This window comes from Bos indicus, chromosome 5 (assembly GCF_029378745.1).
Source record: "Bos indicus isolate NIAB-ARS_2022 breed Sahiwal x Tharparkar chromosome 5, NIAB-ARS_B.indTharparkar_mat_pri_1.0, whole genome shotgun sequence".
NCBI classification, from domain to species: Eukaryota; Metazoa; Chordata; class Mammalia; order Artiodactyla; family Bovidae; genus Bos; species Bos indicus.
The window spans coordinates 88474933-88528451 of NC_091764.1; the positions used below are offsets into that span (position 1 = coordinate 88474933).

A 53519-nucleotide genomic window follows, 5' to 3' on the forward strand; every position below is an offset into this window, starting at 1 on the left:
GCTGAGTAGCCAGATTCACAGCTCACAGAAATATGTGGTACAGTTTTAATCTCTTCTGTGGAGACAGATATTAGAGGCCCCTTGGAGACACAGACTTTTAGGCTCAGTCAGTAAAGAATCTGCCTGCAACGCGGGCGACCTCCTGCGATGCATGGGTCAGGAAGATTCATGGGTTCAATCCATAGGTCAGGAAGATTCCCTGGAGAAGGAAAGGCAATCCAGTCCAGTATTCTTCCCTGGAGAATTCTATGGACAGAGGAGTCTGGTGGGCTACAGTTCTTGGAGTCGCAAAAAGTCAGACATGACTAAGCAGCTAATGCTTTCACTTTTTTTCACTTTCTATATTAAAGCCATGCTCTTAAGTTTCTTTGTCCTTTTAACAAAAAGTTTCAAAGCACTGAATTACCTTATTTACTTGTCACTAAAATTATTCCAATTATAACCACATGGGCTCCTCTGCGGCCTCCCTGGAACAGACCCCTCCCCTGTGTCCTCTGCCTGCCTCTTGTTTGTAGAAGAGTTTTGGTATACTAGTCCTCCTCTGAATCACAAAAGCCTGGCTCCATAATTAATGATTAAAAGGAGGTGAACATGTAGTGATAAAAAAAAAAATAGTAAGTTAGGCCAGGAAAACTGGTAACCATTTAAACAGTAAGTCAGCCACATGACAGCCACAGAATCCTTAGTTCCTCCCTAAAGTACATAGTGAGGGACAGGGAGGCCTGGTGTGCTGCGGTTCATGGGGTTGCAAAGAATCGGACACGACTGAGCGACTGAACTGAACAGAAAGTACACAGAAGATAGTATCTGGTGCACATTCTTGAGTTGTTCTACAGCGACTAAAGAGAAAGTCGCTCAGTTGTGTCTAACTCTTTGTGACCCCATAAGCTGTAGCCCACCAGGCTCCTCTGTCCATGAGATTCTCAAGGCAGGAATACTGGAGTGGGTAGCCATTCCCTTCTTCAGAGCATCTTCACAACCCAGGGATCAGACCCGAGTCTCCTGCGTTACAGGCAGATTCTTTACCAACTGAGCCACCACAGATACTAAAGCCTCCACCAAATGGAAGAAGTTGACTGCATGATGACCATGGGCACGTAGCCCCCAGACTTACTGGAGTCTGAGAATTAACAATGTGAACCCCTATGACACTGGCCAGTTTCCTCACCATCAACCAATCAGAGACTTGTGCACGAACTGATCATATACCCTGCAACTCCCTCCACCACCTTGGTTTAAAAATGCTACCCTGAAACCTCTTGGGGAGTTTGGGCTTTATGAGTGTTCATTGCCCCCCACTCCTTGTAACGCACCTGCAATAAACATGACACTTTCCTTCACCACAACCTGGTGTAAGTAGATTGGCTTTACTTCTTCTGGCCCCACGTTTGGCTGGGTAGTGACTAAATCATTCCAATGGGGAGTATTGTTTCTTGTCCAAAGAAAAGAAACGTAATTTCTAGGCTAGTTCTGGGAGTGCACTGGGCAGACACTCATGGAGGTGTTTGGAGGTTCCCTGGTACCTCAGATGGTAAAGAATCTGCCTGCAATGCAGGAGACCTGGGTTCGATCCCTGAGTCAGGAAGATCCCCTGGAGAAGGGAATGACTACCCACTCCAGTATTCTTGCCTAGAGAATTCCACAGACCAGGGAGCCTGGCGGGTTACAGTCCATGGGGTTGCAAAGAGCTGGGCAAGACTGAGCGACTAACACTTTGATTTTTTTTTCCACTTTCATGGAGGTGTTTCAAATGCTGCGATAAGCATGAGAATTGAAAATTCTTTTCCCCAGTAGAATATCATTAGGAAAATTCCAGACCAAAAGGAGACAAGGAAATGAATGTTTATAGAGTGCAACTAATGTGGAAGATAGAGCTTTGCTCCTTTGTAAGTTAAGTTTGAATCAACCTGCTTTTATCCTGGGAGTAGATTGAGAAAGAGAGAAAGGGAATTCACCGTTGCTGAGTATCGACTGTGAGCTGGCGCTTCCTAGCCTGTGTCTCAGTGAATGCTCACGTGGGCATCATTATCCTCATTTTATATCCATGTCCATGTATCTGGCATGCAAGAAAGTGCCCAAATCATACCCAGACCTATGTATTGTAATTGTAAAGATAACTGTACCTCGCTGTTAAAACGTGTTCCCTGGACTGTAGCCACATCCTCAGTAGTGGAGGGAGCCCTGAAAATTACCCGTCTCTGCAGCAGCTAAAATCAAATCAGCTCATCACTCCAAGCTATTGAAAATGATCCAGATAAACCCCACAATCTAAAAATACAATGAAAAAAAAAAACATCCATTTCTAGCTCTTTTTCCATGTCTCTTGAATTTTGAGTGTGAAATGTTTGGTTTAAAAACATCCTCATCAAGCCAAGTTTAAAGAAGAATGTCCAAGCAAAGTTTTGGTTCAGCACAATTACAGGGTGTTTTTGTTCAATCTTTACAAGGTTTTCTTAGATATTTTTAAGAAATGGGGAAAAGAAGGTTACACGAAAAAGTTTGTTTCAGAAGCTGAAACATGGACTTGTGGATACAGGATAGTTGAACAAGAAAATTATTCTTGGAGAAAAGAGCTGAGAAAGAAAATATGCCATATTAAGGCAAATTGAGCAGGAGGGTAATTAAGTGAAACTGAGACCAGGGTCATGTCAGTTCCCATTTCACCTGTGGAGAGCCTCACTCTTTCATCCTTAAGGGAGTTGTGCCTAGGATGTGACAAGGATTGTTTATGATAGATAATGCTTCAAGTCACATATATGCAACCACACCCCAAAAAGAGATTCCTCCCACTGCCAACTAATAGTTTTACATACACTTTAATTCATGGAATCCAAGATAATCTTTTACTGTTTACTAAAGGTGTTTCTGATATTTGGCAAAACTAATACAATATTGTAAAGTTTAAAAATAAAATAAAAAAATAAAAATTAAATAAATAAACATTATCAACCATCAAAAAAAATAAATAAATAAAAGGGTACTTTCATTAAAAAAATAAATAAATAAATAAAGGCGTTTCTTACTGAAGGGCATTCCAACTTCCACACAAGATCACCTTATTTCCAGTGCTTGCTTCAAAATTTGGCTCATATGGTAAAGAATCTGCCTGCAATGCGGGAGACCTGGGTTCGATTCCTGGGCTGCGAAGATCCCCTGGAGAAGGGAATGGCAACCCACTCCAGTATTCTTGCCTGGAGAATCCCATGGACAGAAGAGCCTGATGGGCTACAGTCCATGGGGTCACAAAGAGTTGGACACGCTAAGCGACTAACATATATATATATATATATGCCTCAGTGCACATTTTCACACTTTTTTCACACCAGGAAACTATGACTCTAGTATGCTGGCTTGTCATTGGTAATACAGTAGGAATTTTTAGGCATCAATCTTAACTTAGTCATTGATTCATTGGTAGATTAACATCAAGCAGAAGAATAAGGGATGGGGTTGAATGTGGAGAAATGGATGAATGGGTTATTACTCCCATCTGGTGGCAAAGATGCAAAAATACAGACAACACATTCAGTTCTTTTCAGTTCAGTACAGTCTCTCAGTCCTGTGCCACTCTTTGCGACCCCATTGATGCAGAACTCCAGGCCTCCCTCCATCACCAACTCCCGGAGTTTACTCAAACTCATGTCCATCTAGTCAGTGATGCCATCCAACCATCTCATCCTCTGTCGTCCCTTTCTCCTCCCGCCTTCAATCTTTTCCAATGAGTCAGTTCTTCGCATCAAGTGGCCAAAGTATTGGAGTTTAAGCTTTAGCATCAGTCCTTCCAATGAACATCCAGGACTGATCTCCTTTAGGATGGACTGATTTGATATCTTTGCAGTCCAAGGGATTCTCAAGAGTCTTCTCCAACACCACAATTGTTCAAAAGCATCAATTCTTTGGCACTCAGCTTTCTTTATAGTGCAACTCTCACATCCATACATGACTACTGGAAAAACCAAAGCCTTGACTAGACAGACCCTTTTGGCAAAGTAATGTCTCTGCTTTTTAATATGCTGTCCAGCTTGGTCATAGCTTTTCTTCTAAGGAGTAAGCCTCTTTTAATTTCATGGTTGCAGTCACCATCTGCAGTGACTTTGGAACCCATAAAAATAAAGTCTGACACTGTTTCCACTGTTTCCCCATCTATTTCCCATGAAGTGATGGGACCAGATGCCATGATCTTTGTTTTCTGAATGTTGAGCTTTAAATCAACTTTTTCACTCTCCTCTTTCATTTTCACTCTCCTCTTTCACTTTCATCAAGAGGCTCTTTAGTTCTTCTTTGCTTTCTGCCATAAGGGTGGTGTCATCTGCATATCTGAGGTGATTGATATTTCTCCCGGCAATCTTAATTCCAGCTTGTGTTTCATCCAGCCTGGCATTTCTCATGATGTACTCTGCATATAAGTTAAATAAGCAGGGTGACAATATACAGCCTTGATGTACTCCTTTTCCTATTTGGAACCAGTCTGTTGTTCCATGTCCAGTTCTAACTGTTGCTTCCTGACCTGTATACAGATTTCTCAAGAGGCAGATCAGGTGGTCTGGTATTCCCATCTATTTCAGAATTTTCCACAGTTTGTTGTGATCCACACAGTCAAAGGCTTTGGCACAGTCAATATAGCAAAAGTAGATGTTTTTCTGGAACTCTCTTGCTTTTTTGAAGATCCAGCGGATGTTGGCAATTTGATCTCTGTTTCCTCTGCCTTTTCTAAAACTAGTTTGAACATTTGGAAGTTCACAGTTCATGTACTGTTGAAGCCAGGCTTGGAGAATTTTGAGCATTACTTTACTAGCATGTGAGATGAGTGCAATTGTGAGGTAGTTTGAGCATTCCTTGGCATTGCCTTTCTTTGGGACTGGAATGAAAACGGACCTTTTCCAGTCCTGTGGCCACTGCTGAGTTTTCCAAATTTGCTGGCATATTGCGTGCAACACTTTCACAGCATCATCTTTCAGGATTTGAAATAGCTCAACTGGAATTCCATCACCTCCACTAGCTTTGTTCATAGTGATGCTTCCTAAGGCCCACTTGATTTCACATTCCAGGATGTCTGGCTCTAGGTGAGTGATCACACCATCGTGATTATCTTCACATGTCATGAAGATCTTTTTTGTATAGTTCTTCTGTGCATTCTTGCCACCTCTTCTCAATATCTTCTACTTCTGTTAGGTCCATACCATTGCTATCCTTTATTGTGCCCATCTTTGCATGAAATGTTCCCTTGGTATCTCTAATTTTCTTGAAGAAGTCTTTCCCATTCTATTGTTTTCTTCTATTTCTTTGCACTGATCACTGAGAAAGGATTTCTTATCTCTCCTTGCCATTCTTTGAAACTCTGCATTCAAATGGGAATATCTTTCCTTTTCTCCTTTGCTTTTTGCTTCTCTTCTTTTCACAGCTATTTGTAAGGACTTCTCCGACAGCCATTTTGTCTTATTGCATTTCTTTTCCATGGGGATGGTCTTGATCCCTGTCTCCTGTACAATGTCACGAATCTCCATCCATAGTTCATCAGACACTCTATCTATCAGATCTAGTCCCTTAAATCTATTTCTCACTTCCACTGTATAAATTGTAAGGAATTTCATTTAGGTCATATTTGAATGGTCTAGTGGTTTTCTCTACTTTCTTCAATTTAAGTCTGAATTTGGTAATAAGGAGTTCATGATCTCAGACACAGTCAGCTCCTGGTTTTGTTTTTGTTGACTGTATAGACCTTCTCCATCTTTGGCTGCAAAGAATATAATCAATCTGATTTTGGTGTTGACCATCTGGTGATGTCCATGTGTAGAGTTTTCTCTTGTGTTGTTGGAAGAGGGCATTTGGTACGACTAGTGTGTTCTTTGGCAAAACTCTATTAGCCTTTGCCCTGCTTCATTCTGTATTCTAAGGCGAAATTTGCCTGTTACTCCAGGTGTTTCTTGACTTCCTACTTTTGCATTTCAGTCCCCTATAATGAAAAGGACATCTTTTTTGGGTGTTAGTTCTAGAAGGTCTTGTAGGTCTTCATAGAGCCATTCAACTTCAGCTTCTTCAGCATTACTGGTCGGGGCATAGACTTGGATTATGTGATATTGAATGGTTTGCCTTGGAAACAGAGATCATTCTGTCTTTTTTGAGATTGCATCCAAGTACTGCATTTCAGACTCTTTTGTTGACTATGATGGCTACTCCATTTCTTCTAAGGGATTCTTGCCCACAGTAGTAGATATAATGGTCATCTGAGTTAAATTCAGCCATTCCAGTCCATTTTGGTTTACAGATTCCTAAAATGTCAATGTTCACTCTTGCCATCTCCTGTTCGATCACTTCCAACTTTCCTTGATTCATGGACCTAAAATTCCAGGTTCCTATGCAATATTGCTCTTTACAGCATCAGACCTTGCTTCCATCACCAGTCACATCCACAACTGGGTGTTGTTTTTGCTTTGGCTCTGTCTCTTCATTTTTTCTGTAGTTAATTCTCCACTGATCTCAGTAGAATACTGGGCACCTACAGACCTGGGGAGTCCATCTTTCAGTGTCCTATCTTTTTGCCTTTTCATAGAAGTGTTCATGGGGTTCTCAAGGCAAGAATACTGAAGTAGTTTGCCATTCCCTTCTCCAGTGGACCACGTTTTGTCAGACCTCTCCACCATGACCCATCTATCTTGGGTGACTCCACACGGCATGACTCATAGTTTCAATGAGTTAGACAAGGCTATGGTCTCTGTGATTAAATTGGTTAGTTTTCTGTGATTGTAGTTTTCAGTCTGTCTGCCCTTTGATGGAGAAGGATACGAGGCTTATGGAAGCTTCCTGTTGGGAGACTGACTGAGGGGGAAAACAGGTGTTGTTCTGATGGGCAGGGCCATGCTCAGTAAATCTTTAATCCAATTTTCTGTTGATGGCTGGAGCTGTGTTCCCTCCCCGCTATTTACCTGTGGCCAAACTATGGTGGAGGTAATGAAGATAATGGTGACCTCCTTCAAAAGATCCCATGCATGTACTGCTACACTCAGTGCCCCCAGCCCTGCATCAGGCCACCGCCAACCTACGCCTCTGCCAGAGACTCCCGGACACTCACAGGCAAGTCTGGGTCAGTCTTTTGTGGGGTCACTGCTCCTTTCTCTTGGGTCTTGGTGCACACAAGGTTCTGTTTGCCCTCCAAGAGTCTATTTTCCAGTCCTGTGTAAGTTCTGGCAGATCTATGGTGGGGTTAACGGTGACCTCCTTCAAGAGGTCCTTTGCCATACCCAAGTCTGCCGCACGTAGGGCCCCTGTCCCTGTGGCAGTCCACTGCAGAGATGCTCAAACACAGCAACACATTGGCGAGATCAAAATAGGACTCATTCATTTGGGAAATGCATTGTTGTACAGACTGTGAAGAAAACGTTTAATTACCAGATACTTTTGTGTCACTTCTTTGACCCATACCTGTTAGAATGTCAACTGTTTTAACTCACTTTTTTCCTCAATATCCAGGAACATAAAGCTGTGTGAGTTTTTGGACCTAAAGACCACAGAAAAGATTTAAGAATCATTGCATCCATGTCCCATTCCTGTGGAACTCTGCCCCCAAAAGTTTTCATCTAGAACTTAAAGTTGATGGATATTCTATTAAGGGAGTGCAGCTTTCAAAGGGGGACACCTTGTCATCTATTTGCATATCTCAGGTTCTTACGGTATGTTTCCTAGGCAGTTGTCAACATGATAAAATCAGGTAAAATTCAGGATACCATTGTTTCAACAGAGGAGACTGAAAGTATCTGATAATGGCTTGGCAGGGAGATTTGACTGCAAAGGATAGCCAAACATCCTTTTATGCCAAACCTCTATCATACACTAAGCAACATCATCTCTTGCTACACAGTATGCAAATTCTGTTCAGGAAACCAACTTTCTTCCACTGAACACTTGCACAACTTGCTTGTTTTTGCCTTCAAGTCTTCATGCTTTCTTTTCTTTCCACCTCTATTTCCTTCCATTCTGTCTTAGATAACTACCTCGCTCTTGGCCAAACTTCAAAATGGACCACACTGAAAATGCTTTAAAGATGATTTATACGTGGTTCTGATCGCTACAGTTATCATTGGGGATGTTTCTTGTGATGTGTTAGACACTCTTTTAAACATTTTATACATATATTATTATTACCAAATTCTCAGAAAAACTTGAGGGATTGTTATTCCTATTTAAGAATCAACAAATCTTTGGCTAAGAGCAGTTAAGAATTGACCCACACCTACACAGAGAGTGAGTAGAGAAAGAATAGAGAAATCAGATTTGGAAGCAAGTTCAGTCTAGTTTAAAGATGAAACATTCCTTCTTTCATAAACATTCCATCAACTCTACCTGTGCATCCGCACACACACATACACAAATATGCATACACACACAGAGTTTGGTATGAACGATACAATTACATATTAGCATACAGTGTATTGGAGAAGGACATGGCAACCCACTCCAGTACTCTTTTTTTTTTTTTTTCCCTGTGACACTCCAGTACTCTTGCCTAGAAAAATCCCATGGACGGAGGGGCTTGGTAGGCTACAGTCCATGGGGTCGCAAAGAGCTAACATGACTGAATGACTTTACTTTCACTTTTCACTTTCATGCATTGGAGAAGGAAATGGCAACCCACTCCAGTGTTCTTGCCTGGAGAATCCCAGGGACGGGGGAGCCTGGTGGGCTGCCGTCTATGGGGTCACACAGAGTCAGACACGACCGAATCGACTTAGCAGCAGCAGCATACACTGTATTGTTGTTGTTTATTCGCTAAGTCATATCTGGCTCTTTGTGACCCCGTGGACTGTAGCCCACCAGGCTCCTCTGTCCATAGGATTTCCCAGGCAAGAATACTGCAGTGGTTTGCTATTTCCTTCTTAAGGGGATCTTCCTTACCCAAGGATTGAATATGTGTCTCCTGCTTGGCAGGCAGATTCTTTTCACTACTGAGCCACCTGGGAAGCCCACTAACACAGCACATATATATATGTATATATACATATATATATATATGCTGCTGCTGCTGCTAAGTCGCTTCAGTCATGTCCGACTCTGTGCGACCCCAGAGACGGCAGCCCATCAGGCTCCCCCGTCCCTGGGATTCTCCAGGCAAGAACACTGGAGCAGGTTGCCATTTCCTTCTCCAATGCATGAAAGTGAAAAGTGAAAGTGAAGTCGCTCAGTCGCTATGCTATGCTAAGTCACCAGTCGTGTCCGACTCTGTGCGACCCCAGAGACGGCAGCCTACCAGGCTCCTCCATTCCTGGGATTCTCCAGGCAAGAACACTGGAGTGGGTTGCCATTTCCTTCTCCAATGCATGAAAGTGAAAAGTGAAAGTGAAGTCACTCAGTCGTGTCTGACTCTTAGCAACCACATGGACTGCAGCCCACCAGCTCCTCCATCCATGGGATTTTCTAGGCAAGAGTACTGATTGGGGTGCCTTTGCCTTCTCCATATATATATATGTTTATCCTCAAATCACTTGCATTTGAAATTGCATTCATTTATCTCAACAGAATCTAAATGATTTGAAATTAGAAATAATACCTGACATTTTCTTTTAGCAGCTCCAGAGAGGGCACATTGGCAAGTCGTATGGTCTTTTGATTCAGAGAGTGGATTCCGAGGTCACGCTACATTCTACCACCATCTGACCATCTGGATGGGACTGAAAAAGGTGCTTGACCTCAGACCCTAAATTTGGTAACTTGGAAATGTTCATAAGGCTTTTGAAAATTAGATGCGATTGTCTAGGAAAAGAATTTAACTACCGTTGTGCCTGTCACATGTCCATCGTGTATTAAAGGTGAGTTTTTATTTCTGTCTCTTCTACACGCTGGCTATTGCATTCAGATGGTTGATTAACTGTTTTCAGTGATACAGCCATTTTTTTCCACAACAGAAAAAGAAAAGAGTTATTATCCAATGTTTGATGACTCAAATGGTAACACTAGAATAACAGGACAAAGCTCCTTGCACAGGCTGTAAATCTTGTAAGATCTGGAAAGATGGATATTGGAAAAGCAGAGGGTCCAGACTCCTGAATTAATCTAGCCTGGCAACAGCCATATGGAAAGTTCTAAATGTGAAAATGGTAACTTTTTTAGTTTTCTCCTCAAGGCCTGCCAAAGACTGTCATCCTCCTTGTTCATCTCTAGTAAATCATAGTATCTAACTCAGTTCCTCTAAATGTTGGCTTTTTCTAGTGCTTTTCCCTAAAATAGAAATACAAAAAGGCATTCCAGAATGAAAACTGTTAAGGTATGTAAATTCCAGAAATTATATTTGAAATAAATTTATGCTTTCTAGATTTGTCAGAGAAATAAAATAGCAATCACTGGGAGGAAAGTCTAATATTTCTGGGAAAATAAAGTGCTTTTAAGAAGGAGAGCAATCATCTCTCATTCTAGGAAATGACAGGATTTTTTTTTTAATTATGGTTTAAAGGGTGATAGCTTTATAAAAACTGTATGTAGTTCTATACAGGTATATATCATGTATACACATCACATATATATAGTCTAAGTTGATAACATTTCTTAAACTACTGCCCCACTGCCATGGGCACTGATATCTTAAGAATCCCCATTTCTGCCATGATCATGGCAAGAGTTACACACCTCAGGGACCATGCATTAAGATTAGGAAAAAACCCCAATCCTTTCATTGTTAATCCAGCAAATCCACTTCTAGAAATACATTTGCTCAAGATAAAAAATACATTTGCTCAAGATTATTCATTGCAATAACAAAAAAGCAAAGAGAACAAACAAAAAAGGAAAGAAAAAAATTATTGCAACATTATTTGTTATATGAAAAGTCTGAAAACAATTCACAGGCTCATCAAAATGGTACTAATTATTTAAATAATGCATCTTTACATGATCGAACACTCTGCAGAGTTTAAAAAAGAGAATTTTCTCCATGCTTCATGCATTTCTATGGATTGTGTTGTTGTTCATTTGCTAAGTTGTCTCCTACTCTTTGTGACCCCATGGACTGAAGTCAGTACTAAGAGTACCCTCAGTGTCCAGGCTGTGATATCTAAAATTTTTTTTCCCAATTAGGTGGAACCTGGGCTTCTTAGAGAACTGACTGACTCCAGATCTGGAACAAGAAATTTACAAGATAAACTTGAACATTCTTGTTGGGTCAAAAAGCAAGAACACTGCCCAGATTATTTTCAAAAGACTCATGGTTCAACCTGAAAAGATTCCCACTATCCCAAAGTTAGACAATTAGAACACCAAGAAGAGTAATAAATGCAGTCACATAAAATATGTGTGTATGTTATAATGTATAAAATATCACAAAGCATGTGATATGATCACAAACCATGTGATATGGTTTGTGATAATATTGAAGCAAGAGAACAGGCAAACTCATTGACCATCCTTGGAGAATGATAGGGAACATGGTCATTTTGAAAACTAGTAAATAAATGCAAAGGACCAAACTTCATCCTGCTTTTTCTATATAAATTATACTTCAGAGTAATTCAGTGGGTAATGGGAGAAGGCAATGGCATACCACTCCAGTACTCTTGCCTGGAAAATCCCATGGATAGAGGAGCCTGGTAGACTGCAGTCCATGGGGTTGCTAAGAGTCGGGCACGACTGAGCAACTTCTCTTTCACTTTTCACTTTCATGCATTGGAGAAGGAAATGGCAACCCACTCCAGTGTTCTTGCCTGAAGAATCGCAGGGACGGGGGAGCCTGGTGGGCTGCCGTCTCTGGGGTCGCACAGAGTCGGACACGACTGAAGTGACTTAGCAGCAGCAATGGGGCTAGAGATCTCTATGTGCTCAGTCCCTTCAGTCGTTTCTGACTCTTTATGACCCTATGGACTGTAGCCCACAAGTCTCCTCTGTTCATGGGATTCTCCAGGCAAGAATACTGGAATGGGTTGCCATGCCCTTCTCCAGAGAGTTCACTATATAGAAATATTAATATTTCAGCTAATAAAAAAAGAATTGTAGAACAGTGATATTCCAATGCATATCACTCTTGAAAGCTCTAATGTGTTAATAGATTTAGACAATGGCCATGAACTTCTAAAATCACAAAAAGAGAACCGACTAGACAATAGGTGCCTCCTATTAAAAGGTCACTATCCACTATTCTTGCAAAAAATTAAATCTAAATTTCATCAAGACTAAGTCTATCAGTTTTCTGAAATTACAGAAACATGTAACATGATACCACAGATTAGCTAATTGCAGTGCGTGAGTCTTATTTAGAACCCAATGATAGCAAAAGTGAACTGGAAACAAATTGAGACTATGGGAAAATTTGAACATTGACAGAACACTTGATGGTATTAAAAATAATTGTGAATGTCTTCTTTGTGACAATCCCAGGTCTCCTGCATGGCAGGCATATTCTTTGTAGTCTGAATTACCAGGGAAGCCCAAGCCAGTTATGAGAGGCACACAAATAAAAGGCAGAATTTTCACTGGGGAAGGAGGAGTTTGGGGGGTTGTATTCCCTGATTTTTATTCCAGCTCCATCTTCCCAAGGGGAGGAGGGATTTTTGAGCTTATTTGGTTCAAATCAGAAATGTCATGGCATCAGTCAATGATAGGTGTTTCTTATCTGCAAGGCTAATTTTATTAGAATGACAGCATGATAAGCAACAAGTTACATTCCAAGGTAGGAGAGTCCCATCTCTCCCCACCTCTCTTTGTCTGCTTTAGGGACTCTTATAACCCAAAAGATGAGGTTTCCTGTTAGTCTGGAGGGTTCCTACTTTTATTCATCTGCCCATGGAACTCCCCTGTGTGGAAGACCTGTGATTTCCTGCCACCTGGCCTCTGCCCTCATTTCTCTGCTTGTATTCTCTCTACCTGCCTGCTGTAACAAAATGAGCCAGACACCAGTATTAACAAGGCTGTGGTTTGAGGATTACAGTGATTATTGATTCTATGTGACGACTTTAAAGCCAAGGTTTATAAGTGTGCTGGAGAAATAATAGCTCTTTCTCATTTAATTTGATTCAGAAATGAGAAGGGAATAGAATGCTATCAATACAATTTTTGAGATCTTCCAAAGGCACTGTTTTCCTTATTGGTTTTTAGGGCAAGGAAACTGACCTAAGGTAGACAGAAGCAGGAGGCTGGCTTCAGAAAACAGGTACTAAACAGTATCTGAAATGCTTCAGGGCAAAGAAGCAAGAACACTTAAATCAGAAAAGGACAAGAAAATGGGGGTGAAGAAGAAAGTGACTGCAGATGTGGGACGTTGTTTGTCCCCAAGGATTTCTTTATAATGACACAAAACAAATTCTACTTCTGTGTTCAGGACTAGTTGTAGAAATTTGGCCATAAAATAAACAGTAGAAGACAAAGGGCATGTGGCAGTAGAAAGGTGGATGAAGGCAGATGGTTATGTAATTTCACAGCAGCTCCACACCCCTTGGCAAGAACTGATGGTTCTGTCAGGGGAGTGTAATCTCCTTGGTTCTGTCTCATCTCAACAAAAATTTGAAGCGACAGACGTTAAAGCCCTCAGCATGTCACAGCTCTCAGACAGACCGTGTTATATAGCTCTTGGACAGATCAGTGTTACAGCTCTGTGTTACAGCTCAGTTTTACTTAGAAAATAATAGGAAAATATAACCTCGAGGCATGAGGGCATGCTGACCCAAAGATGTGAGAAGAAGAGAGAGAGAGAGAGAGAACAAGCGTGTGGGCAGGGGTGGAGAGAGACCCCTGGCCCTTTGGCTCCTCTTTTTATATGTTTTTCCTCCCCCGGGCCTGCCCTATGTAAACCGGGCTAGCCAGGAGTGCTGTTTGTTCTACCTGAGGCCCTCACTCCAGTCTTTGGAACTTCCTTTGTTCTGTTTTCACGGGCTTTTCCCTTCCTCGTCTTTTAGCCACCACCATTCTGGACTCCTTTTTCCTAGTCTAACTACCTAACAGTTCCCAAAATCCAAGAATATCTCCCCATGTGATCCGGGACTGATTGGGAAGGAGCTTGTACCTGGCTTGATGAGGGGAGAGCTTGACCCAAAAAAGTGATTAGTGAGGAAATCATTTTCCCTGCTAGACTTAGGTCAGAAACCTCACAGAGAAGAGATTTGAGATTCAAAAGCCAGTGATGGCCACCATGATGCTACTTTTAAAGAAGCTGGAGGCTGTTAACACCATACACCATTTATCTCATTTACTTCCCCAAATCACAGTCTTTGAACATACGCTGTTAACGCAAATTCATGTGCCTGATGCACACGGCAGTCAAACAAACTGAAACATTGGAGTTTGAAGTAGAGAAAAGTTTATTGCAAGGCCTTCCAAGAAGACTAGGTGGCTCATGCCCTGAAAAGCTTCCAGCTCCCTGAAGTGCCTGCTAAGTGGCTTCAGTTGTGTCCAACTCTGTGCAACCCCATGGACTCTAGTCTGTCAGGCTCCTCTGTCCATGGGTTTCTCCAGACAAGAACACTGGAGTGGGTGTCTTGCCCCTCCTCCAGGGATCCCCTAATCCAGGGATCAAACCCGTGTCCCTTACATCTCCGGCATTGGCATGCAGATTCTTTACCACTAGCGCCACCCCTGAAGGGTTTTCAACAAAGCATTTTAAAGGGCAGGTGAGGGGAGGTGTCACAGGGCGGGTGATCAGCTTACACACAATTCTCTGACTGATGGTGAGGCAGCAGGGTGCTGTCACAGGGTTTAACATGATCAGTCCCTAGGCTCCAGGAGACCTGGGGCTATGCCCTTAGTTAACATCTCCCATTTGGTGGGAAGGGTTTTCATATCTGCAAAACAACTCAGGAAATTTGTATCAAATACCGTTATCCAGGTACTTCAGAGAGGAGCTAAAGCAGATAATATGGTGGAAGTCCTGTCCCAGGAAGGCCCCAAGAGGTTCTGCTCAGTTACAAGTTTGCCAAGCCCTGGGCTGGACCCAGGGATTGCATCACTGAGGAAAGCAGGCCTGGGGTCTCAGGACAGATGGAGTATTCTGTCCTTGTCTATCAGGAATTCAGTTGTCCAGTGATCTTCAGTGAGAAGCCGGCAAAGGGCTTTCCTAGGCTCATCTTTCTCAGCTTCTTTTGCCAATAATCTTTCCCTCCATACCCCTGTAAGCCCTATTTTAAAGTTGACAGAATCCGTAAGAGATTAGTACATGGAACAAAAGATAGGAGACAAATACCTCCAGAGACCAGAACTCTTTACTCTGAAGAATTTCTGATGCAAAGGGATGAAAAAAACAAAATCCTCAAACATTTAGTTGTCTAAACAGGACAAAACAGCTCAATAAAAGTGTCCCATCCACTGCACCATCACTACTGCAGGCACTTTTGTTCAGAGATAGGTAAGTCAAGTTTCTATTTTGTCTAATACAGAAAATAATTCAAATTATGACAAATGGTAGCATCAAAGAATGAACTGAATGAAGCCTGCTTTATTTCATACATAGAAATTAATGCATATAAAGTAGGTGGACTGATTAAAAACTGAAAAGCTTTGGTGTGTGCAAAACTGGCAACAAAATGAAAGGAACTTAGACAAAATGGCCCCACTTAACAGACAGGACACAACATACAGATGCTACGAAATGAGCAGATTAAGAATAATTTACCAGAATGTATACAAAATTTCTCCTAGTTTTAAAATTAATGAGTAATTAAAATACTAAAACAGAAAAGAGACTTAAAATACCATTTTAATTCTGTTATATAAACATGTAATCATTGGTATATTTTTTCTTGGGTAACTATTTTACTTTTTTTGAATAGGTAATATATGTGTTTGGTTAAAAAAATAGGAAACAGAACTTGCCTGCAGGCGCAGTGGATAGAAGTCTGGCTGCTCATGCCTGGAGCTCATGCTCTGCAACAAAAGAAGCCACAGCAGTGAGAAGCCCACATACCACGGTGAAGAGTAGGTCCCATCACTACAATTAGAGAAAGCCTGCAGGCAGCGACTAGGAACCAACACAGCCAAAAATAAATAAAATTGTTAAAGAAAAGGACACAGTAGGAAAGTGGATCTCCTCCCCACTCTGTATCACCTCTGTCTCACTTTCAGAGGCAAGCACTGAAACCCGATGCTTGAGTGTCCAAGGGAAATAAGCAGTGCAGACAGGTTTTGGACAGGTAGGGCTGGTATCAGAATGCTAAGTCGCTTCAGTTGTGTTGTGACCCAATGGACTGTAGCCCACCAGGCTCCTCTGTCCATGGGATTTCCAGGTAAGTATACTGGAATAGGTTGCCATTTCTTCCTCCAGCGAATCTTCCTGACCCAGAGGTAGAATCCCCGCCTCTTAAGTCTCCAGCGTTGGCAGGCAGGCTCTTTAACAGTGTAGCCACATGGGACGCCCCGCTCTACTGGCTGTTAAAAGTCAACACCTGTTCTGATTGGTCAGTCAGCATCCCTGACTGAGTACAAGTATGTGTACACGTGTAAAATTTTATTTTACAAATGTAGCACACTTTTGTATCAATTGTTCTGCTTATTTAACTTATGCGTGATTTTCCACATACATTAATATAGACAGCTACTTGTCCTTTCAGTGTATTAGCTCTACTCTTTAGAATGTTCCAATTTATAGATGAGTAAACCCAGACAGCATATTAAAAAGCAGAGACATTACTTTGCCAAAAAGGTCTGTATAGTCAAAGCTATGGTTTCTCCAGTAGTCGTGTATGGATGTGAGAGCTGGACAATAAAAAAGACTGAGCACAGAAGAAGTGATTCTTTTGAACTGTGTTGTTGGAGAAGAAAGACTCTTGAGAGTCCCTTGGACTGCAAGGAGATCCAACCAGTCCATCGTAAAGGAGATCAGTCCTGGGTGTTCATTGGAAGGACTGATGTTGAAGCTGAAACTCCAATATTTTGGCCAACTGATGCAAAGAGCTGACTCACTGGAAAAGACTCTGATGCTGGGAAAGATTGAAGGCGGGAGGAGAAGGGGACGACAGAGGGTGAGATGGTTGGATGGCATCACTGACTCAATGGACATGGGTTTGAGCAAACTCTGGGAGGCAGGGAAGGACAGGGAAGCCTGGTGTGCTGCAGTCCACCGGGCTGCAAAGATTCCAACACGACTGAGTGACTGAACAACAATAAATCCAAAGTTTAGAAAGATTAAGCAATTTCCCTAAAACCACAAAATTAGCAAGTGACAGAGTCTTGGTTGAACCAGATCTGCCTCAGTTCAAAAAACTCAACCTCTTAGCAACTCTTTACAATTTTAAATTCATTAATAAATAAAACATAAATAAAGAGAAAAGACAAATTGTTAGCACTACTGCTACGTTTTACTGTTCCCTTAACTTCTAGTCTTTGATTTCCCAGGAATAACAAGAGATTGGAGAGATGAGGGAGGTCAGACTGAAACAGAGAACATGTTGGGTGTTCCCACAGCAGTTCTAGAAAGCTTCCACCAGGTGGCAGTATTTAAGAACATTACTGAAAACCACAAGGAGGGCAGCTATTGCTGCAATGAGATTGAATGTCAAACAAGATTATTTAAACTTTGGCCCACATTTGCTTTTCCAGTAACCTTTTTTGTTGTCCTTGGAAAAATTCAGGAGCTAAAATTTTACCATTTCCAGTAAAATTATCTAACGAAGGGTTCACCCTTCAACTTGCTGATGTAGAACTTTAGCTTTAACAAATTACCATAAATTTGGTTAACCTGATGCTGAGAACTCTGTAAGGTCCTTGAAATTGCTCCAAATACCAATTCCTCTTCTGGGATTTTGTTGGCTATGTGACAAAGTGGTATTTAAAAGGCTGTTAATCTATATGGTGTCTAAATGCCTGGGCCATGTGTGAAGTACAAGGTCAGGAGATGCTGACGTGGCCCAGGAATCATTGGTAAGGACTCTGCCTGGAAAGAAGAGTAACTTTTTCCTAACAGTTAAGGTCTTTTACAAGCTTCCCCACATTTGTCTTTTCTCATCACCTGGCAACACTCGACCCTCGATCCAGTCTAACAAGCCATTTGCCTTCTTGTGGACATCACATCCCTGTTGCTCCCACCACCACACTTTGCACACACTTTCCCTGCTTGAAAAATTCCTTGCAGGGACCTCCCTGGTGGTCCAGTGGTTAACACTCCATGCTCCATCTGCAGGGGTTGTATTTTAAATCCTTGTCGTGCTTGCTGCATGGCCCAGCCAAAATAATAATGATGATGATGATTCTTGCGTCATTCTTTTTTTTTTCATGTTTATTTGACTGCCTTGGGTCTTAGCTGTGGCACGTGGGATTTTTTCTTGGAGAATGCGTACTCTCTAGTTCTGGCAGGAGGGCTCAGGGGTTGAGGTACTTGGGCTTAGTCGCTGGGCATGTGGGATCTTAGTTTCCCTTCCAGGGATCAAGCCTGCATTCCCTGCATTCCAAGGCAGATTCTTAACCACTGGACCACCAGGGGAGTTCCTCTTGCTTCATTCTTTCTCAATTCAGGTATCTATTGAGAACCAAAGAAATTGTTTTTTCACCTGCCAGATCAGTAAAGAAAGAATGTTGCCCACCATCAAGCTACCAGTTACTGCAGCGCCCTGAGGGGAGTTTAGGTTGGAGAAAAGCAAGAAACTGGGCTGAAATGTTTAAGATACATAGCTAAGGAATCATTTCAATGAATGCAGACTTTTGTATCTTCCCTGGTGCCTAAGCGGCTTCCCTGGTGCCTCAGTGGTAAAGAATCTGCCTGCCAATGTAGGAGACATGGGTTTGATCCCTGAGTTGGAAAGGTCCGCTGGAGAAGGATTCTTGCCCGGTGTATTCTTGCCTGGGAAATCCCAAAAACTGAGAAACAGGGGTCGCAAACAGTCAGACACGACTGAGTGACTGAACTGAACTGAACTGAGAAGCCTGGTGGGCTACAGTCCATGAGGTCAAAAAGAGTCGTACACGACTGAGTGACTAAACAACAACAAACATACTAAAGATCATTAATTTGAGATTTCTGACTTTTGCAATTAGCAATAATCTTTTGCGGTTCAGCTGCATGTTTTTGCTTTGTTTTTCAGCAAAAATTCCTATGTTTTCTGGTTCTTCTCTTACCTCTTCAGAACAGTTCCTCAGAGCTATCTGAGAAGCTGTCAACCAGGTTAGAATCTTCAGGAAGTACCCCCAAAAAAGCATAACTCACAACTTTTAGGTCACTCATTTTTCTTCAGTCAACACTCCCTTGCTTCAAAAGTTCTCTTCAAAAAAACATAATCTAGGCATTTTCTTGACTGATTTTCTGTTGCTTTTTGCATCTCCATTCAGCACTTATGAAACTAATTTTCCCATAATAATTTATATATTTCATATATGTTTATCCTACAATTTTTCAAATCAGCATTTACTTAGTACACACAAAAAGCCATTCTGAGATTTTTATATATCCAAAGAGTCATCTGTGGCCAGTTCAATTTCTCATATTAAATATTTTTAGAATATACATTCCTCTTAGAATTGGGGCTTCTTCCAAAGACAGGAATTTACGTTTGCATAATAGTCACATTTGCCTTTTTTCTTTCTTTAGTATTTTGTATGCAAATGAATACTGCAGTATAATACACCTGCAGAAATACATGTAAATCACAAACATAGAGACGATAATTCTCAAAGCAAACATACTGCATAGGAAATCTAGATCTAGAGACTGAGCATTCTCAGAATCAGGAGCCCATAGAGGCCTTGTGGACAAGAATGTTGTCTGCCTCATCAGTAAGTGAAGAATGTGGTACCAGGCCTCTAAGTCATCAGCCACTACAGCCGTCCTGTGTACCCCAAGGGGATTCAGGAAGGAAAAAAGCAGGACACTGGCCCTGTACAGTTCAACTGCATCAAAGGAATGATTTCAACGAGCCCAGACTCTTGCATCTTCCATACACAGAAATGCACTAAGTTCATTAACTTGAGATGTCTGATTTTCCCTAATTAACAGTAGTCTTTTGAAGTTTGACTACCTGGCATAAATTCTGGCTCGTTCCTTACCTCTTTGTAACAGTCCATCTGAGCTATTTGAGAGGCTGTCTCTTGGGTTTAAGTCTTCAGTATGTCTACCCAATAATAAATCTCAACTTCTAGGTTGTACATTTTTTTCAGTAACAGCATCTTGCAGTCAAAACTTTTCCTAACAACCATCCTGCCTGACTTCTACCACCATAAATTCACATCTAACTTTAAGAAGCATAAATAATCCAGCACGCTTGTAATAGATGGAAACATAAATATATGTAGAATAAATATATCTAACTAGCAGTTGTACTTCGTCTCCATTTATTTATGTCAACCTTCTCAACAACCCTATGAGCTATGTCCTCCCATTTTCCTAATTTTCAGATAAAGAAACTAAATATTAGAGCAAACACAGCATTTTCTTAAGGCCACCCAGACAATTAATGGAAAAAGTCTAATTGTAAGCAACATTGTAAAGCAGTTATCCTCCAGTTAAGAATAAATAAATTTTAAAAATAGCATTGTAATAGCATAGGGAGAGATGAAAACAAACTATATCCATCAAATATTTACTGAATGGTTACTGTGCACCAGGAATGAGGGAACGCAACGACAAACAGTACAGATTCTTGTTCTGTCCTCCTACAGGTTTATATCTCTGCAACTAGAACTCTAAGAGGATGCCCTAAGATAACCTTTCCTCCTCATGCTGGTGGAACATCCAAAGTAGAGACACCAGTCTCAGGTTGCCCTGATACACTTAAAGCATCCACTTGAGCTCAGGGGGATTTTGAAAGCTTTGTAAACATTCTTTCCCCAGCCTGCTCTAAACCCGAGCCTAGAAAGAGAGGTTAGGACCACAAAAGCAGAAGTGTGCTAAAACACATCAAAGACAAGGATGAAAACGAAGGAGAACGAGGAAGAGGAGGAAAAAAGTAGCAGCAGCAACAGCAAGAGGGCCTGAAGCTCCCATATATTCATATAATCATTCATCCGAGCACTTAAAAGAAATGAATCATTAAATGGTTTTCTATGATATGCCTTCATTGTTTTAGCACTGAAAATACAGAGATGGAAGATGGGCTTCTAGAGGTTTGAGCTCATGGATAAATTAACAGACTCTGCATGTTGGTAACTGTAGAGCATTACACCTGTTCAGAAGCTTTTCACTGGCTCAGGTGAACCAGTGATGTGGCCACACGGATATATGTGCAAGGTGCAAAGAGAGCAGTAAGGGAGATACTGCCCCCACCTTTGGGGTTAATAAAAGTTTCCCAGAATTTTAGACCAGGAATTATTAGTTCTCTCTTCAGTTCAGTTCAGTTCAGTCGCTCAGTCGTGTCCGACTCTTTGCGACCCCATGCAGCACGCCAGGCCTCCCTGTCCATTGCCAATTCCCAGAGTTTACTCAAACTCATGTCCATTGAGTCAGTGATGCCATCCAGCCATCTCATTTTCTGTCGTCCTCTTCTCCTCTTGGTTGCAGTTTTAGAGAATATGCCGCACATATTTTATCTAATTTGGGCTTCACCCACAAAACGATGCCATGTTTGTGCCCATTTTACAGGTGAGAAGTGTTCAGAGAGATTACACTGCCCATGCACTTTGACATAGCTGATAGTGGCAGAGCTTGGATTCAAACCCAGACAATCTGTATACTTGTGATCGCCATCTTCATTGACTCCTTTGTTTGCCTACCACCTTCATCAAAGCATTTGGCATTGAAATATATATTTGTGCCCTGTTTTTAAATACACACACACACACACACATATGCCTTCTTTCAGGAGTGGAGTAAAGGAGGTGAGATTAGGAAATTAAAGGTAAGTATTGAGACTCTTTAGATGTTTAGAAGAGTTTTCCACAAAATGTGTGTTTTGGAAACCTGTACCAGTGTCATTTGGATATTTACTAAATACACAGACTCTTGATCTCTATCCCTGACCCAATGAAGTGGAATTTTTCTGTATGGGATGTTTGAAAAACATTGGTTGTAAGTGTGTCACTTGGAATACTTTTTAAAATCCCAGTATTATAATTTCAAAATGATGAATGTGGTACAGTTTTAAAGGAAAACTCAAAATCCTCCAAAATGCTTCTAACTATATTATGCCAGGAATGTAAGCCTGCATCTTAACCATTTAAAACACCTATTTTTTTGGACAGAAAACAACAAAATTCTGTAAAGCAATTATCATTCAATAAAAAGATAAAAAAAAATAATTAAAGCAACAAAACTAAAAAAAAAAAAAAAAAAACACCCCCCTCAAAAAAAACCCACCTATTTTTATACTGATATAGTGGGAAATTGAGAATTTTCCTCAATGCTTAATTATTAAAAAAAAAAAAAAAAAAAGGTTTTGGAGCTCCAGTAGAGTAAATGATGCCAGGTAGACTTGCAAATATAAACAACCAAAAAATAAACAAAATAGGAAAAGCAACAGTTTTTAGACTTTAGAAAAGAGGTATAACAAGACCATGATCCAGATAAAAAAAAAAGAGGAAAGAAGATGACCCTTAAATTGAGCCAATAGTTGACCTGACTTTCTTCCTGGAAACATTTTTTGATCACAGTGTTAGCAGGAATCCACACAAAACACTAACATCTTACTGGATTCAACTAACAGGGATTCAAAAGCTTGAGGTGACTGAAATATGTGGGACCCACATAAGATTCATGGTCAGCAAAGAACAACTGCCAAGAAATGTAACTGGATGATTCCCAGAACCCAAATGGGATGTGTTGTTGGTGTTCAGTCGCTCAGTCATGCTGACTCTTTGCGACCCCTTGGACTGCAGCATGCCAGGCTTCTCTGTCCTTCACTATCTCCTGGAGTTTTCTCAAACTCATGTCCATTGAGTTGGTGATGCTATTTAACCATCTCATTCTCTGCTGCCCGCTTCACCTTTTACCTTAAATCTTTCCCAGAATCAAGGTCTTTTCCAATGAGTCAGCTCTTCATATCAAGTGGCCAAAATATTGGAGCTTCAGCTTCCCAGTGAATATTCAGTGTTGATTTCCTTTAGGATTGATTGGTTTTATCTTCTTGCTGTCCAAGGGACTCTCAAATGAGATTTGGTGGTATTCAAATTTTGATCAGCCATTGTGTAGAAATCTTACTGAAGGTCCAGGGTCTCAGTACATACCCTAGAAATCTAACACCTTGTTAAGACATGTAATCCGACCGTAGACTAAAGCTACCATAGAACTGTGTGTGTGTGTGTGTGTTAGTTGCTCAGTCATGTCCGACTCTGCAACCCCATGGACTGTAGCCCACCAGGCTTCTCTGCCCATGGGAGTCTCCAGGCAAGAATATTGGAGGGTTACCGTGTCCTCTTCCAGGGGATCTTCTGAACCCAGGGATACAACCTGGGTCTCTTATGTCTCCTGCATTGGCAGGCAGATTCTTCACCACTAGCACCACCTGGGGAGCCCCAGACTTCAACACTCAACTGTGTATCCATAGAACACGGCAAAGTCTGCAGACTTTAATATGGTAGCACTCACAATCACAATATCCAGCATCCAACCAAAAATTTCTAGTTATGGGAAGAAGCAGGGAAACACTCAGCCAATACAAACAGAAAACAGAAGTGACAAAAAATGGTTGAACTTTACACAGACATGCACATACTCAAAGACACAAAGGAAAATATGAATATAAACAAGAGAGAAACTATGAAAAGAACCAAAAGGAATTTCAAAAGATGAAAATATCATTTTCAAAATTTTAAATATGCTGGCATGGACTTGAAAGTCGATTAGAAACTACAGAAGAAATTTCAATAAACTTGAAAAGGCAGCTATAAACTACAAATTGAGGCAGAGAGAGAACAAAAAAAGCTGACTTGTAGAACTACATCAAACAGACTAATATAGATAATGTTACGCCCTCCTGACCTTGGTTCTTTCTTAGTCACCACTTAGTACCTTTGTGGTCAATTGATTTGACCACTCTGTAGTAATAGCACCTGCATTAAAGGAGTCTCATGGGAATGAAACATGTTTATATACATTTTTGCTGCTGCTGCTGAGTCACTTCAGTCGTGTCCGACTCTGTACGACCCCATGGACTGGAGCCTACCAGGCTCCTCTGTCCCTGGGATTCTCCAGGCAAGAATACTGGAGTGGGTTGCCATTGCCTTCTCCAATGCATGAAAGTGAAAAGTGAAAGTGAAGTCACTCAATGGTGTCTGACCCTCAGCAACCTCATGGACTGCAGCCTACCAGGCTCCTCCGTCCATGGGATTTTCCAGGCAAGAGTGCTGGAGTGGGTTGCCATTGCCTTCTCCAATACATTAATTTAGGTAAGGCAATTACACAGTAATCACTCAATGAATTTTAACAGTTTTTATTAAATTCCAAAACAGGAAGAGAAAAATATTGATCTTGGTAAGTTATTCATTCCTAACTAGCGATCTAGGATTTTCAATATTTGAAACTAGAAAATATAATTAGTTAAAAATAGAACTATTAATATGAATGAAAAATAATTTACTTCTGAAAAGTAATAGGATTTATTTATTTGTAATTAACAAAATTTGAACAGTTATTTAATTTTAAGAAGTGGAGACAGAAAAGATGCACAATGATTGTTAACAGTGATTATTTCTAAATAGAAGAATTAAAAGATGAGGAAACTGAAGACTTTTGCTTTCTAATTTGTACATTTTTATATATTTTTAACCCTTTCTAATATTCAGTTCAGTCCTTCAGTGGTGTCTGACTCTTTGCAACCCCATGGACTGCAGCATGCCAGGCTTCCCTGTCCATCACCAACTCCTTGAGCTTGCTCAAACTCATGTCCATCAAGTCAGTGATGCCATCCAACCATCGTATCCTATGTCATCCCCTTCTCCTCCTGCCTTCAATCTTTCCCAGCATCAGGGTCTTTTCCAGTGAGTCAGTTCTTTGCATCAGGTGGCCAAAGTACCGGAGTTTCCGCTTCAACATCAGTCCTTCCAATGAAAATTCAGGACTGGTTTCTTTTAGGATTGATGAGTTGGATCTTCTTGCAGTCCAAGGTACTCTCAAGAGTCTTCTCCAACACCACAGTTCAAAAGCATCGATTCTTCGGCTCTCAGCTTTCTTCACAGTCCAACTCTCACATCTATATATGCCTACTGGAAAAACCATAGCTTTGACTAGATGGACCCTTGTTGGTAAAGTAATGTTTCTGCTTTTTAATATGCTATTTATGTTGGTCATTGCTTTTCTTCTAAGGAGCAAGCATCTTTCAATTTCATGGCTGCAGTCACCATCTCCAGTGATTTTGGAGCCCAAGAAAATAAAGTCTGTCACTATTTCCATTGTTTCCCCATCTATTTGCCATGAAGTGATGGGACCAGATGCCATGATCTTAGTTTTTTGAATGTTGAGTTTTAAGCCAACTTTTTCCCTCTCTTCTTTCACTTTCATCAAGAGACTCTTTAGGTCTTTGCTTTCTGCCATAAGGGTGGTGTCATCTGCATATCTGAGGTTATTGCTGTTTTTCCCAGCAATCTTGATTACAGCTTGTGCTTCATCCAGCCTGGCATTTCACATGATGTACTCTGCATATAAATTAAATAAGTTAAATAAGCAGGGTGAAAATATACAGCCTTGGCATACTCCTTTCCTGATTTGGGACTAGTCCATTGTTCCATGCCCAGTTCTAACTGTTGCTTCTTGACCTGGATGCAGATTTCTCAGGAGGCAGGTAAGGTGGTCTGGTGTTTCCATCTCCTTAAGAATTCTCCACAATTTGTTGTGATCCACACAGTCAAGGGCTTTGGCATAGTCAATGAAGCAGAAGTAGATATTTTTCTGGAACTCTCTTGCTTTTTCTATGACCCAGTGGATGTTGGCAGTTTGATATCTGGTTCTGCTGCCTTTTCTAAAACCAGCTTGAACATCTGGAAGTTCTCAGTTCATGTACTGTTGAAGCCTGGCTTGGATAATTTTGAGCATTACTTTGCTAGCATGTGAGATTAGTGCAATTGTGTGGTAGTTTGAACATTCTTTGACATTGTCTTTCTTTGGGATTGGAATGAAAACGGACCTTTTCCAGTCCTGTGGCCACTGCTGAGTTTTCCAAATTTGCTGGCATATTGAGTGCAGCACTTACACAGCATTATCTTTTAGGAGTTGAAATACGTCATCTGGAATTCCATCACCTCCACTAGCTTTGTTCATAGTGATGTTTCCTAAGGCCGACTTGACTTCACATTCCAGGATGTCTGGTTCTTGGTGAGTGATCACACCATCGCAGTTATCTGGGTCATGAATATCTTTTTTGTATTGTTCTGGGTATTCTTGCCCATTCTTCTTAATATCTTCTGCTTCTGTTAGGTCCATACCATTTCTGTCCTTTATTTTGCCCATCTTTGCATGAAATGTTCCCTTGGTATCTCTAATTTTCTTGAAGAGATCTCTAGTCTTTCTGTTCTATTGTTTTCCTCTATTTCTTTGCATTGATCAGTGAGAAAGGCTTTCTTATCTCTCCTTGCCATTCTTTGGAACTCTGCATTCACATGGGTATATCTTTCCTTTTCTCCTTTGCCTTTAGATTCTCTTCCTTTCTCAGCTATTTGTAAGGCCTCCTCACACAACCATTTTGCCTTTTTGCATTTCTTTTTCTTGGGGATGGTCTTGATCACTGCCTCCTGCACAATGCCATGAACCTCCATCCATAGTTCTTCAGGCACTCTATCAGATCTAATCCCTTGAATCTCTTTGTCACTTCCACTGTATAAATCATAAGAAATTTGATTTAGGTCATACCTGAATGGTCTAGTGGTTTTCCCTACTTTCTTCAATTTAAGTCAGAAGTTGGCAATAAGGAGTTCATGATCTGAGCCACAGTCAGCTCCCAGTCTTGTTTTTGTTAACTGACTGGGAGCTTCTCCATCTTTGGCTGCAAAGAATATAATCAAACTGATTTCAGTATTGACCACCTAGAGATGTCCATGTGTTGAGTCGTCTCTTGTGCTGCTGGAAGAGAGTGTTTGCTATGACCAGTGAGTTCTCTTGGGAAAACTCTGTTTGCCTTTGCCCAATTTTATTTTGTACTCCAAAGCAAAATTTGCCTGTTAGTCCAGGTATCTCGGCTTTCTACTTTTGTATTCCAGTCCCCTGTGATTAAAAGGACACCTTTTTTGAGTGTTAGTTCTAGAAGGTCTTTCTAGTATTAGTCACTGTTTATATAAAAAAGTAAGACAAGTGAAATAAGATGACTTGACAGTGTATTAACGATTAGCCATAAACTGCTTGATATTTTCTTCCACCTCTGACTTTACTATGATTCTGTTGCCTCTTTAGATCATAACCCTTCCTTCTTCATTAAATACTATTAGATGATTGTCTCAAGATCAATAGCATCAGTTCACTATTGATGATATTGCCAAGATTACGTTGGGCCGTTCAAAGCAATCAGTGTGGCATCTAACATACACAAGTCTTAATAAATACTAGTTCCCAAATAGCGCCCCTCCCCCTTTTTTCCCATTTAATGAGCAATGTCAAGTTTCTGGATTTTAGGTGTTGCTTTTGGTGCACCTGTTTTTCTTAATTAGATGTTTTTGTTTGTTTGTTGGCCACACCATGTGGGATCTTAATTCCCCAACCAGGGACCGAACCCTTGTCCTCTGCATTGAAAGCATGCAGTCTTAATCACTGGACAGTCAGGCAAGTCTCTGTACCTGTTTTTCTGCAATTTGTTTTTTCAGTTTTGTTTTGTTTTTTTATTTTTATTTCTTTTTTTTCTCTATAAGCTAGTATCAGAGAAAACAAAATGAGATATTTTTAAAGGCTTTTAAAATTTTAAATGCAGATGAGAAAAGTATTTCTTACCCTATTTTTGTTTTGGAGTGAAAGGCAAACACAGCTGCAGGAAAACTGCTTTCAAAAACCCATTAAGAGAACCAATTATAGCCAGATGGATGAGTGGTAGAGATAAATTCCTCTGTGGTACACAAGAGCACTGCAGAAAGTTGCATTTTAACCTGCCCTAGATAAGCAACAAGACATAATAACTAACTTAAATGCACATTCCATGCCAAAATGCCTGAAGCATGTGCTCTTTGCAACATTTCTACTCTATAACAGAAAGACATTGTTCAAGTCTATTGACGTTGCCTAGAAACCTTGGTAGAGCTTGATATATTTAAAGTATATATAGAGTATGTATTATGTTTGTTTTCTAGTTAAAGAAATTATCTGTGGACATTGCACAAATTGTTCAATATAAAGAAATGTATATATTTTAAAAACAGTGAAATGCATATAAAATCTAGTGAAACCTGAATGAATAGTTTAATTTTTGTAATTTCATTTATAGAAGTGTACCAATCTCCATGTCTTAACAATATACAAAGGTTAAATCAGATGTTAACCAGAGGAAGCTGAGTGATGAAGACGTGGGAGCTTTCCAAATGATTCTGCAACATTTTGTGAGTCTAAAATTATTTCAAAATAAGAAGGTTTTAAAAATCAGCTATACTTTTGATATTTTGGTGTTGAAACAAATATAAGGTCAGTGTGGTTAAAAAAGAGAACAAAAGAATGTATCAGTACGGACCCTTTCTTTGGTCAGTGATTTGTTTACCTGAAAAATTCCAGACGAGGGGTTCAAATGCTATCATTTGGTTTTTTCTCTTGCCCATCATCCCCCAATTTTTATTTCTGTTGATTGGTTATAGTTTCAGACAGGCTCTTCTCTTGGGCAGTTCCAATGGATCCTAGGAGAGGATGGGGTGAGAACAGGACAGGTTTAAGGTAAATAGCTGCTAAGTGGAAATAAGCAAATGTCCGCTTCAGTAGATGAGCAGAGATACAGAAAGTTAAACAAACAACTCCCTCAAAACTACTTTCTCCACAAATATTCAAAAGATATATGTCTTAACCAATAATCAAAATTACGTAAACTTACAACATATTCCATTTTCATACAACAAACTGGAAAAAAACCATTAAGACATACAAGGGCTGGGAAGCATAAAAGGCACAAGCCTTCTAGAAAACAGTGCATTCATAGGCTTTGCTAATTTCATTTTCCGTGATTGTAAGGAAGGAACTAAAGATATGCATAAGGACTATGTACAAGAGTTATCTATGCAAGATTTTTTTTTCATAGTAAAAAACATGCCTCAAAATATGGGGGTAGGTGAATAAGAACTTGATATTTCTGAATGACTGAATATTTGTAAACTTCCAGATTTCTTGTAATATTTAAAGTAATATATTTTATAAGAAACAAAAAAAAAATAAAATATATTTTATAAGAAACCTTATAAATAAGGTTTATAAATTTAAGAATGATCTTCAAATTTTAAAACAGTTTGCTTTCCATCTGTCTGATCTTGGTCAGAATATTAACCTCTCTGTGTCTCAGTTATCTCATCTGAAGAATGAGGATAATAAGAGTGCAATATAAGCTTGAAATGAGGATTAAGTTTGTTACTACTAGTAAAATAAGTATTAAATTGTTGTTAATTTGTGTAATTGCATGTATTACATGCTTCTTTGATGTATTACATGTCTGGCACATAGTACTTTTTACAGTAAATGAAAGTTTTTTTAATTATATAAAACAAACTCCTTGATGAATATTGATTTATAGGACTCTAAAAAACATTAGGGGACTCCAGGGTTACCTGGTTAAATATCTCACTTTGTGCATGTGTATTAGTCACTCAGTTGTGTGCAACTCTTTGCGACCCCAAGGACTGTAGTCCACTAGGCTCCTCTGTCCATGAAATTCTCCAGGCAAGAATACTGGAGTGGGTTGCCATTCCCTTCTCCAGGGGATCTTCCCAACCCAGGAATCAAACCCAGGTCTCCAGAAGGCAGATTCTTTTACCTTCTAAGCCACCAGGGAAGCCTGATAACACTTTGTACCTTACAAATGGATATGCTTTAAAGAAGTATATTGTTGTTCATATTTTAATGAGTGCAAAGAAAGAAGGGAAGGAGCAGGTAGGCTTCAGAAGAATTCAAGAATTTAGGAAGACGACACAGTTGGATCTGGACTGGGCATGACAAGGAAGGGGCAGGAGACCATTTATTTCATTGTTAGTACACGCATTTTCATTCCATTTAATTATCTATCTTTTATTTGCTAAAAGATCATGATATCCAATACCATCACTTCATGGCAAATAGATGGGGGAAAGTGGAAACAGTGACAGCTTTTATTTTCTTGGGCTCCAAAATCCTGCACACAGTGACTGCAGCCATGAAATTAACAAAAACTTGCCTTGAAAGGAAAGCTATGACAAACCTACACAGTGTATTAAAAAGCAGAGACATCACTTTCCCAACAAAAGTTCATACAGTCAAACCTGTGTTTTTTCCAGTAGTCATATCCAGATGTGAGGGTTGGACCATAAAGAAGGCTGAGCACCACAGAATAATGCTTTCGAACTATGGTGCTGGAGAAGACTCTTGAGAGTCCCTTGGACAGCAAGGAGATCAAACCAGTCAATTCTAATGGAAATCAACCTTGAATATTCACTGGGAGGACTGATGATTAAGCTGAAGCTCCAGTACTTTGGCCACCTGATATGAAGAGCCGACTCATTGGAAAAGACTCTGATGCTGGAAAAGATTAAAGGCAGGAGGAGAAGGGGGCAACCGAGGATGAGATGGTTGGATGGCATCATTGATTCAATGGACATGAGTCTGAGCAAATTCCAGGAGATAGTAGAGGACAGGGTGCCTGGCATGCTGCAGTTCATTGGGTCACAAAGAGTCGGACAGGACTTAGAGAGTGAACAACAAAAAATAGCCAGAATGCAGAAAAACTACTCATCTTCTTCAGGGGCTCTGAAATAAGAAAAGAAGCTATCAAGAAAACTCGTGGCAGCACAAACAGTAAGAGACCATGCATGATTCCAGGAATGGGAAACATGGATGGAGGACTTTCACACAATGAAGACCTTGGCAATGCTCTTAAGAGCATGCGGAAGCAGCACCCAGGCAAATTCAAGGGCATCTCCTTTTAAGCTGTAGGAACGCTCTGCTTTCTGATTGGCTGTGCTGTAACAACGTTCTGCTTTTTGATTGGCTGTGCTGGAGCTGGCCGGCCGGAAAGTTCACCTTCAGGCAAAAGTTGTGAGCTCTTCTCTGGTGTATAATTCACTCTGTGTGAATATTTTCTTCTCAATATCAAGTTAACCGGAGTGAACCCTTACCAAGGCAAGACTCACCAGAGGTGCCTTTCAGAGATTTATCCCCTTCCCCAGCAGAAGGGCAAAAAGACGTTTTTCCATGAGTGGGACATGGTTAGTCAAAAAGGTATCACTGCCATTTTTCAGACACCCAGAGAAAACATCCTCCAAGGGCAAGGGAAGTAAAACTGCATGCCTGATTTTTGGTTAGAGTCCAGGAACTTGTCACCAACGACACTGCTTCTAAACGCCTAACACTCAGATGCACCAAGGGACCCTATGCTGGTTAGAACTAACCAGTTCATACCCAACTAGGTTCCAAAATAGGTCATTTCAAGACTACTAGTATAACTTACAATATCATTACCTTTCTTTAAAAAGGAACAGCTGATATGTACACAGAAAAGTCACTCCAAGTTACAATTATCCAATAAATGGTCAGACAATGAAACTTTCATTTCTCTTTTTTTCCTGCAGGCATTGATTTCTCTCCCTGGCCACATCTATTTCTTGTAGTTAGAGATAACCAGCAATGTCAGTTCTTCATTTTATAAACAGATGCTGCTAGTACAGTTTCAACTTGAGTGACAACCTACCCACTATAGACTCAGCTTCAAGAAGTTTAAGTATTGAAAACATGCCTAAGAGATGGGAAATAAAGAAAAATGACTCTCTCTCTCTCTCTCTCTCTATATATATATATATACATATATGTGTGTACATATATATACATATATATGTGTGTGTACATATATATACATACACAGACATATAATGTATGCGTGTGTTTGTGTGTGTGTAAAAGAGTCTGAATCAAGTCTGAATCTTAAATCCTTGCTCATATGGTACCCCAAGTTTAATAAGTAACTAGCTATGAGAGACACAGGTATCTTTCAGATACTGTGTTATTTGTATATAAAAAGATGAAAAAAAACCTCAAGTAATTTATAATTCTAATAAGCTCAATCTGGTTTCATAACCACAGAAGAACAAAAACAGAAAAAAAAAAAAAAAGAATTGAAAGGATTCCCACAGGCAGGCACACAGACAGTGGCAAGACCAAAGCTCTTTCTGGTTCTATTCTTAACTCACAGAGTAACTTGAGGCCAGTCACTCAGACTCTGGGTATTCATTTGGATGACATGATGTCAAGGTTTTTATTCCATTCTAAAATTCTATGAATTTGGTTTTAGAAACTGTTGATAATCTGGTGACAGGACTTCCTAGGTGGCTCAGTGGTAAAGCATCCGCCTGCCAATGCAGGAGATGCAGGGACTCAGGTTCAATCCCTGGGTTGAGAAGATCCTCTGGAGGAGAAAATGGCAACCTACTACAGTATTCTTACCTGGAGAATCCCATGGACAGAGGAGCCTGGCAGGCTACAATCCACAGAGTTGCAGAGTCGGACACAATTAAAGCAACTTAGCACACATGCACACAAGGGGTAAGAGTTAGTCGCTCAATCATGTCTGACTCTTTGTGATCCATGGACTGTAGCCCACCAGGCTCCTCGGTCCATAGGATTCTCCAGGCAAGAATACTGGAGTGGGTTGCCATTTCCTCCTCCAGGGGATCTTCCTGACCCAGGAATCGAACCTGGGTCTCCCACATTGCAGGCAGATTCCTTACCACCAGGGAAGCCCTTAGCACACACACATAGGGGAGAACTAACTTTTACTCCACGCTCTTAAGACTCTCTGGCTGGGTCTGAAAAGTAAACTGACAAAAACAGGTTAACAAGAGAAAAGCATTTATTGAATCATTAAAATTTTGTTAAAAGCATTTAATTAAATTTTATTAAACTTTTACACATACATGGGAACCCTCACAAAAAGAAGCTCCAAAAAATTGACCCAGAGGAGAGAAGTTTTATAACTTTTAGACCAAGAAACAATACATTTGTGAAGAATTTGACAAGACAGGGATTTGGGCTAGGAGTAGGGATAGTGAAAAAGTGGTTAGAAAGTGAAAGGTTAGCTTAACAAAAGTTTGTTTATACACATTTCCCTTCCTCCTGGTAAAGGAAAGGTACCTATCACAGGGGAGATTTGTCACTTGCTCTCAGGGAAGAAGGGTGATATAGGGGGAGGGGAGGTCAGAGAAAACTTCTTGATCCTACTGTTTCCTCAACCCCTTCAGTTTAAGATATTCAAGATGCTAAGGTACCATATTTTGAGGGTGGTGTGTCCTGAACCCTACCAAAGGATTTTATTGTATGAATCATAGTATATAAAATTGTCTTTCACACTTCATACATAAAAAGATCACTGATCTAGGTATACAATTCTCAAAAATCTTTGATGCAGGGGTGTGTCCCCTCCTGGCAGTCAGAACTGCAGATGGAGAGCTCAGTAACTGATTGTGGAGGGAGGGGATGGAGATATGGTAGAGGAAGAGCTACGACCTCTTATTTTTTCTCGTCCCATCTCCTTCCCAAAGATACGCAGTAGCAGGGCTGCCAAGAAAAAACTCCCTTTCAAATGCAAGAGGTTTCTGAGATTTCTGTACCTGAAAACATATTAATAAACACACACAACTGAATCCAAATCTTTAGGAAACTTTCACCTGCTTAATTATTCATTCACTCAGTCATTCATTCACTCATTCACCAACACTGTACTGAGGTACCAGGCACGGGGCTGGGTGTTGGAGACACAGAGTGAATGAACACATGAAGCCTTGGAGTCGCTCAGGGACTAAGAGAAACTGCATTTCACTCACTAGTGGCCCAATTATATGCCCTTGAGACTATACAGATTGGTAGAGAACTTTAAAATGCAGGCACTAGGCCTCACTGACTTCACAACCAAGTGTGTGTTTGTACGTGTGTGTGTGCGCACACACACACACACACACACATGCTCAGTTGTGTCTCTTTGTGACCCCATGGACTGTAGCCTGCCAGGCTTCTCTGTCCAAGGAATTTTTCAGGCAAGAATACTGGAGTGGGTTGCCATTTCCATTTCCTCCTCCAAGGCACCTTTCCAACCCAGAGATCAAACCTGCCTCTCTTGCATCTCCTGTATTAGCAGGCGAATTCTTTACCCCTGAGCCATCAGTAGGCAATTATTGCGTATTTGCTGAGTTAAGGTGGGAAAAACCCTTACATCAAAAGAACTTTATATGAGAGATGAGAAGAAATGAAAATCTAGCTTTATTTTTAAAAACATCCAGAAGCAGGAGTGTTATTCCAGAGGAATAACACACCAGCAGCATCTCAGATTAGAAGAGTGGTCCTCTAAAGTTGACCTGGAATGCTAAAGAGAAATGTACTACTACTGGGACTAAATTTATCCAATCAAGAGCGTGAGAGTCCAAAGGGTTGAAGACGGCCAGGTTTCAGAAATAACGCACCCTCTGTGTGCAGGAGTCTTTAAGCCCGGAGGCTAGCAGTGACCGCGGCCGCCTTAGCGGCCAGAAGGTGACCTCCTCAATTAGGCCGAGGGAGGGCGTGGGCGCACCCGAGCCCTTGTCCTTGAAGAGGATTGAGCGAGCCGAGGGGAGGGGTGGGCGGTACTCGGGTTTCCAATCACAATAGAGGAAGCTCGGAGGCGGCCAAGGGGCGGGTTCCGCCTTCTCTTCCTCCCTCCTTGCGGATCCTGCGCCGGAGGAGACGCACGCTGCTGACTTTGTCTTCGTGCAGCCCTTATCACTCTCTGGAGAACTTTCTCTCCCCTGGTAGGTTTCTGCTGGGACCCTGCATCCTGGCTTTGCGGAAAGACCTGGTGGGACTTGTGCAGCAAGACTCAGCGGGGGAAGGACCAGGAAGGACATCTGAGCTCGCGGGCCTGGAGCCCTGAGCATCCGGATCGGGTTGGGGCGGGGGCCCTGTCCCGGGGCTGGGGGACCCGACGGAGCCAAGGGCCTGCGCCCGATCTCTGGGCTGTGTCGGCCGCTCATCGCAGCTCCCGGCCAGCCTGTGCCCTCCCGGGGGACGAGTTTGTTGCACTTGCGGCTACATCCCGGTTCTACGTGTCCTTGATGGGTTCATGGCGGCCGCATCACCCTTGGTGCCTGCTGGCGGGCGCCCGGACACGTGCCGGAGGAGCCGGGGGAGGGAAAGGCGGCCAGGCGACCAGTGAAGCTGGGGGGTGGGGTGGTTGTTGGCGCTCACCACCTTGGGTCTGGAGAAAGGCCCGGCTTTTCGGGGATGAGAGTGAAGGATGATCTTGGCCCTGCCCTTAGCCTCTCCCCAGCCCTTCCTGGAGCGATGGGCCGGCTCGTTTCTGGCCTTTTTTTCCCCTTGATGCTTCGGATGCTGTTTATTTACCGGCTTTGGGTGTTGAGAGTTTAGAAAGGCCTAGATTTTTCCCCGCTGGAGACCTTCTCTGGGGAGATCCGTGGTGGCTGCCTCCCCTGGTGACCTGAGCTCAGCGCTGCGGCGCGAAGAGGAAGAGGTGGCCCGTGGGCGGCCGGCAATGCGGGCTGGAGGGATGGAGCGGGGGAGGGGAGAGCCGGCTCTCAGTGGAAGAATTGCAGGGCAAAAATTGGCTGTTTAAAAGGTTAGAATCGAGATAGTCTGCAAAGTGGAGCTTTGTTCTGAACTTAAGGCACGGGTTCTTTTCTAGTGATTTATATCCACAGAAGGGGCAGGAACATGGGGATGAAAAGGACCAAATATCGATTATTTTTACCCTGATTTTCATTCTTTGCCCTTAAAAGCCTCCACTGATCTTGAGACAGGCCTGTGTATGATATAAAACATTGTCTTGTCATGTCTTACAACCCTATTAAAAAACCCCTGTTAAAGAAAAAAAAAAATTAAATCACATTTCTGTAGAAAGATCTGAAAGAAAATCTGTACTGGCTCAAGCCTCTACAATGTCATTTCTGAAATTCCCCAGATAGTTTAAAAGGTCTGTCTGATCAACTAATCTGTATTTCTAGAGCAGTCTTTATGGATTTTTATTTTCCACTGCTTTGCTGGATCCTCTATACCTAGAACATCTTAAACCAATTAGTAAAAATGCCATGATGAAGAGAAACTATGCGTTTGTATCTCAGTTCAGCAGGAGAGGCAGCATTCATTCTTCAGATTCTGCTCAAAATGCAGGACGTGTAAATTTCACTGCAAGGTCATCTATTTGTGGAAACATTTGCACACCATTGTATATTTCTTTTTTCTCTAGTATCCAGGAGAAAACTGCCAATGTGCTTTGGAAAGGCAAAATAATCTCCCAGTATAGACCCTAATGACCTGGGGGGGAATGTTTTTTGGGGGAAAATAGCTATAGAACAAAACAGTTGTCTCCAAATTCAAGTAACTTTATTCCAACTAGGAGTCTTACTGACTCTTACCTAATATATACAATTACTCAACCAGGTTTTGTTACTTAGTCCTTTGCAAATGAGAAACAAAAAAAGAGACTGGGAAGCAGCCCTACAATTTGAAAGAGGGACCTTGCCCTGCCACGTGGCTGTCTGCAGCAAAAGTAAAAGGCAGACATAAATAATAGACATTTTAATGGGTTATAATTATAAATGATACTTAATTTTGAAGAAAGGGCTTTTTAAAAAAATATCATCTGAATCCTCTCTTTAAGAATGCAGATTGATACAGTAAGTTTCACCATTTGTTTTATTTATCCAGAAAACTCACCTGATAACCTGATGACACAGATACAATTGGTGTTACTTGTATAAATGCTTCCTAACAGTTTCCTTTTTTTTTTTTAACTTTAATTTTTTTTTTTTTTTTTTTTTACTTTAATGGCTGGAAAGAAACTGACTCAAAGGCTGGTGTTTTCCTTCTGTGGTCCCCTTGGGGGAAAATGTATTGAGTATCTACCCACCTTCCAGTAAGCTTCCAAGGCACACTAAAAGGAATTCAAAGTAATAAGTTTTACAGATTTTATGCAAACATTATTTGTCACTACTTTGTCGTCAGTGAGACCTCAGTAGAAGAAGAAAATAGACAAACCAGTTGGTCCCTATCTTCTAAGAGTGATAATAACCATTGGTAGTAGAAATTATATTCATAAGTAGCTCTTTTAAACCAAGCTTAAATATGGGTTAATACTGGGCCCTAACGTAAATAAATATTTTGTAGGGAGCATGGAAACCAATCAGCTAATCTAAATATAAATGTTGTTTATACAGTAAATGAATAGCCAGAAGACAGTTATTACAGCTTTGTTAAATACTGCTAGATAGTCGTAGACTGAAGAGAAGAACCCAAACTCTAATGGGCTTCATTGAGATTTTTGTCTTTAATTTTTGTTAGTGGGTCACTTTTTTTTTTTTTTTTAAAGAAACTCTGTGTTCTGGAATACCATTAAGCTCATTTTAAAAATGTGTTTCAATTCAAACTTGCAACAGTAACATTACAAGTTCCCCTTCCTGTTTCTCAGGTGGATACATGTATCATATTTTGATTGTTTTCTTTCAGGGCACAATGGCAACTCTTAAGGAAAAATTGATTGCACCAGTTGCAGAAGAAGAGACAAGGATCCCAAACAATAAGATCACTGTAGTGGGTGTTGGACAAGTTGGTATGGCATGTGCCATCAGCATTCTGGGAAAGGTACTTTCGAAACTTCATACGTGATAGGTAGTTTCATCATCTGTATGCAATCTCTTTAGGCTTTTGAGAATTTGATTGTATCTTTAAAAGGTTTTTTTTTTTCCCCTGAAAAAAAAATTTTTTTTTAAAGAAAATTAAGTTTCTCCTGTTGTTTATTTATTTATTTTAATTTATTATTATTATTATTTTTTTTTACTTTACAATATTGTCTTGGTTTTGCCATATATCAACATAAGTTGTAGACCTGGTAATACTTTATCTTTAAACACATTAGCAAATATTTCCTGAGAGAATGACATTCTTATCTGATACAATAGACTTACTGTTCTCAGTAACACTGATTAAACACTATTATCTATTATACAGTACGCAGATTATAGTTCTCCAGTTATCAGAATCATATTTTTTCTCCCCTAGTCCAAGATCATATTTTTATATACTTGTCGTGTCTCTTTATTCTTCCTTAACCTGGAACCTAGCCTTCCTTCATCTCTCATGTTACTGGTGAGTTTGTAGAGACATCAGTTTTGTAGGATGCCCCTCGATTTATGTTGGTCTGATGTTTGTAACTGAGTTCAGGTTATATTTGGGGTGACATTATAACCAGGTGATGGCCTGTCCTTCCCAATGCATCACATCAGCAGGTGTGTAATGTTATCTTGCCTCGTTATCAGCACGGTTGCTTTTTGAGGTCATGGAAATATCCTATATTATTCCCCTCAAACCTTCACTCAGTTGTTTAATTTTAAAGTAATTTCAAATTTACAGAAAATTTGCAAGAATATTTTTTAAAAAGTAAAACTTCCATATTCATTTCACCCAGATTTACCAATTCTTAATGTATTTCTGTTTGTGTGTGCACACAAGTGTGTGCCTGTGTGTATGGGTGTATGCGTGTGTGTGCACATGTGCATATGGGGCTTTTTTTCTGAACCCGTTGAGAATAAATGCAGATACGCCTTTCATTTCCTTCTGTCTAAGTTCTTCTCCTCGGAATAGGACATATTCTAACATAATCAGTTCAGTTATCAACATCAGAAGCTTTAATACTGATAACATGCTTCTAACACCTTCCACTCCTCTAGATTATATTTCCCCACGTACCTCCATAGACTTTTAGTTTGCCTCCTCTCCTTATTCATTGAACTGATCAATATACTTTCTGAAGGCTGTCTTAAATGTTTTTTAGGGGGAACCCCTGCCTCAAAAAATGCTGCTGGGCCTTCGGTAAAACACACTGTCTTTTTGTACTGTATGCGAAGGCTGCTGGAATAACTCCTAGCTGAGCGTATTTCTATCTACAGAATTTAAATTCTAAAGGGGCAAATTCTGAATCTTCAGAATTTTTTCACTGAGGAAGAAAATCATCAGAGAAATCAACTAAAATGTGTAGTGCGTGCCAATTAAAGTTTTATTCTTTTGCATTTTTTCTGGCTGGTTTAATTTCTGACTAGGTTTCCCTAATTTAGGAGAATAGCTGCTCCCCAAATTACAGGGGAATTAAATAATCACAATTTAATGTTTACCATTCATACCAATAAAAATGGAAAAAAATATTCCAGCTTACTTTTCTTTTAAAATGTTTACTGTGTACCATGTTTTAAGTGTTTTGTTTAAAATGCTTTATTTAAACAGTAATCTCAATAAATGGAAACTGTTCATATCCTGTTTCCAGATACAGTAGTTGAGGCTTGACTAGATTAAGTGGCCTACCTGTTATCACACAGTTGGTAATGGTTGAGCTGTATTTGAGCCCAGACTCTGAACTCTTAACCACAGTAACTCTGCCATTTCTTTTTATTCTATGCTAGTATGGGGGCAATTAAAGACAGTTTTTTCCTTTAATTGAAGTATAGTTGGTTTACAATGTTGTGCTAGTTTCAAGTGTACAGCAAACTGATTCAGTTATACATATATATATGTATATTTTTTTCCAGGTTCTTCCTCATTATAGAGTATTAAAGATTTTCCATTCCTTAAGCTAAACCCAAACCTTGGACATTTTAGGAAATCAGCAATATATCTGAGCTATCATGATTCTCTTGGAACCTCTCTGATTGTTTCAATTGTAAATTCAAAGTCCTCTTTGATAAATAATGTAATTGAGACTCTGCTGTTATATAATACTTTGGCCCAATTCAAGTGCTTGAGAACCAACCAGGCCCCTAGCACAGTAGGAATCTTTCAGCTGAGCTTCTGTGAAGGAAGGACTGCCTCGTTCAAAGACCATTTTACTAATTAAAAATGTTTAAATCTTCTTGTAACGGGGAAGGATTAGAGTCAAAGTTGTTATTACTGTTTGGTAAGGATTATAAGCCCCACTCCTTTAATAAGAAAGATACCCAAAAAGAGAGAGAGAGAAAAAGGGAACTAGCCAATTCTATTTTGTTAAGCATCTATATGTTACTTTATTCCTCTACAAAATTTCTAGGGAATGTTGTCATCTCTATACTATTGGTGGAAAAACATAAACTCAGAAAGATTAAGTGCCTTGATTAAGATCTCAGAGATCTTATATCCCTGATGTGGTTTTCAGAAGATACACAGTGCTTTGGCCCAGAAAGGGGATGAGCTAGGGCATGAGATTGGCTGAGAAGGTCCGTACCTTGACTGGGCTCATGGAGGCACCAGAGTCCAGCCTCCACTGTGACAAAGGTGCTGATGTTTTCTGCTTCTCTTGCCCATTTTCCACATCCTAATAGCCAACATGGAAACCATAGTGAGCTTTTATAAAAATAGCTCCCCCGCTTAGAACTGCACACATAAATGAAATACAGGGAGGATCTTTTCTCTGCCTGTCTCTCAGAGCAAGGCAGGGTGTGCACCTCCAGGGGGTACCATTCAGAATGTCGTGGATTCCTTCCAGTGCTGTGCGGTGGCTGGTGCCACCTCTGACTTCATCTCTTACCTTCTCCCCTCTTCAAAGCACTAAGATCATTGTGGCTTCAGTATTAGCCACTCAGTCGTGTCCAACTCTTTGCAACCCCAAGGACTGTAGCCCACTAGGCTCCTCTGTCCATGGAATTCTCCAGGCAAGAAAACTGGAGTGGGTTGCCATTTCCTTCTCCAGGGGATCTTCCCAACCCAGGGATCGAACCTGGGTCTGCTACACTGCAGGCAGATTATTTTGTCTGAGCCACCAGGGAAGCCTATGGCTTAAACCTTTTTATTTTTAAAAAGTATTTTAAAATTACTTCATTTACTTGGCTGTGTCATGTCTTAGTTGCAGCCTGCAGGATCTTTTGTTGTAGTGTAGGCTCTCTAGCTGTGGCACATGGGCTCTGGATTGCATGGGCTCAGTGGTTGCAGTGCATGAGCTTAGTGGCTCTGTGGCATGTGGGATCTTAGTTCCCTGACCAGGGATCGAACCTGCACCCCCTGCATGGGAGGCAGATTCTTAACTACCAGGGAAGTCCTTTAAACCCTTTTAGAACTTGATTTCCCTTCCTCTGGAATGACTGCCTTGGATCATCAGAGTTAACTCCCTCCTGTCGTTCATATCAGGCTTTGCGAACTGGTCTTCCTTGATCATCCAATACCAAGTAAGCTTCCTTCCATTTCCTTAACTTCACTTTGCCTTGCACTGTTTATAGCATTTCCGTGATCAGAACCGTCTTAAATTGTTTGCTTCACTCCTCTCCCCTTCCTGGTACATTCCATGAGAGCAGGAACCTTGTCAGATTTGTTCGTTACTATAGTCCTCACTAGTAGAATAATGCCTGGCACATTGAGTAGTGAACGTGTATTAAATAATGGATATTCCTCTTACTAAGAAATGGCACTTATGTCTGGTCAAATTTTGATCAGAGCTTTTCCTTTTTTATGGTTTCTCCTGTCGCCCCTACCAATCATAAGGTATGTGCTTTGGCTGCCAAGACCCCATCACGTTGTCAAGGTCATATAGAGTGTCCATGTGATTATTCTGCCCTTAGCCTCTGACCAGCTGTTTTTGGCTTGAATGTCTGTCAGTCAGCTGTAGTCACATTCTTCTACAAGCACAGCATACAGAGCAATGTAATTACAGACGTACTGCAACGTAGTTTTTGCAGTGCAAGACTTGGCCTAAAAGTGAAACTTAATTAGAATTTGGTGTTTGTACAGGCATAGACAGGCTAATGGAACAGACTCAAAACCCAGACACAAAACCAAAGAATATTTAATACAAAGTGACATGCCAGAGAAGAAAAACAAATTATTGAATAAGCGGTGCTTGTCCATTTAGCTATTTGGGAAAAGTTATACCTTTTCCTCCCACAAAATGTCATGCAGACTAAACACTTGAATATAAAAATGCAGAATGCAGTCATCAAATATTAAGGCACTGGTAGCAGAGTTGGATGTGACTTAGCAACTAAACAGCAACAAAAACAACAGCTTGCTAGCTTGGGGACCAAGAGGTAGGTTGTGGCTATGTCTGGTCCACACAGGACTTAGATTAAGAGATAATTTTTTTTTTTGGCCAAGCCGTCCAGCATTCAGGATCTTAGTTTCTCAACCAGGGTTTGAACCTGTGTCCACTATAGTGGAAGTACAGAGTCTTCACCACCGAACCACCAGGAGAGTCCAAAGAGACCATTTGTGTCTTATGTTAAACACGCTATCAACAAATGTTGTTCCTGGCTTCTAACTGATCTTGTTCCTCAATGAGTTAGTGCTTTTGCAGTTACTCTAAGTCTTGATGTATTGATCATTTTAAAATATGCAGCTTAAGTGGAATATACATGTGGTAAATTCATTGGCTAGTATACACTATGTGAATACAGAAAGATTTATTTAAGCCCAAGTGTCAGTACTTAGTCACACATCTTCGTTTGTCTGCCTCCCACTGGGAGGATATTCAGTCACATAAATGCAGCTAAATTCAGCGCTGCAATTATTTTCTCCAAGTGTTGGATCTCTTCCTTCCTTGCCAGCTGACTATGCACTTCTCCGCCAATTCTCTACCCACTGAAACAAAACAGAGGATCTGAGATCCTGTGACATCCTTTTCCACTTAAGCCCCAAATTGTTGTGCCCCTTGACTTCAACAGCGCACATGTGATGTCCCCAAAATAAGAGTGACATCCCCAGTACTTGGCACCTGAAAGGAATGGTTATGAAGTTCTCTGGAATGAATTTAGGGCTCCAGAAACACAAGCGAGGGCTTTGTGTGATCTTGCAGAGGAACGAAACCATTTTAAGTGTTAAAAACATATGTAAGTGAAAAGGGGTGAACATTAATGCCTGCATTTGACATACATGGAAGGAGAAAATACTTGACAGGGAAGCCTGGCGTGCTGCAGTCCATGGGGTCACAAAGAGTCCAACACGACTCCATGACTGAGCAACAACAAAGCGACCCCCAGGTCATAAAAGGGTCCTTTGAAGTTGGCAAGTGAATCAACTGCTTAGAAGTAAGAATGCATTCAGTCTCATGGAAGTTTGAGTCTCAGAGAAACCCTCCCAAGCAAGCCTATTGTAGTTCGCTGCTTCAGGCCAGCCGACACTGGTTTTCTAGAAACAGGTGACAGTCTTTATTCCTAGGCTCCTACCTGGAGCAGGACCTGCTTTGCTGGCAAGTTAACTGGGGCAAGTTTTCTTATTGGCCACCTCACCTCTCTTCCTCTGCCTCCCCCTCTGCTGCGCAGAGCCTTCCTGACCCCTCCCAATTCCACATGGATTATTTTATCTTAGCCTTGAAAGCACTTTCTGAACCTGAGTTACTTTATACTTTTTTCCCTTTACATAACTTATCAAACTATCCTTCACAGAGGATAGTTCCTCATAATAAAGGAACTATATTAAGTTCTACATTGTTGTGGATCGTTTCTAATAATTACTAGGCTAATTATTTTGCTAACAGCCTGAAAAGCAATAAAGGCCAGGATTTGGGTGATAGGTCAATGGGAAGGGTAATTACTTTTATTTAAGAGTTTGTAGGGACTTCCCTGGTGGTCCAGTGGTTAAGACTCCCATGTTCCCAGTGTAGGAGGCATGGGTTTGACCCCTGGTTGGGGAACTAAGATCCCACATGCTACAGGGCATGGTCAAAAATATAATTTAAAAAAAAAACCAGAGTTTGTAAATTATGAGTTTTCACAAGACAACTGACTTATTTATTTTTTAAGTTTTTGGGCCATGTTGCACGGCATGCAGGGTCTTAGTTCCCTGACCAAGGATCAAACCTGTGCCTTCTGCATTGGAGGCATACCGATGTTAAAAGCCGAAAGGTTATTTAAACACAACTAGATCTCTTGATGCAAAGAGTCAATTCACTGGAAAAGACTCTGATGCTGGGAAAGATTGAAGGCAAAAGGAGAAGGGGGTGGTAGAGAATTAGGTGGTTAGATAACATCACTGACTTAATGCACGTGAATCTGAGCAAACTGCAGGAGGTGGTAAAGGACAGCAAAGCCTGACATGCTTCAGTCCGTGGGGCCGCAGAGTCAGACACAGCTGAGCGACTGAACAACAGATAACAGCTCCCTTTTCCTGAGAAGAAAAGATTGAGGACTTGGTGAAAAGCAGACAGGATGATTGATTGAGGGTATTACTTGGGATGGATGGCACAAGATGACAGTCGGAATAGAAAATAAAAAAACATTGAGACTGACCAAGTTTGCCTTGAAAATGTATGGAGAATTCACTAGCCTTGGAGCCCTGTGCCCCTGACTCTTTCACCAGCAGGACATTCAAGTTGGTCAGAGCCAACCTGAGGGTTCCTAGCTTCAAGCAGGCCTTCAAAGCCTGCTCTGAAGTGAACTCAGCCTCTTGTTTTAAATGAAATCTGCCCTCTCTAAATCCCTCCAAACTAGGAGTGACCTTCAGGATGGACACAGTGCCCAAGACTGTTTCTAGCTCTTTGTGAGTCTCTATTTTTTTTTTTACCATCACTCCCCTTTAATATGAAGACTTGAGCACCCTGAGGCCACTGTTGAACCATAATACTTGCACGTTTAGCTTCTTAATTATATCAAGCTCACTGAATGTCCATTGAGCACTAGAGGTGAAATTCTTTTTTAAAAAAATGGTATCAAATATTAATAGTTCATTATTCAAAACGTTTCCTCATCAAATTGTTGAAAGCACACCTAATTCCATGGTAAAAATTCTTCCCTAAGTTTTTAGACATTGGGCATTCCCATTTCAAGGGTATTTGACTGAAATACTGTGAATTGAGGTGTCCTTGAGTAGCTTGGGGTCCTAACAGCTCCTTTTGTGTTTATAGTCTCTGACTGATGAGCTTGCTCTTGTGGATGTTTTGGAAGATAAACTCAAAGGAGAAATGATGGACCTGCAGCACGGGAGCTTATTCCTTCAGACACCAAAAATTGTGGCAGACAAAGGTAGGCTCCTTTCATGCCTGAAGTGATCAAATGATAAATTGATATCCTCACTCCCTGAGAGAAAACAGGTTTTCCCATCCTGGTGAATCTAATGTCAGCAGTTTCTTGTTTCCTTCTGGGTCCAGTTCATCCTCAGGGACAATCATAATTGTGGTGCCTTGCACACATACAGTGCATAACATTTTAGGAAATTGGATCCAAATGCTTGCTTACACATACCTGAGAACAGGGATGCTTTAAATCCGAAGAAATATTTGCACAAAATAATTTGAGTGTCTCAAAGAAACTAAATAAATTCGTATTCTAGCCGTCTTTGTTCTGGATTAATGCATTTATGCAGTAATATGGCTGTGCCTACAGATAGAGTAATGTCCAGCCTCCAAAATAATTTCTAACAATACTACTGCTAATAGTGTATGTGTCAATCACTCAGTCATGTCCAACTCTTTGCAACTGCATGGACTCCTCTGTAGCCCCCCAGGGTCCTCTGTCCACGGGATTTTCCAGGCAAGAATACTGGAATGGGTTGCCATTCCATTCTCCAGGGGATCTTCCCAACCCAGAGATCGAACCGGGGTCTCCTGCATTGTGGGCAGATTTTTTACCATCTGAGCCACAGGGCAAGTCCACTACTACTAATAAGTAGCTGTTACTTACTGAATTATTAGCATTCTAGGTACTGTGAAACTTGTTGCATGTCTCATCTTCACTGCAGCCCTGTGAAAAGTGGGTCCTATTACCCCCGTTTTATGGAAGAGGAAGCTGATAAATTATTAGTAACTGTCAAAAGTCACATAGCAACATGGTTTAATTGTATGAGTCATCCATAAGTATTGAGTCTAATGACCACATCAAGTCAAAATGTCTATAATTTGAGAAAGGATTCACTTGCTTGGGGAAAAAAATAAAATACGCTCTAGAGAAACTCATTGCTAAAAACAATAAGCTTATTTAAAATATTGAGTATTAGAAATTAAATTTAAGCCAAGAACAAACACTTGACTGCCTTCCTTTGCCTTCATAGATTGAATTAACATTACAAGTCTTCAGTTACCTTTCAATTGCTTTTTTGTTGGATGACTGCCAGTTGAACTTTGCACTCACTGTTTATACTTTGTGTTATTACTGACAATCCAGTATTCTCTAAAGCCAATAGGATTTTGAATCTGTTAGCAAGAAACATAATTTAAGGCTGTCTTTGTTTCCTGGCTTCATTTTCTGAGCCAGTGTTATGGTCGGAATGGTTCCATATCACTCAAGGAGGAAGAAGCCATGAAACACTAGTGTTGCAACTCAACACGTTATACAGAAAATGTAATTCTCACGTAACGTTCCTCACATACGTTCCATGAGCTTACGTACATTTGGGTCCCTAGAGCACCTCATACGGCATGTTTTGATGCAGAGTTGTATGTGAAGTCCTTTTCTCCCCTCTCCTTCAAGATTACTCTGTCACTGCCAATTCCAAGATCGTGGTGGTAACTGCAGGAGTTCGCCAGCAAGAAGGGGAGAGTCGCCTGAATTTGGTGCAAAGGAACGTTAACGTCTTCAAGTTCATCATTCCTCAGATCGTCAAGTACAGTCCTGACTGCATCATCATTGTGGTTTCCAACCCAGGTATCATTGTGATGCCTTAAGGTTCAGTTCTGTTCAATTCAGTACTTTGGGATTTTTTTTTTCTTTTCCTTTTTTTTTTTTTTCCTTTTTTAACTTATAAAAAGTCTTTTCTGGTGTTTGGCCTAAGCAATTCACGTGTCTTCCGTTAATTGGCCACAGAGAGTCATGTTTATAAAACCACTGGCACATTCCCAGGCCACATGCTGAAGAATGTGAGAAGAGTTTTATATAAAACAGTTTCATCTCCTTATTTTATCTGGGTTTGTTGGAAAGTCTAAAAGATTTTAAAATTTTCTATCAAGATTATACTGGGATACAAAATTTGAACGTGGCCCCAGTTTGGAAGAAGTATTTTAGCATATTTGATCATCTGTTTTCCAGAAAATGCACTTTAGTCTTCTAAAATTCTTGAAAATTAAGTTGACTGATTTTTTTTTTTTAAGGAATTAAAGAAAGCCATTAATTAGTCTAGGTTTAAAGATGGAAAATAGCCTGTTGATGGACAAATAACATGTTTAACACCAAATGTTGTAACTTAAAATTTCTGATTAGAAAGAATTGTACTTTTTCAGCCCAAAGAGTCAAAATTCACTGTTTCACACTTCTTTTGCCTATAGTTTGCCACCAAACTTACTTTTTATTGGTAAGCACAGTAGATAAATATGTTGTTAAATGGTAAAGCTGATTATCTCTGATACTTCACTTAGAGAAACATTGTAGGAGCCAGGAAAGTCCTTACAATTTATGGGATATTGAGAGTTTGGAGCCAGCAAGACCATCTTGGCTTGGAGTTTCCTGGTCAACCTTGTATCTAAAATTTCTCATAAATAGAGAGTGGCAAATAGATGCAGAGCATGAATGACAGACAGCAGACACATATGAAGTTGCTACATCCTGTGCTTAAGGCAGACATTATTAACTGGTTATACAACTTTTCCAGGTATAGCTTCAAAGTCTTAAGTCTCCAGGGAGTCACTCCTACTGAGTCAGTGTTGCCAAGGAAGAGGTTATAATATCCAGGCCAAAATGACCTTAAAATATCTCATCCAGTGTCTGTATATGAGAGTGGAGGTGGAGACTTGCCTTCCTGGTGTGCACATTTTCCTACTTTTTACAGCTTAGCCTGTATAAATGCTCTGCTCTTCTCTAGTCCGGCAGGTTTTACCTCTGTGCCACACCAGAATAAAGGCTCTGTCATTAAATTCTTTCTGTTAAATACTGCTGCTGCTGCTGCTAAGTCGCTTCAGTCATGTCCGACTCTGTGCGACCCCATAAAGGCAGCACACTAGGCTCCCCCATCCCTGGGATTCTCCAGGCAAGAACACTGGAGTGGGTTGCCATTTCCTCCTATTATAATAATTGTTTACTGAGTACTGTCTTGTTTCCAAAGGTAACTTTTAGCCGCATGCCTTGGTTGTTTAGTAACCTATAGCTTTCCATTTCTGAAAACAGTTGTTACAATCCTGGAATGTTATAATTGGAAGAAACTTAAGTGATGATCGAATTCAGCCCTTTTTCTCTTTCTTTCCATATATAGTAAATTAATCTGCAGGACTCATATATTCTTGTTTCCAATGATAATGTAGATTAAAACCACAATATTGCATTTTCCATGTTTTACAATCTCTTGACTATACAGCTTAAAAGTTTTTCTTCTCTTTCTAGCCCCCATGGTCTCTAATTCCGAAAAGTCAAATATTCACATCTTTCTGGCCACATCTCGTTTGGGGGGTGGAGCAGAGGGGAGAGGAGAAAACCAGGGCACCACTGCTTGACATAGCAGTTGACATCAGTTTTGATGTACTTACATATATTATTTTAAAAAATTTTAGTGGATATTCTCACATATGTTACCTGGAAACTAAGTGGATTACCCAAGCACCGTGTGATTGGGAGTGGATGTAACCTGGATTCTGCTAGATTTCGCTACCTTATGGCTGAAAAACTTGGCATTCATCCCAGCAGCTGCCACGGATGGATTTTGGGGGAACATGGCGACTCAAGCGGTAAAAAACAAAACAAAACGCAGTGTTTGCTGTGAACTAGGATATTGTTCTTGCCATTCTGAATTTTTTGTTTGTTTTTAATTGTAGTTTATATTTTCACATACATCACATTATAGATAAGTAATTGTGAGAGAATACTTTGATACTGACTAGGTAAATATCTGATTCCTTATCAGTATATTGCCTCATAAGTTTAGTATCCACGAATGATTCTTAGTTAAATATTATTTAGATAATAATGGTTTAAAAATAGTTAAAAATTATTACTATGATAGTTTTGAAACATTCTAATTCCATCATTTCATCTTAAACATTGAATATTATACATTGAATAGGCTTATTGTATAAAACTGTAATAATCTAAGACATAATGATAATATTGGTTTTACTAAATCCACCTCTGCCCAATATGCAAGGGGCTATTTTCTCCCTAAAGGTTAAGGTGTACATTTTTCTTTGAAAAATTAGTAGTGTAGTTCTGGTAGAGTGAACTTTGGTAGTGTAAGAATTGGGTCTTAAAATTATTACTTATTTTTTAAAATATAAGCAGGTGGAAAGTTCAGAATTTCTCAAACCCAGAGTTTAGGATAGTCCCAAACTAGAGTCCCTCACGATTTCACAAACCCACAGAAAGGGAAGAATTTCATAACGACTGTTAGTCTGACACAGCAATTCTGTTTGCATCAAAATGGTTGAAAGGTAAAAGGTCAGATTTGAAGGCAAATGTTAGTCTCTGGGGGGAAGTGAATTGGAGTGAATTGTCATTGGAGCAGTTAGTGGGTAACTTGCATCAAGGGTGAAATCTGAACTAAGAGAAGGAAAGATTTTTTAAAAACAATGTCAGAGATAAAATACTTATCTTTCCCCCACCCCCAATAGTGGCTGTGTGGAGTGGAGTGAATGTGGCAGGCGTTTCTCTCCAGGAACTGAATCCAGAAATGGGAACAGACAATGATAGTGAAAATTGGAAGGAAGTGCATAAGATGGTGGTTGAGAGGTAAGCGGGGGGGAGGGGGGCTTGATTTAAGACAATTAATATCATCTTAGACAAAATCGAGAACACTTTCCATGGCTGCCTATTCAGATAAACTTTTTCCAAAATTTTGTTTTCCTTTTTAAAAAAAAATTTACTCTTTTTTTTGTTTGTTTGAGGGAGAGTGGTTTTTTCCCCCTTTTTTTTCATTTTTTCATTATTTTTTCTTTTAGATAGACTCAGCATAGCAAATATGCAGCTGTTACCTTCTGAAAGAGGCAAGGCTGACTTAACACTGGTCAAACTTGCTATGCTGGTGCCCCTAGGGAAAGCAAATATTTTTCCAGAGAAATTCTGTTGTAATAGGAGTGAAACATGGAATTCACAGATGACAGAGGTGGCTTATTTAGAAAACTAAACCTAGGCACTGTTGTGTCATAATTGACTAAAATGATACTTACTGATTGATTGTTAATAGTTTTCAAGCTATTAGCAATCAGCAGCTTGCACATTGATTCAGTGTCTCTCCATACCCAACCGAGGATGTCCCCTTTCCCCTGTTTTTTTAAAACTGCCTTTTGTGACTAATCATTCTCTCTATGGGCCCTCATGTTTATCATAAAATAAGGTATCATTTTGGACCAGAGTAAAGACTGTGGGCTTAGATTGAAATTATGGGTCTTTTGACATTGTATAATATTGGGAAGCCATTTAACTTTTAAGCTGAATCTCAGTTTTCTCCTCTACAAAGTCTTAAGGTGTTTATAAGTCTAACTGTTTTCTCAAATATGGAATCGTTTCATTTAGTTCAATTTTAAAGACTTTTTTCCCCCCCAAGAATTTGACCTGTATATGGAGAAAAAGGATCTTTAAAAAGTTGAAAGAGTTCTTAGGATTTCATGAAGATAAACCCAGTGTAGCTCACCCAAGGTCTTTTAATTAGTGATACATTGCGTTAAGTCCCATTTTTCTAGTGCTCAGTTACTCCTGCCACCTAATTCTCAAGTCCAAGTGCCTTTGTGGGTTCAGAGTGTATGTAATTTGTGCTCAGATAGTTGTCTACAAGGTTTTGACATTACTTTGCTCTTAAGTTGTTGGTCGTCGCATTTTAGGTGACAGTGATTAGTGGCCTCAAAGGGACCTGAAAATCAAGGTGTAATTTGTCCTTTGAATGTGAATGTGAAGGTTCCTTTACTTTCATTGTTCCCTGATTTTATTAGTATCTTTGGAAATATGTGTGTTTATAAATAAGAAGATTGGTTGCAAAATGTGCATGCTACCAATGTAATTTTAAAAATGGCTATTTATACAATAAACTACTTAAATTTGTCAAAGCATTTACATAGTACCAACCATGTAGTTTTAAATATTTTACATATATATTAACTCATTTAACAAACTTATGAAGTAGATACCATTGTTACCCTTATTTTACAGAAGTGGACCCTGAGACAGGTAGTCTAAATCATGTTCTCAGGATGACAGAGTTAAGAGACAGCAGGAATCAAACCACCAAAGCATCTGGTCAATTATCTCCTTAATGGTTTTTTTTTTCCTTAGTGCCTATGAAGTCATCAAGCTAAAAGGATATACCAACTGGGCTATTGGATTAAGTGTGGCTGATCTTATTGAATCCATGTTGAAAAATCTATCGAGGATTCACCCAGTGTCAACAATGGTGAAGGTAAACTGTTACAAAATATTAGGTGGTTTCTCATTGAGTATTCCATAAGTAGATTAATTTTAAGAAGGATGAGATAATGTCTCAGTCCACAGTTACTTTTCATCTCAAAGTTTTATGGAAACTATTCCTTTCTATCAGAAGCTTAGGCCAAAAGAGCAAAAGTTTATAGAAGCTGAGACATCAAATGTGTTTTTATAATTCTCCTTTGTATAATGTGCCAAATTAAATATTAACTCTGAGTCTTATTCAGCATATTCTTAGATGATTATTTGAATAAGTTTAATAATTTCATTTCAAGTTGGTATATTGTAAACTATAGCTTGGCTTTGTGGTATATAGCACTGATACCTTAGCAAATTTAGCTTAATTCAGAAGCTATGGAACAGTTAAGTAGAAATTGATTATTTTTAAATAAAACTGAGATAACTGACTCATTTTCTGCAAGTCAACAGCAGGAGTGAAAAAGTAAGGGAGAAAATGCAGTAGACTGAAATAAACAGAAGAGGTAAATATAGAAGTATTTGGGGATAAATCATAGTATCAGATGTTTTGAGGATTTTTTTGTTATTGCTGTTTGGCTTTTTGATACTATGGCAAAAAAAATTAAAGCAAGTATGGCGAAATTGGATAATTGCCAAGTCCATATATAAAAATGTGTTTATTGCCTCCACTTTGGTGTATGTACAAAAACTTTCAGAGCTAATTTAAGAAAATCTTAAACTCCCTTGATTAATGTACTAAAATAATTGCATAATTAAATTAATCTTGTGAGTAAATTACTTAATACAAACCAGTACAGTGTTTGGGGAATTGTGTTTTTTTTTTTTTTTTTTCCCCCAGCAATTCTTGAGTATTCCAAGAATCTTGCCTTTGTGTGACTTCCAGTTACTTTCTTGGACCTTGTAGGTCAACTACTACCTAAAATCTACTTAACTAAAGAGTTTTCAGGATACTTAAAATTACATGAAAAACAGCTCAATAAGAACCACATTTGAATGTGATTTAATTTGAAGACATACAAGCAGAGGGGTGTCAATGAGTTTGATAAAGTACTTTAAAAATTCTAGTTTTATCATAGTGTCTATTTGTATATTCTATGTACAAAATCAAATTTGAAATACAAATATTAGAGATAGATAGGCCTGTCAGTGATAAAAACTAAAGGAGTTTATGCTTATCAAATTTCCTGCAGTTCGTCCTGTTCAACCCCAGGCCCTGTGGTCATTCTAACCTGTGGTTTCATTTCTTAATCGTGGTGCTTTTCTTGTTCTGGCAGGGCATGTATGGCATTGAGAATGAAGTCTTCCTGAGCCTTCCGTGTATCCTGAATGCTCGAGGGTTAACCAGTGTTATCAACCAGAAGCTGAAGGATGAAGAGGTTGCTCAACTCAAGAAAAGTGCAGACACCCTCTGGGGCATCCAAAAGGACCTGAAGGACCTGTGACTTCCGGCTGCAAGGCTGTAGACACTTAGAACTACAGTGTGATTAACCACGAGCCTTTAGTTTGCATCCATGTACATGGAGCACAGTTCGCTTTTGTCTTCCTAAGTCTGTGAATCTGGGCTCCCAGAATCAAAGCCCATGCTTGCTTTAATGCTTGCAAGATGAGTCCTTGCACAAATCAAATAAACCACCTAGTGTAGTGTGCTCCTGTCTCTCGAATTCTTTAATTTCTAAAAGATTTCCATCTGTCTCTCTCTTTTTTTTTTTAATAATAGTTCTTCCCCCATATCATAACTTTCCTTAAATTCTGTCATCTCCATTTCATCCTATACTTCTTCCACCAAACAGCACTACAATTCTTTGTCACAACATGTGCTGTGCTTTTGTTGTCCTAAGAATATGTTACCATTTTTTGGTTTCGTTTATTTTAAATTTGTTTGGCTGTGTCAGATCTTAGCCATGACATGCAGGATCATTATTGTGTCGTGCGGGATCTTTTGGTGCAGCACTTAGACTCTAGTTGTGGCTCACTGGTTTAACTGCTCCGTAGCATGTGGGATCTTAGTTCCCCCTCCAGGGATTGAACCTGCATTTTCTGCATTATGCTGCTGCTGCTGCTGCTAAGTCACTTCAGTCGTGTCTGACTCTGTGCGACCCCATAGGCGCAGCCCACCAGGCTCCCCCATCCCTGGGATTCTCCAGGCAAGAACAGTGGAGTGGGTTGCCATTGCCTTCTCCAATGCATGAAAATGAAAGTGAAGTCCCTCAGTAGTGCCAACTCTTAGCGACCCCATGGGCTGCAGCCCACCAGGCTCCTCCATCCATGGGATTTTCCAGGCAAGAGTACTGGAGTGGGGTGCCATTGCCTTCTCCATCCCTGCATTATAAGGCAAATAAATT

General features: G+C 40.2%; 1 protein-coding gene across 1 annotated transcript; it reads left to right on the top strand.

Moving 5' to 3' along the window:
* The first annotated feature begins 34568 nt into the window (after positions 1-34568).
* Positions 34569-52823, top strand: LDHB (lactate dehydrogenase B). Its single transcript, XM_019961466.2, has 8 exons — positions 34569-34725; positions 37436-37570; positions 44778-44895; positions 46339-46512; positions 48345-48518; positions 49398-49515; positions 51052-51175; positions 52452-52823. The coding sequence occupies exons 2-8, from the start codon at positions 37442-37444 to the stop codon at positions 52617-52619; spliced, it is 1005 nt and encodes a 334-aa protein (XP_019817025.1). The 5' UTR covers positions 34569-34725; positions 37436-37441; the 3' UTR covers positions 52620-52823.
* Positions 52824-53519: the final 696 nt, after the last annotated feature.

What these genes read in the sequence shown, in the direction of transcription:
- LDHB (XM_019961466.2), top strand. Translation starts at nt 37,442, where the DNA reads ATGGCAACTCTTAAGGAAAAATTGATTGCACCAGTTGCAGAAGAAGAG. An exon ending in AAAAATTGTGGCAGACAAAG is followed by an intron (nt 44,896 to 46,338) that starts GTAGGCTCCTTT and finishes CTCTCCTTCAAG; the next exon opens with ATTACTCTGTCACTGCCAAT. An exon ending in CATTGTGGTTTCCAACCCAG is followed by an intron (nt 46,513 to 48,344) that starts GTATCATTGTGA and finishes AAAAAATTTTAG; the next exon opens with TGGATATTCTCACATATGTT.